The sequence below is a fragment of the Hevea brasiliensis genome, chromosome 5 (assembly GCF_030052815.1).
Source record: "Hevea brasiliensis isolate MT/VB/25A 57/8 chromosome 5, ASM3005281v1, whole genome shotgun sequence".
Classification (NCBI taxonomy): Eukaryota; Viridiplantae; Streptophyta; class Magnoliopsida; order Malpighiales; family Euphorbiaceae; genus Hevea; species Hevea brasiliensis.
The window spans coordinates 109,180,585-109,252,673 of record NC_079497.1 but is presented as its reverse complement, the minus strand read 5'-3'; the positions used below and the strand labels follow the sequence as shown (position 1 = coordinate 109,252,673).

General features: G+C 32.9%; 6 protein-coding genes across 8 annotated transcripts; 4 read left to right on the top strand and 2 right to left on the bottom strand.

Annotated features, from left to right (window-relative positions):
- The first annotated feature begins 4,257 nt into the window (after positions 1–4,257).
- On the top strand, positions 4,258–6,046 carry LOC110659066 (probable aspartyl protease At4g16563). The gene has a single exon (XM_021816899.2). The coding sequence runs from the start codon at positions 4,377–4,379 to the stop codon at positions 5,766–5,768; it is 1,392 nt and encodes a 463-aa protein (XP_021672591.2). The 5' UTR covers positions 4,258–4,376; the 3' UTR covers positions 5,769–6,046.
- A 7,558-nt stretch (positions 6,047–13,604) lies between these two features.
- LOC110659067 (protein TRANSPARENT TESTA 9) lies at positions 13,605–39,286 on the top strand. Of its 3 annotated transcripts, none has more exons than XM_021816902.2 (20): positions 13,605–13,880; positions 15,032–15,083; positions 15,184–15,257; positions 15,347–15,480; positions 15,617–15,713; positions 15,874–15,931; positions 16,835–16,943; positions 17,027–17,147; positions 17,255–17,444; positions 18,169–18,479; positions 19,560–19,648; positions 19,753–19,808; positions 23,712–23,774; positions 23,989–24,129; positions 24,856–24,961; positions 25,156–25,227; positions 25,333–25,385; positions 25,615–25,768; positions 25,854–26,020; positions 38,766–39,286. In XM_021816902.2, the coding sequence occupies exons 1-20, from the start codon at positions 13,828–13,830 to the stop codon at positions 39,042–39,044; spliced, it is 2,379 nt and encodes a 792-aa protein (XP_021672594.2). In that variant the 5' UTR covers positions 13,605–13,827; the 3' UTR covers positions 39,045–39,286. The 3 variants fall into 3 exon arrangements, with proteins under 3 accessions (XP_021672594.2, XP_021672592.2, XP_021672595.2); XM_021816900.2 differs by having other exon boundaries at positions 13,606–13,880; positions 15,181–15,257; XM_021816903.2 differs by lacking the exons at positions 13,605–13,880; positions 15,184–15,257 and having other exon boundaries at positions 15,062–15,081.
- On the bottom strand, positions 35,125–37,130 carry LOC131179968 (uncharacterized). Its single transcript, XM_058147395.1, has 2 exons — positions 35,774–37,130; positions 35,125–35,479 (listed from the first exon to the last, which is right to left on the bottom strand). Exon 1 carries the CDS (start codon positions 36,753–36,755, stop codon positions 36,000–36,002), a length of 756 nt encoding a protein of 251 aa, XP_058003378.1. The 5' UTR covers positions 36,756–37,130; the 3' UTR covers positions 35,125–35,479; positions 35,774–35,999.
- A 6,146-nt stretch (positions 39,287–45,432) lies between the features above and the next one.
- Positions 45,433–49,469, top strand: LOC131179967 (protein SMAX1-LIKE 3-like). Its single transcript, XM_058147394.1, has 3 exons — positions 45,433–47,116; positions 47,683–47,929; positions 48,073–49,469. The coding sequence occupies exons 1-3, from the start codon at positions 45,915–45,917 to the stop codon at positions 49,234–49,236; spliced, it is 2,613 nt and encodes an 870-aa protein (XP_058003377.1). The 5' UTR covers positions 45,433–45,914; the 3' UTR covers positions 49,237–49,469.
- A 9,350-nt stretch (positions 49,470–58,819) lies between these two features.
- On the top strand, positions 58,820–60,143 carry LOC110659069 (uncharacterized). The gene has a single exon (XM_021816907.2). It carries the CDS (start codon positions 59,153–59,155, stop codon positions 59,867–59,869), a length of 717 nt encoding a protein of 238 aa, XP_021672599.2. The 5' UTR covers positions 58,820–59,152; the 3' UTR covers positions 59,870–60,143.
- A 2,830-nt stretch (positions 60,144–62,973) lies between these two features.
- Positions 62,974–64,683, bottom strand: LOC131180154 (uncharacterized). The gene is made up of 5 exons (XM_058147780.1): positions 64,424–64,683; positions 64,101–64,291; positions 63,547–63,824; positions 63,312–63,426; positions 62,974–63,251 (listed from the first exon to the last, which is right to left on the bottom strand). Exons 1-5 carry the CDS (start codon positions 64,681–64,683, stop codon positions 62,974–62,976), a joined length of 1,122 nt encoding a protein of 373 aa, XP_058003763.1.
- Positions 64,684–72,089: the final 7,406 nt, after the last annotated feature.

Here is a 72,089-nt window from a genome sequence, read left to right as displayed (position 1 = left end):
ATTAAATACCTTTCTTCTCCTTCACAAATATCAATGTATATGATACTAATGCAAACCATAAACTATAATGATGCATGACTCGACAATGTAACCTAATACCGCGATAGTCTACACGGTGGAGGCAAATAACAGAAACAGATACTGGGCACAGGTATCAATTCAAAACAGAAAATCAATTTGTACAAATCAACCAAAATCAATAAAAAATTTCAGATAGTAAATAATAACTAATAGTGCAATTTCAATAGTTTATTTCAATAATTTCAGAGAGTCAATAAGATCAAATCAATCTACTATAACATATCGGTAAATTTTATAGTCAAATATCAATCAATATAAATACATTAAAGGTCTGTTCCCGGAATCTTAATGGTTCTAATGCAAAGATAGTTGACAAAATCAATTATTTAATCAAAATTAAAATAAAATTCTAGAAAATCACATGTAAAATAATTGTTAAAATATTGATTTAAAATTTCATTTAATAATAAATTTAATGCTAAAAAATTTTAAAAGGGACTAAAACGATGTTATGTACTATAATTACCACTCACATGAAACCTCAAAAATAATAATTATACTCAATGAAAGAGTGACAATTTTAACTGATAGATTAAATATTAGAATCTCCTACACATCCAAAATATAAGAAAAAAATATCAAATAATAATAAAATAAAATAACATATATATATATATATATATATATATACCTGTTTGTCTTCGGTAGCGATTGGAAGCATCCCTGTTCATTATATATATATATATATATATATATATATATATATATATAATCTAAATTCAAAGTTATCGTCTCACAGTAATTATGATCAACCCAATTCAATACCAATTATCAAAGAAAAAAATAAATTTTTAGGGTAGTTGTAACAATTCAAAGAAATAAAATAAGATCAAAATTCACCCATTATTGAGCAAAGAAAAAGAATTTTTACCTTGAAAATAGAATCGAAAGTGATGAATAGAGAAGTAAAAATTTATAGATTCTCTGCGCACATCAAATTATAAATCGTATATATATATATATATATAACAATAATTAAAAGATAATAAAAATACCTGTCAAGAGTATTTGGTAGAAAAAATGAAGTGACAAACAGGTTTTGAAAGTAAAGTTTAGCAGAAAAGATGATTATGGTATATATATATTTCAAGAGTTCTATTAGGTGTAGAATGTGATAAGAGTTATTATTAAATTGGGTTGTTCAGATTGCAGATATATATTTAATTTCAAAATAATATATATATCTAAAGATAAGTAGGACATCCAATTATATATATATATATATATATAAATATATTAAATTATTATTAACTAATTAAAATAAGATAATAATAAATAATAAATATATATGAATTTTCACAATTTCAATCCTTCACTATATATAATTGTATAACATATAAACTATATTCATATTCTTTAGTTGAAAATAATGCCAAATCAATATTAATAATGAAATATTAAGCAAAATATTTATTACTTACTCGTTTTGATGAATTAAATAAAATGTAACTCGATAATAAAAAATATTTTATTATAGAATTCAATTATAAAGAAATCTAATTATTTTAGAAAAGAAATATGAATTTCTAAATCTAAATATGCCTACTTTTAACTATATTGAGAAAGTATTTTTAACGTTTGTAAAAAAAAAAAAAAAGTGATTTTGTTGTTATTTTAAAAATATTATCAATGCCCTTTTCTTTGGAAAAGAAAATTCGTGCAAAAACTTTAGAAATTGTGGCGAAAATTCATTTAAATTTAAAAAATGAGAGGGTTTTTTTTATTTAATTTATGAAAATTAATTTATAAATATCTAGGGCTTATAAGCTAATTTTAGCATATATATATATATATATATATATATATATATATATATATTTAAAATTTTAAGTAGATACGTGTTTAGTTAAAATATTTATAATTGATTAATAAATAATTAATGTGTTTTGATAAAAAATAACTTATGAATATATTTATTATTAAAACAATTAAAAAAATATTAGTTGATATTTATGATTAAATTTTATAAATTAAATAAAAATAATATAATAAAATATTTTGTCAAGTTAATTTATAAATATTAAAATAAAAAATTAAATACTTCAACTTATCTTTTTTTTTTAATTTATAAACTTAATTTATAAATTTAAAAATTATTATAAATAAATAACTCAATATATTCTTAAAAGTTATACATTAAGATAAACATCTTCACATTTTGAAAATTTTAGAAAAAGAATAAAAAATATTATCATAAAAGATTGATACTACACTAGCCCAATAGCAAGAAAATGTTTCTTTGGTTTGGTATGTCTAGACGTTAATCTATCTTTTGGGCTCTTTTGATAAATTTCATGAGCAATAAATGGGCCTGAGTCCAGAGATAATTGATAGCCTTTTCTAAAAGAACCCATAACTATAGGGTTGCAATCTCCTCCTGCAGAACTCTGTAAGAAAAGTCCCAATGCGACACCAAAATTTCTTTATTTGCACGTAAGTCTAGCCCATTTGGTTATTGATGGTCATTCAAAATGTGCAAAGCTCAATCATTTTTAATTTTTCTTTTTAACTAAATTGATCATTTGGATTGATTAAAAGAACCAAACCAAAATCCATTTGGTTAAAATTGATTTCTTTTTAATTTTAAAAATTTCTTTTGATCAATGTTTTATTGGGTAAAATCTTTTTTTTTTTCTTTTTTTTTTTTTCCCAATTGGCATACGTAAATTACCAGAATCTCTTAAGGCATCAACGTAAATAAATACTCATAATCGCAAATCGAAATCTCCAAGGCCAGCTCCTCCCAAGTCCATACGCGCGACTCCCCACCAACTCCAGTACTCCACCATAACGGCTAGACCCATGTCTTTAATTATTTCGTGGATTAAGGGTATTTTGGGCATTTTAAGTATTCCTTCCTCCTCACTCTATGTATACATTATAAATGCATTATAAATATATTATAATATCCCATATATATATATATATATATACTCCAATCTAACCTTGGGGAGCATTCTAAAAAATAATAAATATTTAATACATACCAAAAATATAAACATAAGTCCCCTGCTATGGAGGGAATGGAGGGAACACTAAGCCAACTTGAAATAACAGAGCCAATTGATTTTTGGAAATATACAAATCAAGCAGAGCATAAATAATTATTTAAACATTGTACTTGAGATGGCATAGAACCACTCACATACCAAAAGCAATACATCATATAATATATGTGGGAGCTGACCTCTTTCGTAGTTTTCTGAAATTTAATCTCCATCAACTTATCTTAGCTCCTGAAGATGGATTAAATCCATAGATCTAACCCGGTCTCATTATAAGAAGACATAATTGGAAGATGTAACCCATACAATACAAGGGGTGGAAGGGTTGCAGGATGAATTGGGGTTAAGTTGAATTGTTTGTTTGTGGATTAAGTCGACTTGGAATTTAGCTAAATGGGTGGAGACACTCCCCTCTTCATTCCAACGTATACGTTTTATAATATTCACAACAAGAATTTCTACGAACAGCTCATAGGCATTTTGACTGGACTTGAACCTTAATTACATTTAGCGCATTTTTAATTTCTTTTATCTAATTTAATTCAAAATTTTTAATTTAAATTTAATTTAAATAAAAAAAATTAAAAAAATAAAGAAACTAAGGCTTTTAAAATTGAGTTTAAATCAAGAAATTTAACCTCAAAATTAAAAATTTAAATTTCTTAATTTTTTATTGAAATAAAAAATTAAGAAATTTAATCTACAAATTTTAATTTTTAAGTTATATTAAAATTAAATTAAAATTTTTAAATTAATTTATATAAAAAAATTAAAAATATGCTAAATTAAATTTCCTTAATAAACACAGAACTAAATTAAACATTTTATCCTTTTGTGGCCGTGACCTAGGATTTGTTTTATTTATTTATTGCGATTAACCGTTGACTTGAGTACATGACGAGAAAAAAAAAATTATGACTTACTAATAATAATATGAATGAAAAGTAATTTTTAATAAAAAATTAATTTTTTTATAAAAAAATTTATAAAATAATAATAATAATAATTTCATATTGAAAATAAAATTTAAAACATTGATTTTACATGAAATAAATATTTTATTTTGTTCATATTTTATAGTTTATACAGGCAAAGAATGATAATGATAATAAAAACACTAAGGCCAGCAGCATAAGCCTGACCCACATTGTAATTTCTCTTAGCATGACAATTGGAACACATTCCTTAGTCAAGTCTACCGTTGCCTTGGTTTCTTCCTCTATAAACATCATCAAACTATCTCTCCTTCATCAATTCCTCTCCTTTCTTCGCATTTCAGAAGCTACTTCCATGGCTACTGCACCAGCTTCCTGGCTTTTCCCTCTGCTTTTTCTAAGCTCTGTTTTCGCTTTCACTTCTCCAGCCACCATCACCATCCCCATCTCCCCCTCTACCCACCACCACTCTTCCTCAGATCCATGGAAAATCCTCAATCACCTAGCTTCTCTATCCCTTTCCAGAGCCCACCATATAAAGTTTCCCAATACCAACGTCTCTCTCGTCAAGACCCCTCTTTTCTCTCGCAGCTATGGTGGGTATTCGATGTCGTTGAGCTTCGGTACTCCGCCGCAGATTGTCAAGTTCATCATGGACACTGGGAGTAGTCTTGTATGGTTTCCCTGTACATCCAGGTATCTTTGCGCCGGATGTAACTTTCCAAACACCGATTTAACCAAAATCCCCAAGTTTATACCAAAGTTATCATCTTCTTCCAAGCTTGTTGGCTGTAAGAATCCCAAATGTGCTTGGGTTTTTGGATCCAATGTCCGGTCTAAATGCCAGGGTTGTGGCCCCAGCAACCAGAACTGTACCGAGTCTTGTCCCCCGTATATAATTCAGTACGGTTTAGGCTCCACAGCTGGGCTCTTACTGTTAGAATCTCTTGATTTCCCTAATAAAACCATAGCTGATTTTCTGGTCGGCTGCTCCATTCTCTCCACCCGCCAACCTGAAGGAATTGCCGGGTTCGGTCGCAGCATGGAGTCTCTTCCTCTACAATTGGGACTCAAGAAATTCTCTTACTGTTTGGTATCTCGCCGCTTCGACAACACTCAGGTGAGCAGCGACCTTATTCTGGATATGGGTTCGGATTCCGGCGATGCCAAGACCCCTGGCCTTAACTACACAAAGTTTGTAAAGAATCCAGTGAGGTCAAACTCGGCATTTCAAGAATATTACTACGTAATACTGCAAAAAATTGTAGTCGGCGACAAACATGTTAAAGTTCCTTACAATTTGTCGGTGCCGCAATCCGACGGCAATGGAGGGACTATAGTGGACTCAGGCTCAACTTTCACGTTCATGGAGGGGCCAGTTTTTGAGCTAGTAGCCAAAGCATTGGAAAAGCAGATGGCTAACTATACAGTAGCCACTGACGTCCAGAAGCAGACCGGTTTAAGGCCGTGCTTCAATATTTCGGACGAGAAATCAGTTAATGTCCCGAAATTTATTTTTCAGTTTAAAGGTGGTGCTAAGATGCAACTCCCTTTGGCAAATTATTTTGCATTTGTTGATATGGGTGTCGTCTGTTTAACAATTGTGAGTGACAATGCGGCTGCTCTGGGTGGTCGTAGCGGCGGCGGACCGGCGATTATCTTGGGGAATTTTCAGCAGCAGAATTTTTATATGGAGTATGATTTGGATAACGAAAGATTCGGATTTAAACAACAAAGTTGTGTGTGAGCTGGTTTTGTCTATTCACTAAATAAATCACATTAATCATATCGGACATCATAATTAGAGGGTTTTAATGTTGTTTACATTGACTCTGCAATAAAGGGTTGAAGGATAGATTGCGGCGGCGACTGCGGCGGCAACGGTAACGTAGAATGTTGATATAGTGGCCATTGGCTGTGGCTGCAGCAATTGGTAAAGGTGGCCAAATATTGATCTATGTTTTATTTTTCCCTACAATCATTATTGGAAAAGTTGAATATATAATTATAGGTTTTTTAAGCAAAGGATCTTGTTCATCATTGTTAATCGTCATTTTAAGGAAACACCTTTTAGAAAGGATTATTTAATGCTTAATAATTCAATTTGGTCTATGTGTTTTAATTTTTTTAATTATATTTCACTTTAATTAAATAAATATTATAAAAAATTAAATTTTTTTTACCTATTCTACACCTATTATAAATTTAAAATATATGATATATAATGAAACTATCTATTAAATAAATAAGTTAATAACATATGTAATATTTCTTATTTCTTTTACCTTGTTGATGATTCAAGGCGACGATCTTTTTAGTATTCATGATTAGAATATTTTCGAGTTAATTTTTATATATTAACATTAATTTTCTTGAATAATTTTAAAAATATACTCAATTACATTGGTTTAATATATCATAAATAAAAGTATTATGTAACAGAATTAAATCATGATCAATAAAAAAATGAAATGACATGTTTAATAATTTGAACAATCCAACATTTAACATGTCATTGTTTTCAATCTTTTCAAGTAAAGGAAGCAAACATGTTTTGTCCAAAAAAGAACAAAAACCATAAGCATACCATTAACGCCCCTGTACATTGACGTTAATCACTATATACTGAGAACTACAATAATCCAACGGTTGATATGCTCTGATACACACATTTTTTTCTCTGAAAAGGATATCTTCCATCACTCAATAAACAACAGGTTGCAATCTATCCTCAGCTAACAGATTCGCTAATTGGCTAGGGAGATTGGTAATCCAAGCTGCATACAGCCCTCCTCTTCTCACTGAGTTAGCTATTTAATTTGCCTATCTATTAGCTGATCTTTTAACGCGAGCACTTTCGATCAAATGATAGTTTGATAAAAATACATCAACATTATGAATAATGGCCTCAATTTCCCAAGAGAGAGGCTTTTGAGGAGATAACAAAACCTGAACAATTTACACTTTGGATATCCATAAAAATTTAACTTATTACCATTATTAAGGTTCTATCGAGTTAAATACTTATAAAAATTTAATTCGTTGTCATCTGAGTTGTTCTTTCAACCAATTGGATTTATGAAGAAACAGCTGCCAATAGTGCCTTTATCGTACTGAAAAATAGTTGAGGCTTTTAATTTCTACATGGAGCTGCGTAGGCATTGCGGTGGACACACCCTTGCATTTGTTAAGATCACATTAAATTGTTACAACTATTTGAGAGGATATACCTCAAAGTTTTTTTTTTTTTTTAAATTTCTGGTGAATAATTCAATAATAATTTAGTTGGTATATATATGGTGACTAATTTATTTATTTATTTATTTATTTATTTTTTAATTCAGATCAATATAATTTTAAAAAAAATGAACAACAGCATATTATTTTTGATAGATAAGGAAAATTGATATTATAAATATTCCATTTCTGAGTTGGTGAGATGAATTCATTGTCACCTTACTATATTAAAGTTAATAGTTTCGTTCTGATAGCACAAAATTAAGAATCTTCACATTAATTAATTCACAAGTGTGCCTACGAACTAACCTAATAATTTATCAACCAACAACTAAAAGGCTATGGAGACGATTAATTTTTCAGTTAATTAATTGCAGGAATTTTTATTTTATTTTATTTTGAAAATTTGTTGAAAATATTGAATAAGGTTAACAATTAGGACAAGAAATTGTGAAAAAAAAAAAAAAAACACTGCAATGAGGACCACTCCATTGAGTGGAGATTGAAGATAGGGCTCTTCTGAAACTTAAAGGGCCAAGAAATCGAAGAAATTAAAGAGGGATTAGGAAAGAAATTAGAAGGAAAAATTCATCAAGTCAACAAGAACCCATGGTGGTCGTCAATAAGGTACAGACGAGGGAGGTGATTATGTTTGTGGGCTGCGGCAAGGGTGGAAAATTGAAGATGTTTGATATTAGAATTGACAAAAAAAATATTAATTGAATTAATAATTGTAGTTTACAAACAATAGAAATAATCAGAAAATTTAATAAAAATAGATTATAAGATTGAGTTTTATTATTCATCGAATTAAAATTTAAAAAATTCTATGTTATAAATTAAAATTTAAAAATGATCTCATTATTAAGCACACAAAATCAGAAACTAAGAATAAAAATTTACCCACATAACAAATGTTAAAAGAAATGCTAGATTGGGATTCAGATTTAATTATTATTACTATTGATGTTTGAAATTGAGATATAAAAAAGGAAATTTGTACTTTATCTTTTCAAAATAATAATAATAATAATTGGTTTAATATATAAATAGATACACAAAGTGGAGGGTCGTTTTCTTCACCAAGAAGCAAATGATAAGATATTGAATAGGATAGAAAAGGAGAAATCATTGCTTCACCAGAAAAGCTTCATTAGGGAACTTCCAGGGACTTCGCACTCAAAAAAGCCAACTAGTAGCTTAAGAAAGTGCTGCAAATAAGAAAAAGATAAAGATAGATTTTTTTTTTCTTTTTGAATTAAATATGGGTTTTTTATTTAGGTTTAGTAATGTGGGTTCTTACGAGTGAATAAGAACAAAAGAAAAAGGGTACCAAGGCACACGGGCTAGGGAATTGAAGAAAAATGATCATGGATTAGGATTGCAATTTGGAATCTCTATTCAGTATTTACCATGGATTGCAATTTGGAATTGAAGAAATTTTATTTTTTAAATGATAAAGAGTTAAACTATAGAGTATGTTTGTGAAATTATGTAGAGGCATTAATGGTATTTAATTTGGTATGATGATTTGGTGGCATGGGAGACACCTATGGATGGAAACATTTCTTAATTGCTTTGGATAAAGTGTATATATATAGTCCCTTTAGGAATAGACATCAAACACTATTTCACTATCATCACTTTGATGCCAAGGGAGACATAAATCAACGTTAAGCAGCACCAACTAACATGGCCATGCTAATTAATCCCACCATTTCTAATTAAAGCAAGATCAACCTCTCTTTGTTTTTCTTTTTCCCAAGAAAATAACAATTCATTTGCCCTGCATGCCTTGGTTTGCAAATTCTAATTAATTATAATTCATTACTAGCATGGTTGAAATCATTTCATGATTTTTTTTTAACCATTGGATGCCTTTAGTGTATATTAATATTATTGGAGTTTATACTAACAACTGATTGCATACATTTGATATCTAAGTGGGATTTACCTGAAAAATCAGGGTTTGAATCTTAAAATTTTCCTTGTTAGGAGGATTTTACTTAAATATCATTTCCGACTCATGCGTGAAATATAAAAATCGAGTGATATTAATTTAAAGAATTTCTTTTTATTTTCGTTTTCTTTTTTCAGTTAATTAAGTTTAAAAGATGTTATAAAATGATTTGACATTTTACCATATTTATAAATCTCAATGTAAAGGATAATAAATTAATTTAATTATTTTATTTTTTGTGCGAAACCTAAGCTTTTAAAAGTAAAATAACAAAAAAAAATTCTAATTTTTAGTACTTTTCATTTTTAGATAAAACCTTTTAATTTAATTTTTAAATTTTCACATTAACTTAAAATTTAATAATTAGTTTATTGAATGACTAATAGATAAAAATAATTTTAGTCAATTATTTCAACTTTATTTTTATGAATTTCAGTAATTATTCTTAAATTGATAAAAATTATATTTTAATCTAATAAAAATTATATAGCAAATATTTATGCCTATTCCTATATTTGAATGGTTGAATTCTTTCATAGCAAGAAAGATGTAAACTAAAACTATATATAAAAAAACTATAAGTAAATTGAGAGAGGAAAAAAAAAATAATAAAGAAAAACAATATATATTATTCAATTATTAAATTTTTTTTTATCAATATGAAATCTATTAAAACTAAAGAAAATATTAAAAATTAACAAATAAATTAAAAGAATTTACTAAAATTGATAATAAGCAAAAAGATCCGACACCGTTTAGTTTATAGGAGTGGGAGTATTAGAATCTTGAAGAGATTGACATGCTATAATTGGAAAAAAAATGTAAAAAAAAAAATAATATTCTTTGTTTTCTTAAATTATTTAAATTGATGTAAATTGATGTTTAGTTAGGTATGATTTATTATTGATAAGAATTTTTTTTTTTTAATTTTTTTAAAAAGTGAAAGGAAAGAGGAGGGAAAAAGGTGCAACAAAGGTCAATTGATAGTACAAAAAGATGAGGGTTATGGATTGTTGAATGATCTACTAAAAAGGTTATACTTTTGCTTTCTCAAAGCAGACAATAGAAAGAATTTGGTTCTTCTTTCTTTTCATTTCTCCTTTGCTTTTACTTCCAATCTTACCCATGAAGCAATAATAGTGTATGTTTGAAGTTGTCTTTTTTTTTTTTTTAATGTATTAAATAGCCATTGCAATTCAAGGTTTTTATTCCTATTCTTCATGAAAGCACTTTTACAAATGGTGCTCATTTTGTGATCTATAAGATACCAAGGCCTAATAATCTTACATTAAAAATTCTCAAATTTTGAATATAAACCCTAGTTTTAATTTTTTAAAAAATAATTTTTAAACAATAAATATTATGTTAAACTAATATTCATTTATTTCACTTCATGTACATATTCTAATTTAAAGAAATGTGGCTCAATTGCTTCATCTCAAATTTTAAAAAGTATAAATTTAAAACAATTCAATTTGATTAAATTTTTTTGTTACTTTTTATGTTTGGAAACATAATTCCCTTGTTTAGAATTTAATAAAAATTCAATTTAATTGATTTGTTTTCAATCAATTCTAACGTTTTGAAATGAAAGAATTTAATTTTTTTTAATTTAAAAAAATTATTTTAAAAGAAATAGAACTCAAGTTTAATTGTGTGAAAATTTAATTAAATTTTTTTTTATAAATAATTTATTCCAAAAGCAACAAAAAAAATTCAATTATTTTAACTTAAAAAAATCATTTAGTCTTTATTTAGAATAAATAATTTGCTATAAAAGAATTTAATTAAAATCTCCATAATTATGTTTGATTTTTATTTATTTGAAAATAATATTTTTTTTAAGTTGAAAAGAATCGAATATCTTTTCGCTTCAAACATAAGAATAGAAAAAAAAAAATTGAATTTTTTAGTAAAATTTTAAATTCCAAATAGGAGGAAAGAAATAGAAGTTAGGCTAAAAATTATATGATTATGTGACAATTTTTTTTTTATAATTTATTTTAAAGGAAATTAAAAAAAATTAATAATCAATTTGAAATAATAGAGCCGATTGATTTTTGGGTTAAAATTAAAGTGGGGTGATTTGAGCTTTTGGTGAAAAAAAAAAAGAGGGAAAACTCATCATTGGATTCACTTTATAGGTCGACTTAAAGATGGGCTTGTTGATAGTAAAGGTTCGAGACTGATAATCCAAGAATTAGTTCACTGCAAAAGTCCTTTAAGATAGTGGGCTTGGCCTATTTCATGATCAAGAATTCTTTGACAGCTTGTCCAACTTCGAATTCTGGCTTTGCTCCTGATCCTTCTCAGTACTGATTGAAACTGCCAAGAGAAGATATATATATATATATATATATATATACACACACTTGTTGTCACCTTCCCAGACTATTAAAACCAGCGACTAAAGCTAATTCCAAGCCAAACTTGACAACCTGTACCTCAACAAGATTCACATCCCAGTTCACCATCAACCTCTTGGAAGCACGCATCATAACCTGCCCGTATTCATCCCAGATAACTGTTCCAAGGCCAATCCTGTCACTAGCAGACACACTAGCATCCGTGTTTAGCTTGAATATTCCCACAGGTGGTGGACGTCAGCTCTGAGGACGCAAAGAGTGAACGCCTGAATGAATCAGTCAGCTGTGCCCATGATTTCATTGCACGCTGAAGGACCCTTATCTCGTTGAAAATTGATCCCTGGATGACCATGGCATTCCTCCCTTGCCACAGAGACCATGCCAGGGTAACAAATACACCCTTAAAATCTAGATCAGTAGCCTTAAACAAAGCTTCAATAAGTGAACTGATATAATTACCATTATACATACAGAACAAAGGTTGACATCTTAAAACACTAGTATACCATATTCGGAGGGCTTAACAGAATGTTTAGGGGAAAATTTTGGACGTAAGGCATAGGTTTTTAAACCGGTGAGTTTGTTTGAGAGAAAATTTTTTAAAAGGGATAAGGTTTTTGGGAATTTCAAAACCCTTAAAAATTTCATTTTTTAAATTATTAAATCAGTGAATTGGGAAATTTTTAATACTTTATTTTAAAAAATCTTCATAAATTTTTTCTAAATACACCGTAAAAAAAATACAAACATCAATGAGAAATAATTTGACTTCGTTTGTTTCATAAAAAATATATTTTTTTAAATATTTTTCAACCTTTGAATATCATATATAGGTTAATAGAAAATATTTTTTGTTGTTAAAGAGAAAACTAAGTCATTAATGATTTTTTCCTTAAAAAGATAAAATCATTTTACTAATTTTAATAATTTTATAAATATAAAAAATATTTATATATGCATAATATAAATACATATTATTAATTTAATATTACAATCAAATAATTAAAAATATTTTCATGAAAAATATTTTCTTAGAAAATAATTTCATTGGAAAACATTTCGTATATACAAGTTATTTTTTTCTGACATAAATAAAACTTTAATTTAAAATTGAGAAAATGTTTGGTATAAAGTTAAAAGTTAAAAGTTAAATATTATTTTTTTAATTTTGAAGGAGAAATTATTAAGGGGTAAAAAATAATTAATATTATAATAATTAATAGTACTTAGTAAAATATAATAAAAAAATAAATAAAATATAATATTATTTCATTTATTAAACTTTATTAATTTAATATTTTAAGATTATCGTTTAACTCCTTAAGAAGATTAAATTTTAAAAAATTTAAAACTTAACATATTATTTTATAATATTTAAATAATATTAATTAACAATTATAAAAATAATAATAATTATCCTCATTAAATTCATACTGAAACATTAGGTATTTCGTAAACTTGAGAACTCCAACGGAATCACCCGGAGAAATGCATAATAAAAGGACCAATCTACAGCAAGAGTTTTGACACTCCTATTATTAGATTTTACTATTAAAATAGACCATCTTAACCATTTTATATTGAAGAGATTTTTAAAAAATTATACTTACCTTTTTTATTGCATGACTCACATTAAATAAAAAAAATTTACATTTTTCATTTAAAATATTTATTCTTCAAATAGCCTTCTGGGAAAAAAAATTATCAATCACATACTGTGCATTATTGTTTTCATTTTTATTTTATTTTTTATTTTGTTTATTCATAAGGTGAAAATATTAAGATTTTTTTTCTTTGTTTAGAAATCAATAAAAATAAGTAAAATATTTTAAAAATTTTAATAATTCAAAGAATGTTAATGAAACTAATAAACACGCCGAGAAATTATAAAAGTGTTGTATTTTTGCCAAAATACGCCGTCGTTTTGAAACAATAATTTCTTTGCTCCGTCCATTGCCGTTAAATAAGTGATGCATTGCTTTATTGGCACGTCATCCTTTCCCCGAAACGGCCAACGCGAATTTCGAACTCCAAACGTTGAAAGTTCGTTGTATCTTAAGTCTTAACGAGCCACCAAACGGCCAAACATTGCGCGCTGACCACCATTCTCGCTCACAAACTCTCAGAACTCCAGTTCCACGCTCACGCCCAAAACGCTAACCATATCAATTAATAAAACTGGACGCAACCGCCAAATATTTAGATCCGCCAAATTTTTTGTTCAGCTTCTCGGATCTTTCACCATGTGGCGTTCTCTCTGGCGATCTATCGATCGCTTCTCTCTTCAACACTTCAAGTACGCTATATCTAATTTCTCGTCAGAGCTTGTTTTCTTCAACAATTTGTTGAAATTTAGACTGTTTATGGAATTCAATTTGAATTTTATGAGGCTGATTAGAAATGTGTCATTTGTGATGTATTGAGAATTTTGGATCAAAAATATTTTCAGAATTAGTGTATATATTTGGCTAGGCTAACTTTCAGTTTGTATTGAACTTTGATGCTGAGAATTTGTATCAAAACAGTGAAGTTATGAGGTTAATGGGCAGGAGGAGCACTCGTTAACTTTATGTGATAATGAATATTTTAGGGAGATTCCTTGTGGGGGTCTCTCTTTTCTCTTTAGTGAAGTGAAGTGAAGTGATCTGATCAAGTTAATGGGCAGCGTGTTTGGAAGCAAATGAACAATTAGTTAATTTTACTTCTAAATGAATTCTGCCAAAGAATGGAAATAAATTCTTATGTTTGATATCTAGTAATGCCTCTGATTCAGTTGAATTTTTGGTGCATTGTTAGAATTTTATTGCTGGTTTTTTTTTTTTTATACCTTCTACTGGCGACTGATGAGTCCATAGAATTTACCTTGAACCTTATGATGAGAATCTGTAAGAGAAGTTTCAACTTTCAAGTCTGCCTACACTTCAGTTTTGCACAAGTTTATTAAGTTCAGATTTCAAGGCAGGCTGGTGCTTTAAGTGATTTAGGTTGCTTACTTAATAGATGCCATCACTATGTCTGCACGAATGCTGTTAGGTGACAAATGATACAATGCAATAACTGGTGTCTACTATCTAGCACTATCTACAGAAAACTGCATGAATGCTGGTATCTTGTTTGATGAGATTTTAGGGTCAACCTGATTTTTTTTTTTAATTTTTTGATATTTTTGTTTTAATTGGTGCTGGTTGGTGTTTTACAAAACAAAGAGGAAGGAGAGGAGATGGAGAGGGGGAGGGAGGAAGAGAAAGGGAAGACAAGAAAGCCCAAACTAACAATGCTTTAGCTTTGCTGTACAAAAATTTAAAAGATTTTTATTACAGTTGTGCAGCTGTGTCTTTTATTTTGTCATGGGAATGAACTTCTTCCTGTTGTAAAATGTAGTATATTGTTGTTTTCCTTCTTGTCACCATTATTATTTTTCTGATATATAATATTTTTTCTGGACAGATATGTGATTAATGAACTGCGAGGGATCAAAATTGTGGATAAGCATAACAGTGTAACTTACATCACCTGTTTGTAATTTCATATAATTTGTTGATGTGCTTCATCATTGTTTTAATCATCAACTAAATCCTTCTTGTTTTTCTCTTCAGGAGTTAGTTGTAGATCTTCTGCAGTCTATAGCAGAAATAGTTACATATGGTGATAGACAAGATCCACTAATTTTTGAGTATGATAGGATCATGACATGTCCTCTTCCTTGTGCTTGCTTGTTGGTATTTTTAAGATATTGAAAGAGTTATTTTTCCACTTCTGCAGATGTTTTATGGAATACCAAGTTTTGGCGGAGTTTGTTCGAGTGCTAAAGATAAGCAGAAATTCAAGAATAGAGGCACCATTACTTCAGTATCTTAGTATAATGATTCAAAACATGGATAGTGAACATGCAATTTGTAAGCTGTGAAGTGACCATTATTATGTATTACATCATGTGTAGTTCCCTGCCTTTCATATTATTTCATTGGTTGCTCCAATACTTGTTCTTCTATTAAGTATAGTGATGCATTTGATGATGATTCTGTACCCCAGACTATTGTTTGAGCAATGGCTACATCAACAGCATTATAGCACATCAATATAATTTTGATGGGGGAGATCTGGCTCCATATTATATATCATTCCTAAGGTTGTGCTATTGCTAATCCAAAACTGTAACTTTGTTGAAAACTTGAAATTCTTCCACTAGTTGTATTATCTTGTGTCTCTTATTTGTTTAAATTTATCATAGAAATGGCTGTGAATTATTCTGACTATTCATACCCTATTTTTGTTCTTTCTTAAATCAGAGCAGTGAGCAGCAAAATAAACAGAGATACACTTTGTCTTCTTGTAAGGGTTCACGCGGTAAGTTTAAACTCATGCATCAAAGGTTTTTATTGATATTTTGATGAACTATTTGCCTTTTAGTCTATGGTTTGGAGTTGAATGCTGTCAAAGTTTGTCAAGTATTTGGTGATGATGACTAAGAAAGCAGTGTTATAGAGTTCCAGCACTTTTATAATCACACCCAAGTAAACTAATGAAGTTGTATTGGAGAACTGATTTTATTAAATTGCTACTGAAAAATTTATAATCTCCGTACCCTCTTGTCTTGTTCTCATATGAGAAAGTTGATACTTATGGCTGGTTGACTATTGATTGCATTGCGGGCCTTGTATCCTCTTCTGTATTGAAAGCAATATATTGGTTCTGTCTCTTTCTCTCATTCTCAATTCTAAAATTCTTTTGGCTTAGACTCTTACTACATGTGTTATTGATAATCGAACTGAAAATTCAAGGAGTTTCTAGTCCTGAGTTTAGATCCAGGCAATGGGTGAAGAGGGCTGATGGAGGGGGGCTGGCTATTCCCCTTCTTGTTGTCAAGCCATTGGGTGCAAAAAAGGCCAAACAGGCACTTGTTGCGAATGGTTAAATAAAAGGGGAAATGATGTTTGGTTTCTGCTCATTTTGAAATTGTGCTAGTGCTACAGGACCAAGTTCAGTCGTCTGGTGTACCACATGTTCTACACTTTCATGCCTTTGTTAAAGATAGTTTATAAGCTGAATGTGGGCTCACTTAAAGAAGTACAAGGTTCACATAGAACCACACATATGTATGCATGCAGATTTGTATTGGGATTCAAACATGTTGGAGCAGCAAGAATTCTTCCTCACTGTCCTGCATGTGCATATGCTCAGTTTTTGTGATGGTCCCAAATAACCCTTTTTTATTTTTTTATTTTTTTTATCATGTGTTTTTGGTTACAGGATGTTGTAGTCTCTTTTCCCCTATATAGTGAGGCGCTTAAATTTGCTCAGCATGGGGAAAAGATGATTCAGACGGCTGTACGTGCATTAACACTGAACATATACAATGGTATTTTATTGTTGTCTAAAGTTTCTATAATGTGTAAAGTAAAGGGTCATGTGTAGCTTGTGACAATTCTTATGATCTTGCAGTTAGTGATGATATGGTTTATCAGTTTGTTTCAATTCCTCCTGCTTCGAAGTACTTTTCAGACTTGGTTCATAGCTTAAAAGAGCAATGTGTTCATCTAGATAGCCTTGTGCTTGCTACAGAGTATTTTTCTTTCAATATCTTGGAGAACGTTTTGTCATTTAATAGACAGTTACTGGTGGTAGGCAAACTATCTATATGAGAAAAAAAACTGCTTGACTTTGATGCAGGGGTGCATGCACTGATCAAATAAGAAAGGAACTACTTCTGGAAACTGATAAAATTGTTGATGATTTGTACTACTTTAAGGATATTCTTTCTGTTGGTGAATCTCGTTTGAGTGAAGTGGTTACCCAGAATCTTCTCAACTTGTTTGTATTTCCCATATTGCTTCCGCTACTTAAATTGAGGAGGAATGATGTGAGATATTTTTCCTCTTGACTCATCCTTTACATTTTATTTTTAATTGCATGAGAATTTTTTTTTTCTGGGAATACTTTAAGATTGAGTTATTGATAGCCTGTCATTTATTATTCTTATAATGTAGGAGACTTGTGCTTTAGAGTGAAAATTGAATTAATGGTGTATTAATTGTATGATCTGATGAAATACCTTAGGTTATACTTTGGGTACAGAATCACTCGCTCTATAGTCATAGAATATTTTCTGATTTCAGTCCTATAGTGTACATGGGTCACACACGCTTTAATGTGTTTCTCTTTATTATGTGTCTGTGTAATAAACTTGTATGGTTTATTGCTTTTTCTCATCAACTATTGTCTGCTAGACTGTTGAATGTGGAAGGCCAAAGCATCTGATAAAAACTTCACTGTAATGCATCTTCTTTAAATCCTTCCTTTGATTTGCCATGTCTAATGTTTCTAATAACCACCTCTAAATTGGGTTCAGAGGTGTAGTCTGGTGGTTGTTGCACCCTAGGCTTGTGTTTAAGTTTCCTAGGAACCTGGAAACTGGCCACCTTTTGACCTTATTCCTCATCTAGAACCAGTTACCTATTAAATATTAAGAAACCACATCATTGTCATGTGAGATGTGGAGAAAGTTTTAGTTTTAGCAGGTTAAGTGACATTTATTTTTGAAATTTTCTGCAGTAAGTATTTAATTACCTTTTATTTTGTTTCAGGGTTCAAATCTATCTGCCATCACTTCTCTGTACATAGTTTCTCGTCTTCTTCAAGTTGTTGGTGGAAAAACTATAGTTAATGCTGTGGCTGAAATTGTTCTATACCCTTTTATGTCAAGTTTAAGATATGCTAGTGAAGGCGATGCAAACAATTTGTTTTTCAACCATTTGAATAATGTGGAGAAATTGGGGTGTTCGGACTCTGAGTCTGAAGGAGGGGAAATCATCAATGGGCATCTTATTGGCAAGCCTGTATCATCCCATTCTCCTTCCATAAACTGCTCTGTGGATGACAGTCTATGTCGAGAAAGGTTTGTAGATTGTGTATGTTTTGAGGGTTATTGTTTCATGAATTAAATGAGAGTATATAACTAGAGAAAAGAGATATTCTCCAGTTTTAAGATTAATTGTCTATGTATTATGGCTATTAACCACAAATGGGATTCCAGAATCCTAAGTGAAATCCTGCATGAGAACCAGAATTTGATGAACAATTAGCTGTAGGTCTTTATTGATGGATCAATCATATCTGATGTTTTTCCTTTGTGGCCACCACATTATATCTCTTATAATATATACATTAGAGTATTATCTTGTATGATATTGTCGATGGACGAAGGGAATTTCATAATGTAATTTTGTTGGTATAGGAAAAACAGGAACTTCAAGTGAGTGGGACCTGAATTGTAAAATTTGGAAGCTTACTAAGAATAAATGTTAGACAACTTTGATATGTATAGCTATCTGACAGGCTATGACCAAGCAAGCCTCTGCTTTTCTTGTGGATGGGAATCCTAAAGTAGAGTTTTGTGCATAAGTGTAAATTTATGCAAACTGGAGTGCCTGAGAATTGGTATCTATGAATTTTAATTGTTGAACTTTATCATGTTTTCTGCACTGGCATAATATATGGGTGAAAATGCACCAAGCAGTTTGTTGAGAGTCCAACAGTACTTAATCAGGAATTTTTGATCTTGTGCTGGTATGTCGGCGTCACCATTGTGCATGGTAAAACTTTTCTAGAGTTTATTACTTTTAAAGAAAATGAGCAACTTTGAATCTCATTCTCTGTCCATGTTTCAACTTCGCATATAGTTCCACGTAGAAGCATCACAGGCAGAACATTTGGTGTCAGATGTTTTCAGTTCATTGGGATAATGGATTTATTCATGCTGAATAATATCTTTTCATTGCCTGAAGAAAAAGATTTGCAGTGCTTTAAGTTTTATTTGATGTTTGATATGGCTTCTAATGCAGATAAGATTTATTAAGTTATGTTTGATGAAGTGCACTGCAGGCTAATAATTCCTTTATTTTTTTTGGTTTTACATTAGGTATTGTGTGAATCATATAGTACCTTTCTGCTTACCATAAAATTGCTTTTGTTGCAGGGGTGGAATACTGGCATTTATTTTGTCTGAAAATCACTGTCTTTTGCTAGCATCTCTATTTTTATTGTTTACTTTAGCAGGAAGTAAAGGTATCACTTGTTTACTGGTTTTTACACCATACTGTTTAAAGTACTGAATTAGTATATTATTTTGTGTTATTGCTTTTTTTTTTTAATGGTTTTGTTTGGGACAGATGTTGAGCAAATACTGGCCTCAATGATCGGACTAAGTGGCATGCAGTGTGGGATGGTAAATGTCAAATTGCATATATTTTGCTGAGTTAAATTCATCATCACATCTAAATTTAAGTTTTCTAACAATAATTTCAATTGAAGCTTTACCAATTTCATCTTCATGTTCCCTTGCAATTTCCTTTTACTCTGCACATTGGCCATTAGGAAAAAAATTATAGATTCAGTTGAAGGATTTTTTTCCCTTTTTTTTTTATTAAAAGGAGGGGAAGGGGATGCCGGCGTTAGAACCCTTGACCCCCTGCATTCTAAGCAAGCACTTGATTATTGGGCCTAACGATGAAATACTTTTGAGTGAAAGATCAGATTCATTTATGGTTTTAGCAGATAATTTAATCAAACTGTGGCTTGTGTCAAGAATTCACCATTACACCTTTTGGCTGTTGCATTGTTAAACTGTTAATGATTACTGTTGGCATCTGCTGGGATGTTACCTTGAGTTGTACCCTTTGATTTGATCATATGTATGGTGTATGTGTTGTGCCTCCTAGCTAAGGGATCATTCTTGCAGAAGGTTTTCTCTCTAATGTCAGGAGAAACACATACATGGTCCTCCTTGATCTTAGTTTTGAATGCAGCCTTTTGCGCTTTATTTTAGTTTTGACTGCTATCTTTTCTGCTTTGTTAGTTAATGCTATTTGGGAATTTACAAAATTCAGTATCAGGAGTCTGCATGTATAAAACTATCATGAGCGTGACTGGCATTCCGGAAGTATGCTGTCCATTTCTTTTGGGGAAGGGGTACATGTCCCGATGTCCATAGCAGGATTACCCCCACGTGTGCCTAATTTTGGTTCAGACCACAATTTCACTGCATGAAACATTAATCCAAAATAAATGTGTTTGGAAGCATTCTTTTTCTGCTTTTCCACTATAATTTTATCTCCTCTACATATTCCCCAAAATTGTTTGTACCCAACATCCAATTCCATCAAGCCTATTATTTTGACCTAGTCACAACCAAACAGAAAAACAGAGGAAAGGGGGAAGGAAACAGAAGAAAGGGGAGAAGAAGAAGAAGAGGAAGAAGAAGAAATATCAAGGAAGAAGAAGAAGAAGAAGAAAGGAGAGAGAGAGATAGAGAATTAGAGAGAAATTGTGTAATCTGTATTCAATGAATCCCATCGGTTACAACTTCAGTCTTTATATAGACTTTACAATTATTCCTGCCACTTCTTGTTATGAATCTGTTACAATTAACAACTATTAACACCCTATAACAGAAACTAACTCTTGTTTACTAACTTCATATATCACAACACCTAGCTTGCTTAATGCTAATAAGATTTGGTGAAAGTTTTAGGTTGGATGCCTTGCCACCTAATCTGATCCTTGCCTTCACCTGGGCCTTTTATATGTGGTGTGAATAAATTAAAATTGCATCCGGCGGTGATATAATTGTTTGTGCATTCTTGAAAACAGTTCAATTTGTGTTTTGTTGTTTAGCTGCTAATACTTGCTAGACTAGTTTTAAATCATCATCATACCATTAGCAATGATCACTCATTCAGTCTAGTGATTGCTGAAGAACCAATGAATCTTTAATTTTGTTGGAATTGATGAGATTCCATGCTCTAACTTAAGATGAGTCTTATGGAAAGTCGATATTTATATTTTATAGATTCCTATTTAGTTTTGTTGTTTATATTCTAATTTAGTTTAGCATAACTTTAGGGATTTTATTCTTTTCGTATTTAGGGATTTTAGTTGTATATATATGTGTGTGTATGTGTGTGTTATGAATGAATAAAAGAAAAAAGCATTTCTAGTTCAAAATTAACATGATAACAGGGCTCTCGTTTCATTAGGTTTTGGTACTGTTCATGGGTCTTGTTCATCTGTAATATTTACGGGTACTATTGTGTTGTTCATGGGTACAATAAAGCACATTGCTAGCCTTGTAATTTTTTTTTCTAGTTGCGCAATTCTTTTGTTTTTAGTCGCTCACCCATGCACCTGCGTGCGGGGGAGTGTGCTTCACTTTTTTTGGCTCCGATCATCTCTTTTGGCATCAACTAGAGGAAGAAAGTATGTCCTGGTGTTCTTTTGCCTTGGTTTTGTGTTTCTAAGGTATTTGTGAACCAAGGGTTGTTACAAGTACGGTTTCAACCTCTGGTTACTATTGTTTCTGCTTGCTTTTATTAACCTTTGGTCTTTGTTGTAGCCCAATGAGTTGTTGCCATCTCCTTGAAGGTGCTCTTGCCTAGTTAGGTTCTATCTCTGGTACTTGGACTCTTCAATTTACCCTACCATACTTGTGTCGACATGACACGACACACGAAACATGATACATGTCCGACACATATCCATCACGTTGGACACGTAAAGACAAGATGAAGGGAGTGGCTACAAAGCAAACCTAGATGAAACAGATTGAGAAGAAGACGATTTGACTTGGCTTGCTACTATGTTTCCCAATCGATGCAGTTATTTTATTTTTTATATTTTCTTTACTTGAATTCATGCCATCATGTTGTTCTTTTTTTTTTTTTGTCCTCGTGTAGTCTGAATTGTTTTGTTTTGTGCTAATCCTTTTGCATGCATTTTTTTTTTTAATTTTAAAAGTTAAATACAAACTATTATTATTTTATGTAATTAAGATTTCTAGTGATTTTAAATTGTTATTTTTGACAAAATTTTTATTGCTACCATTGAAATAGTACCCATTATAATTGCAAATATTCAATTCTAGTTATTATAATTTGAAAAATTAATAACAAAAGAAATTAAAATGAAACAAGTGTATAATTTCTCCATTTAACTACTTTGTCACAATAGTTATTATTAATTTTATATATATATTTTTTATTTTATTTATGTAATGTATCCGAGCACTCAAGTCTAAATTTGGATCCATATCTCCGTATTTTCCGTTTAGGAAATTTACAAATCTGACACATGGATATGTATCCATTTCAAGCACTTGTACCCAAGTCCGAGTAACATAGGGTTCTGTGCATTCTATTTCTATATGAGAACATTGTGAACCCTCTAATTTGTTTGATTCTTCTGTTGCTGGCTTGGGTGTGTGTTAGTTGCTAGTTATTTGAGGTCCTATTTCACTTATATCTTTTGGTTTTCCTTTTATTTGTGGTTGAATTGGTTGAAGCTTCAATTCTTGTATTAGATCTTCTTGTGTTAGCAACATTCTGTCATAAATTCCTAGTGTTTAGATTAACTCTAGAAAGTTTATTGTTATAACTACTGAGACTAAGATTTGGGTATCCTGTAGCGATTCCAGTCATTGTTTTGTTGAGTAAATTTATGTTGGTTATTGTGTTTTTGTATTTGGGCTTCGTTACTCTTGCCTATTTGCTTTCGGTTTTTGCTTTTGGACTTGCCTCATTTGATACTCCCTTGAACTTTTTACATTTAAGCCTCGTGAGTCATTGGATAAAGTTTCACCTATTATTTCGTCTTTTGTCTCACCGGCATCTCCTTTGGAGAGGGAAGTGCAACCTTATGAGTTGCGTTGTGTAGGTGTTTCTTCACTGGCATCGCCTTTGAAGAGGAAGTGCAATCCTATGAGTTGTTTTGTGTGTTGCTGCTTTGTGTTGGTACCCTTTATCTATGTGTTTCTGAATATGGTTTTGTTTTGAGGGAGTTATTGGCTTCAAAAAGAATCTCATCAAGGAGGATTGTTGAAATTGATGGGATTCCATGCTCCAATTTACGGAAAGTCAATATCTATATTTTATATTTTCTTATTTAGTTGTGTAGCATAATTTTAGGGATTTAATTCTTTTCCTATTTGAGTTGTGTGTGTGTGTGTGTGTATTATGAATGAATAAAAGAAAAAGAATTTCTATTTTAAAATTAATAGATTTGATAAAGGATCTCTCTAATTCCTCTATCTTTTGCTTGGTTTTTAGTCTAATATTATTGATATATTTGTTTCCAGGATCATGACATCTCAGCTTCACAAGTAGTTGATAAAATTATCTTTGTAAAGTTTATGCCACAGGTATTTGTACCATTTGATAATTGCTCCCTTTTTCTTTTACATGAATTATTTTTATGGTATTTTAGTACCAGTGTGTGGTCCTATACTATTTTTTATGGTCTCCACAACAATGCATTAAATTCTCTATAGCCTTGCTTGATCTGTTACCCTATATATGCCTTGGTTCTGTTTAGCTTTCATTGTCATGATGAACTTCATAATTTGTCTTTTACAGATTTTAAATTCGTTATTGAAGGTTTTAGCAAGTGAACCACTAATCCCTGTACAAATACAATGGCATACCGTGTGGTTCTTGCAGAAGCTACTAGTTTTACAAGGAAAGAAGCTTGATGATCAGAATTTGCAAATTTTCAATGTAAGGATTCAGCTGATTTATATACATCTTCTGTTTATATAGACTTCTTTAGTGTTGGTCTGCATGTGTGATGCTGAGCTAGTGGCTGCATATGCAACCCACAAATCATTCAGCCGCAAACTGACCTTGACTGCCAAACTTTTCTTTTGTTTTCCTATTGTGTTGTTTAGGACTTGAATTGTTTTCTTTTCCATTTCTTTAGGGTTCATTGGGAATTTTATTAGGAGCACGCCTTTGACCTTTCTTTTCCTGTTTCCTTTAGGATTTATGTTATTCTAGGATATTACTAGTTTATTTAGGACTATAACTAAGGCCGGTAGTTTTCCATATAAGTTTGTGTTGCTTGAACAATATTATTCAGGTAATAAAATAATTATTTTCTCCGAAAGGCTGAATTTGAGTTAAAAGTTTATGCAGAAACACTGAGATTTTCCAGGATTTAGTCAAGTGCTAAACCTGTTTCTTTCTAAACTAACCTGCTACGGTAGGTTTTAAGAGAGTAAGGTCTTCTGAGTGTTTTTATTCATATACTTTTTTTTACAACCTCAGAATTACACATCACCTTGTAGAACTCATGTTGCATTGCCTTCATTTTGAGATTTGATTTTGCATCCAAAGAAACACAGAAAAATCATCATCAACCTTGCAATGATTGCTTTTTGAAGTCACTTTACAATTAGAACTCAAACTTTCTAAAAGTTTATATGTTATAGTTCCCATTGACAGACCTCATATGAGCAGTCCAGTGAACGTTTTAAGAAAGAACTTGATGGATGCTGGTTTGATTATATCCTGGACACTTTGAGAAATGAATGGACAAGCTGTAAAGCAGGTAACTATTAAATGCCTAGAGGTGAATGTACTAGGTTTTAGGGTTCCCTTGGTATGCAGTGGTCTTTTGTAATTGATTTGCATGGCCATCAAATGGAGACACTAAGGGATGAAATGGAAATGGTTCTTGATTGAATGTTAAACGCAGAATAGTTTTTCTGGGACTCATTTCATCTACTATGACTTCATGTACAGCTCTTGAGAAACCATCTCAATCCAAAGATCCCTTTTTCATACTAGAACTTGCTGTCTGCCAGAAAATTACGGGTATGGCCTATTTCCATGCTCATTGTCCTTCTGATCCTTCGGAAATTATATCCTTGCACGTTTCCCTTTCTTTCAAGAGCAACTAACATAATTTGTAATTAGCAGACGATGCAACATCAGCTTATTTTTCTTGGCAGAGAATGGTTGACACAGTGAAGGTTTGTATCATTTATTTTATCTGATTGTGCATTTGTCCATTCTTGACCACACTTAATATGATAAATTGTTCTCTGCAGTATTCTTTTGTCAACGCTCATTTTTTGTTTGCCTATTGACTGCATGATGGGATTTTGAGAGCAACGTATGCTGTTGTTATTTCTCTATAACATCATTCATAGCACAAGATTTTCTGGGATATAGAAGAACTCATAATTATTATGTTTGCAGGTTTTTATTCTCCATCTTCAGTTGAAAGCTTTTATTTGCAAAGGAGAGTTGCTTGAAAAACCCTTGTTAGCTCCTCTAAGCAGTCCTGCTGGTTCTGGAAGAACCCATGCTTCAGATCTTTCAAGTGCAAGCTTTGGGTCAGAGATTTCCTTAGGTTGAGTATCATTACACTTTTTAGCTCTCTGCCCAACTTATTCTCCAATAACAAGTCCTTTCCTTGGTTTGGAAAATATTTGCAGGATCTGGGATCCCTTGTAGGATTGCCTTTTCAAATGCTGGAATAAGGGATATTTACATGATACCTTTGGCGCGAGGAACATCTGGGAAATTGCTTCTTGTGGAGAAACATCCCTTCCGCAGTCAACAGGGAGTTATAATTGCCATAACTCCATTGGCGGGGTTGAGTGTAAGTTCTGATTTTGTTAAACTATTGCTTTTGCAGGGCAAATTGTTTGATGATATTTGTGAACCCACCTTGTAGGGATGGTTAATTTAGGTCTGACTAGACCAATGAATTAAATTGTTTTAGTAATCAATAAGCCAACCATGGCTGGCCTTTCTTGTTGTCCTCAGCAGAAGATACTTGTTCAAGCAATAAAATTTATTTGAGGCTTATGGCCCGAGTACCTTGTGCTCTTGTTCCATGCAATGCCAGGATTTACAGGAGTGACATGTATGTGTACCTAGTGAAAATATAGCATCACACAGACTAGTAGCAGAACTTTGCAAAGTTGTGAGTTGCACCAGTGCTAGTGGCCAAAGGTCTCTAAGGATGGTTGACAAGAGAATGATCAGCATGTCTAATGCATTGTAATGGTCCCACCATATTTAGTGAGAAGTCCAATGCATGGATGAGGACAGTTTTTTCTTTAATATTATTGCTTATAAAAATTTAGGAAGGTAGTGATAAAAGCTCAATGGACTCAAAAATGGTAGTGAAAAGGTAAGATTTCCTCAAGTTGTTCCTATTGCTTGAGGGGAATATAGCCTATCCTAGTCATGGAGGATCTACATTTAGAAAATCATACAAAAAGAAAAGCATGCTATAACTAATTTAGACGCCATATATTTGAGAGTATTATTGCAGAACCTAGGTTCAAGGGTAACTGAAGTAATATGAGTTTCAGTGAGAGCAAGGGAGAAAAGTGTCGAGGTCAATGATGGCAATATACCAACAGAAAAGCATCAGATTGATTGACATCTGGAAAAAGTTTTATGAACTAATGGTAGTGCTGGCATTTAATGAAGTTTAAGAAGAACCCTAAAAGAAGGTGAAAAAAAAAAGATTGGATTTTAAGGATTGATGTTTGCACATGAACACTGTAGAGTAAAAAGTATGGACTGTACATTAAGTGTTGGCCTTATGATGTAGTTTATATTCCTCCTCATGAGCATAGACTAAGTCTTAACCGCAACCCAAGCCCGTCTTGGAGAGAAGTGCCTCTTCTTAACTATGATTCTTATTTTGTTAACAGGAAATTCAATAAGTAATTGTTAGGAAATATGCAAGTGTAAATTGAGTTAGAATTCTCAAATTGAAAAGAGATGGAATGACTAAAGGACATATAAATGGGAAGGACCATTACTAAAGGTTTTGAGTTGGATATAGTATCAAGGCCATGAGTACTATTCTTTCACAAAGCATTCTCCCAAGTCGTTTTGGACTCCTCCAATCTCTAACAAACTAGTATTAGAGTTGATGGATCGGTAAGAATGAGTATAGAGATGATGGTCTGTAATTCCCGTGATCTTCCTACATCGTGATGGAAGAGTAATGAGACTCTTAGTAGCCAATGGCTAACAAGGACAAGTATAGAGACGGTGTTTTGTCATTTTCGTGGTCTTCCCACACGGTGATAGAAGAGTAAGAAGACTCCCAATAGGCCGATAGGGTGGTTACTCTTGTTAAAAGAAGTCTAATGGAGTACTAAAATATTCTCTTGGAGAAGAGCAGACCATTGGAGTAGAGACTTTCGGTATTTGTAATGGCTCGTTTTGCACTTAGAGTTGCATGCTCACACGAATGATAGTAGCGTGGATGGTTCATGATGGGCTTAGTGGAATAATTGGGTCTTGGTGATTGTAGAAAGAGATGATTCTCATTGATTTCAATTAATCTGTACATGGGTATATATATACAATTGATTCCTATAATTGTGTTCTACTAATTAGGAAGAAATCCTAAATAAGAAATCCTAAATAGGAATACAGAATACAGAATATACAGAGAAATAATATAGTGATTGACTTTCCATAACATAGTGATTGACTTTCCATAACACTCCCCCTCAAGTTGGAGCATAGATGTTAATCATGCCCAACTTGTTACAAATGTAGTCAATCCTAGCTCCATTCAGAGCTTTTGTGAAAATATCTCCTAACTGCTCTCCAGTTTTGATGTGTCCTGTTGAGATGATCTGTTGTTGAATATTTTCACGAATAAAGTGACAATCAATCTCAATATGTTTGGTCCGCTTATGAAACACCGGATTAGAAGCAATATGAAGAGCAGCTTGATTATCACACCACAATTTCGCAGGCAGGGAGGTCTTAAAACCTGTCTCATCTAGTAATTGAAGTATCCACATTACCTCACATACTGATTGTGCCATGGCTCTGTATTCGGATTCAGCACTAGATCGAGAAACTACACTCTGCTTCTTGTTTCTCAAAGACACCAAATTTCCTCCAATAAAAACGCAATATCCAGTAGTTGACCTCCTATCAACCTTAGATCCAGCCCAGTCGGCATCTGAAAAACATTAAACATTCAAATGCCCATGATTACCATATAACAAACCTCTTCCTGGAGCGCCCTTCAGATAACACAAGATTTGTTCCAAGGCTTCCCAATGAGTAACAGTTGGGGAAGACATAAACTGACTTACCACACTAACGGCATAAGCAATGTCAGGACGAGTGACTGTAAGGTAGTTCAATTTTCCTACCAATCTCCTATATCTCTCTGGATCTTCAAACAACTCACTATCCCCTGCTAACAGTTGTAAAGTTGGAGTCATTGGTGCGCTACAAGGCTTAGCACCTAATTTTCCTGTCTCTGTCAATAGATCGATGACATATTTTCTTTGAGACAAGAAAATACCCTTATTACTTCTCATAACTTCGATAGCCAAAAAATACTTTAACAATCCCAAGCCTTTGGTCTGAAACTGAGTTTGGAGGAAGGTTTTAAGAGATGAAATACCTGCAGAGTCACTCCCAGTGATGACAATGTCATCTACATAGACTACCAAGAGAATTAGACCAACCTCAGATTGCCTATAAAATACTGAGTGATCACACTTACTCTTTTGCATACCAAATTCCTGTACTGCTTCACTGAATCTCCCAAACCATGTCCTAGGACTTTGTTTCAAGCCATAAAGAGACTTCCGAAGCCTACAAACTTTACCCAACTCCCCCTGAGCAACAAACCCAGGTGGTTGCTCCATATACACCTCCTCCTGAAGATCACCATGAAGGAAAGCATTTTTGATATCCAATTGATGCAGGGGCCAATCATATGTAGCTGCTAAAGAGATAAACAAGCGAATAGAAGTAAGTTTAGCTACAGGAGAAAAAGTATCAGAGTAATCAACCCCATATGTCTGAGCATATCCTTTTGCTACAAGACGTGCTTTTAACCTAGCCACAGAACCATCAGGATTTATTTTTACTGTAAATACCCATTTGCATCCAATAGCTTTCTTATCAGTGGGCAAAGGTAATAGTTCCCATGTACCATTAGCATCTAAAGCCTCCATTTCCTCTTTCATAGCGTCACACCAGCCAGGATGAGACAATCCCTCATCAACAGTATTAGGGATAGGAACAGAGTCTAAAGAAGTAACAAAACACCTGTAGAAAGAGATGATTCTCATTAATTTCAATTAATCTGTACATGGGTATTTATATACAATTGATTCCTATAATTGTGTTATACTAATTAGGAAGAAATCCTAAATAAGAAATTCTAAATAGGAATACAGAATACAGAATATACACAGAAATAATATAATGATTGACTTTCCATAACACTCCCCCTCAAGTTTGAGCATAGATGTTAATCATGCCCAACTTGTTACAAATGTAGTCAATCCTAGCTCCATTCAGAGCTTTTGTGAAAATATCTCCTAATCGCTCTCGGTTTGATATGTCTGTTGAGATGATACATTGTTGAATCTTTTCACGAACAAAGTGACAATCAATCTCAATATGTTTGGTCCGCTCATGAAATACCGGATTAGAAGCAATATGGAGAGCGACTTGATTATCACACCACAATTTCGCAGTGTGGGGATCTTAAAACCTGTCTCATCTAGTAATTGAAATATCCACATTACCTCACATACTGATTGTGCCATGGCTCTGTATTCGGATTCAGCACTAGATCGAGAAACTACACTCTGCTTCTTGCTTTTCCAAGACACCAAATTTCCTCCAACAAAACGCAATATCCAAAGAGTTGACCTCCTATCAACCTTAGATCCAAATCGGCATCGAAAAACATTCAACATTCAAATGCCCATGATTACCATATAACAAACCTCTTCCTGGAGCTCCTTGAGATAGCACAAGATTTGTCCCAAGGCTTCCCAATGAGCAACGGTTGGGGAAGACATAAACCGGCTTACCACACTAACGGCATAAGCAATGTCGGGACGAGTGTGACAGAAGGTAGTTCAATTTTCCTACCAATCTCCTGTATCTCTACGGATCTTCAAACAACTCACTATCCCCGCTATGATTGTAAATTTGGAGTCATTGGTGCACTATAAGGTTTAGCACCTAATTTTCCTGTCTCTGTCAATAGATCGATGACATATTTTCTTTGAGACAAGAAAATACCCTTCTTACTTCTCATAGCTTCAATACCCAAAAAATACTTTAATAATCCCAAGTCTTTGGTGCAAACTGGTTTGGAGGAAGGTTTTAAGAGATGAAATACTGCAGAGTCACTCCCGGTGATGATAATGTCATCCACATAGACTACTGGAGAATTAGACCACCTCAGTTGCTTATAAAATACCGAGTGATCACACTTACTCTTTTGCATACCAAATTCTCATCGCTTCACCGAATCTCCCAAACCAGGCCCTAGGACTTTGTTTCAAGCCATAAAGAGACTTTCGTAGTCTACAAACTTTACCCAACTCCCCCTGAGCAACAAACCCAGGTGGTTGCTCCATATACACCTACTCCTGAAGATCACCATGAAGGAAAGCATTCTTGATATCCAATTGGTACAGGGGCCAATCATATGTAGCTGCTAAAGAGATAAACAAGCAATGTAAGTAAGTTTAGCTACAGGAGAAAAAGTGTCGAGTAATCAACCCCATATGTCCGAGCATATCCTTTTGCTACAAGGCGTGCTTTTAACCTAGCCACGTAACCATCAGGATTTACCTCATCAGAATACCCATTTGCAACCAATAGCTTTCTTACCAGTGGGCAAAGGTACAGATTCCCATGTACCATTAGCATCTAAAGCCACCATTTCCTCTTTCATAGCAAAGACACACCAGGATGAGACAGTGCCTCACCAACAGTATTAGGGATAGGAACAGAGTCTAAAGAAGTAACAAAACACCGAGAACAAGAAGACAATTGATTATAAGAAACAAAAGAAGAGATAGGGTAAGTACATGAACGTTTACCTTTACGAAGAGCAATGGGTAAATCTAGATCAGAATCATGATCAGTATGAGGTACAGGATCTCCCAACGAAGTAGCTGGTGGAGGATCTGAGTCAGTAATCTCAAATCTCCTGGAATAAACATGAACAACGGGAGGCCGAGTAGGTCTAGAGACAGAAGAAACAGGCTGCGAGAGAGGACTAGACATTGGTTGGATAGTATATATTAAGATATCATCCTCCTCCCCTTGACTCTCATACACAGATGATTGAGAAAAAAATGGAGTGGACTCAAAAAATGTGACATCTGCAGAAACAAGATAACGATTAAGAGTAGGAGAGAAATAGCGGTACCCTTTTTGGATCCGGGAGTACCCAAGAAAGACACATTTGAGAGACTTTGGATCCAATTTAGTAACCTGCGGACGAACATCACGTACAAAACAAGTACAACTAAAAATACGGGGTTCAACAGGAAACAAAGATTTTGTAGGGAACAAAGTAGTATAAGGAATATCCCCATTAAGATGTAAGACGGCATACGATTGATCAAAAAACATGCCGTAGAAACTGCATCCGCCCAAAAGTGTTTAGGAACTTTCATCTGAAAAAGAAGAGCACGAGTTACCTCAAGAAGATGTCGATTTTTTCTTTCGGCCACGCCATTTTGGGATGGGTTATCCACACAGGAAGACTGATGAAGAATGCCATTTTGTGTCATATAAGACTGAAATTGTGTTGAAAAATATTCTTTAGCATTGTCACTTCTTAATATGCGCACAGAAATATTAAATTGAGTTTTGATTTCATTACAAAAGGCACAAAAGATAGAAAACAACTCAGAACGATTCTTCATTAAATATAACCAGGTAACACGAGAGTAATCATCAACAAATTTAACAAAATAACGAAATCCAGCTTTTAGAAGTAATGAACAAGGACCCCAAACATCAGAATGAACTAACTCAAAAGGGGATGAAGCCCGTTTATTAACTCTAGACACAGAAGGCAAACGATGATGTTTTGCAAAATGACACGACTCACAGTCTAGTAATGATAAATACTCAAATTGAGGACACAAATTCTTCATGGTAGACAAAGAAGGATGACCCAATCTACACTCAGCTTAAACAGGTGTTACGATCTTGGAGCAAACAAGCGATCATGGTACATGATTTTCGAATGTAGAGACCACGACTCACGTCCTCTACCAATAACTGCGCCGTAAGATCCTCAAACAAACACCGATCAGAAAAAATGAAATAGATCAATTAATGGTCCGAGTACGTTTACTAAGAGAAAGTAGATTATAAGAGAAATTTGGTAGACACAAAGCAGATGACAAAGAAATTGACGGTCGGATTCGCAGCCTAACCCATGACACAAGAAGTAGAACCATCGCCTAAAGTAATGAGAGGAAGTGGGATTAGGTAAAAGCGGATAGAAGACTAGAATTACTGTCATGTGATCTGTTGCACCGAATCAATAACCCATTTGGATGAGGAAGACACAAGGCATGTAATGGATTTACGACTCGTGATCGCGATGATAGGGAACCTGGTAGGCTTTAGAGATGCACGATCGGGAAAAGCGTGCAAAATCCTCTGCAGATACCAAAGCAGTTTTCTCAGAGGAAGATATCAGTAGAATCCTCTCACGCCATATTTGCCATCTGTGATTGCTGATTTTTCTCTGAAGTTGCGGACAATTATATTTTGTATGGCTGTGCTCATGACAATAATAAAAAATGACTCCTCTTGAGTCTGATTAGAACTAGCCTTTCCATTACGCTGATTACTACATTGCTGTAATTCCTCCTCTACTTCCTCTTCTATTACCTGTTGTCCATTTGGATTACGCTAATAAGAGCACTCTTCGGTTTGTGAAGATTGGGTACTCTGCACGAAGGACCCGTGTGAATGTTTCATGCAAAGAGGAAATCTCGTAATTGGAAAGAATCGAGATTTAGCGATCTCATATTCAAGGAAGGCACGCAAGAAAACTCATAACACTAGTTGCTCGTTGGGCTCTTGAACTTTCACATCGTAACTAAAAGGCAACAATACATTAAGTTCCTCATATACCCGTTTAAAATCCATAAAATAAGCCGTGAGAGACTTATTCTCTTTCTCAAAGACCAGAGAATGCCTTACAAACATCATAAATACGGGAGATATTCCCTTTACCAGAATATAGAAAATCTAAGTAATCCATCAATTCCTTAACAAATTCACAGTGATTAATTAAACTAATTACCTCACTGTGAATCGAGTTCCGAAGCTGCAAAAACAACCGAGCATCCTCCCTTAGCCAAGTGTGTTGTGTATCATCAGTAGGTGGATCTTTAGTAATGTGATCATCCTTATCAATGCTACGCAAATAGACCCTAACAGCCTTACTCCACCTGTAATTCGAACCATTAAGTTTGTGTTCCGTGATCTTATTCATCATCGGAATCACATCAGAAATAACATTCTTATTGTCTGCCATTTGTTGAGACAAAGAAAACTAACCGAAACGCTAATCCAAAGTGCTGACAGCAACAAAATAATCCAAAATCACAAATCAAGCAAATACCGAAATAGGATCTGAGAGCCAAACCTCAGAAGTCCTTTAATGGTGTACTGGATCAGGCAACAGCACACAGTGGTGGAATGAGGAGATTGAGGCGACGTTGGCAATGTTGATCGGAGTCGAAACGGCCGGTCGGCGGCCAAGGTCTCTCTTGAGCTGGGTGGTGAGAACAAATAGTCACCCTAGATAACCAGGCTCTGATACCATGTAGAAAGAGATGATTCTCATTAATTTCAATTAATCTGTACATGGGTATTTATATACAATTGATTCCTATAATTGTGTTATACTAATTAGGAAGAAATCCTAGATAAGAAATCCTAAATAGGAATACAGAATACAGAATATACACAGAAATAATATAATGATTGACTTTCCATAACAACACCGAAAACTAGAAGACAATTGATTATAAGAAACAAAAGAAGAGATAGGGTAAGTACATGAACGTTTACCTTTACGAAGAGCAATGGGTAAGTCTAGATCAGAATCATGGTTAGTATGAGGTACAGGATCTCCCAACGAAGTAGCTGGTGGAGGATATGAGTCAGGACTCTCCAATCTCCTAGAATAAACATGAACAACGGGAGGTCGAATAGGTCTAGAGACAGAAGGAACAGGCTGTGAGAGAGGACTAGACATTGGTTGGACAGTATATATTAAGAGATCATCCTCCTCCTCCTGACTCTCATACACAGATGATGGAGGAAAAAAATGGAGTGCACTAAAAAAATATGACATCTGCAGAAACAAGATAACGATTAAGAGTAGGAGAGAAACAACGGTACCCTTTTTGGAGCCGGGAGTACCCAAGAATTTAACCTGTGGACGAACATCACGCACAAAACAGGTACAACAAAAAATACGGGGTTCAATAGGGAACAAAGATTTTGTAGGAAACAAAGTAGTATAAGGAATATCCCCATTAAGGACAGAAGAAGGTATACGATTGATAAAAAAACATGCCGTAGAAACTGCATTTGCCAAAAAGTGTTTAGGTACTTTCATCTGAAAAAGAAGAGCACGAGTTACCTCAAGAAGATGACGATTTTTTCTTTCGGCCACTCCATTTTGGGATGGGGTATCCACACAGGAAGACTGATGAAGAATGCCATTTTGTGTCATATAAGGCTGAAATTGTGCTGAAAAGTATTCTTTGGCATTGTCACTTCTTAATATGCGCACAGAAATATTAAATTGAGTTTTGATTTCATTACAAAAGGCACAAAAGATAAAAAACAACTCTGAACGATTCTTCATTAAATATAACCAGGTAACATGAGATTAATCATCAACAAAAGTAACAAAATAACGAAATTCAGTTTTAGATGTAACAGAACAAGGACCCCAAACATCAGAATGAACTAACTCGAAAGGGGATGAAGCCCGTTTATTGACTCTAGACACAGAAGGCAAACGATGATGTTTTGTAAACTGACACGACTCACATTCTAGTACTGATAAAGACTGAAATTGAGGACACAGCTTCTTCATGGTAGACAAAGAAGGATGACCCAATCTACAATGAGCTTCAAGAGGTGTTAAGGTACTAGAGCAAACAAGCGACCGCGGTACATGATTTTCCAGAATGTAGAGACCACCTGACTCGCGTCCTCTACCAATAATCTGCTTCGTCGTAAGATCTTGAAACAAACACTGGTCAGGAAAAAAGGAAACAGAATAATTTAAGGTACGAGTAAGTTTACTAACAGAAAGTAGATTAAAAGAGAATTTTGGTAGACACAAAACTGAAGACAAAGAAATTGACGAAGTCGGGTTGTGATTCAGCCTAACCCATGACACAAGAAGTAGAACCATCGGCTAAAGTAATGAGAGGAAGTGAGATTAGACTAAAAGCGATAGAAGACTAGAATTACTGTCATGTGATCCGCCGCACGTAATCAATAACCCATTTGGATGAAGAAGACACAAGGCATGTAGTGGATTTACCTGACTCAGCGATCGCAGTGACAGGGGAACTGGTAGGCTTTAGAGATGCCTGATACTGTGAAAATTGTGCAAAATCCTCTGCAGATACCAAAATAGTTTTTTCAAAGGAAGATACTGTAGAATTCTCTGCTGCCATATTTGCCATCTGTGATCGCTGATTTTTCCTCTGAAGTTGCGGACAATTATATTTTGTATGGCCAGGCTCATGGCAATAATAACAAATGACTCATCTTGAGTCCTGATTAGAACTAGCCTCTCCATTACGCTGATTACTTCTGTTGCCTGTAATTTCTCCTCTACTTCCTCTTCTATTACCCTGTTGTCCATTTGGATTACGGCTAATAAGAGCACTACTGGCAGGCTGTGAAGATTGAGTACTCTCTGTACGAAGGACCCATGTGAATGTTTCATGCAAAGAGGAAATCTCAGGACTGGAGAGAATCTGAGATTTAGCAGTCTCATACTCTGAAGGAAGGCCTGCAAGAAAACTCATAACAGCCAGTTGCTCCCGTTGGGCCTGCTGAACTTTCACATCAGGACTAAAAGGCAACAATACATTAAGTTCCTCATATACCCGTTTAAAATCCATAAAATAAGCCGTGAGAGACTTATCCTCTTTCTCAGCACGGTAGAATGCCTTACAAACATCATAAATACGGGAGATATTTCCTTTACCAGAATACAGAAAATCTAAGTAATCCATCAATTCTTTAACAAATTCACAGTGATTAATTAAACTAATTACCTCACTATGAATCGAGTTCCGAAGCTGTAAAAACAAACGAGCATCCTCCCTTAGCCAAGTTTGTCGTGTATCATCAGTGGGTGAATCTTTAGTAAGGTGATCATCTTTATCAATGCTACGCAAATAGACCCTAACAGTCTTACTACACTCCATGTAATTCGAACTATTAAGTTTGTGTTCCGTGATCTTAGTCATCACTGGAATCACAACAGAAATAACATTCTTATTGTCTGCCATTTGTTGAGACAAAGAAAACTAACCTAAACGCTAATCCAAAGTGCTTATAGCAGCAAAATAACCCAAAATCACAAATCAAGCAAATACCGAAATAGGATCTGAGAGCCAAACCTCAGAAGTCCTTTAATGGTATACTGGATCAAGCAACAGCACACAGTGGTGGAATGAGGGGGTTGAGGCAACGCCGGCAATGTTGATCGGGGTTGAAACGGCTGGTCGGCGGCTAAGGTCTCTCCTAAGCTGGGTAGCGAGAATAAATAGTCACCCTAGATTGATGACCTGCTCTGATACCATGTAGAAAGAGATGATTCTCATTGATTTTAATTAATCTGTACATGGGTATATATATACAATTAATTCCTATAATTGTGTTCTACTAATTAGGAAGAAATCCTAAATAGAAATACAGAATACAGAATATACAGAGAAATAATATAGTGATTGACTTTCCATAACATAGTGATTGACTTTTCATAACAGTGATGTTGTAAATACTTTGAGTTAACAAAGCTTCTGTTTGAGGGGACAAACCCAGTAAAGCCTAATGATGAGACTCCTGCTTGAGGAGGAGATGTATTAAGAAATATGCAAGTGTGAGTTAAGTTCCGGTTTACATCATTGAAAAGAGAAGGGATGAGAATCACATATAAGTGGGAAATATGTAGACCCATTACCTCTAGGTTTTGGGTTGGGTGCAGTATTAAACCCACGAGTGTCGTTCATTGACAAGGCCAATCAAGAAGGATTCTTTCCAAGTATTTTGGCTCTCTGGATCTCTAACAATAATTGTATATGTTCTTGTGGTTGTTTAGAAAATTTTCTAATTGGTAGGACTATTTAGCAAATTTTTATGTTTCTTATGTACAAGTCAGTAGCCTCTGTAGACGTAGGTATTGGCTTTTTGAGTTGAATTACGGTGTTTTTGGTGAGATAAGCTAGGGTTATATATCACCTATCACATTACTCGAAATTTCTCCTTTTGTTTTCATTATCATCCTAATCCTCTTGTTTGGAAAATAGAATTTTACAAGAATTCAATTCAATTTATTTCCTTTTGATCAATTCTCATATTTGGAATGAAAGAATTTAGTTCTTTTTACCATTAAAAAAAATAGAAATCAATTGTGCTTATGTGAGAATTCAATTGAATCACTTTCTTGCAAATGATTTATTCTAAATGAAGCCTATATAATTTCACAATGGAGGATGTTAATATAGTTCCATTGTTATTGGCACTCCACCCAACAGTGAAAATTCACTGTAATTTGAAGTGCCAATATTAAGTTGTGGTTTGCAAATAACATTGTTCTTAAATTTTGGTCCTATAGACAACTGAAGATCAAATAGTTGACTTCTGTGCAGAAAAATTGTGAATTTGTTAATTTGAGCATTGATGTTGCTGATATCTGTCCTTTCAGATTTCAAGATGGAAAACTTGTCCATTTCTTTTAAAAATTGGAATGCTTGTAGCCAGTATCTTTTGTTGTGCTTTATAGGCATTACTCATTGATGTTCATGGAAGTTGTCACTCCTGCTATTTAAAAGGAAAATTTTAGTTGTACTGCTGCAAGGACAACAATAATTTGTGGTTATAAATATAATTGCTGCGGGAATGACTACACTGAGACAGCTGAAAGCAGGAAATATATATTGATTTGTGGCAAAATAAGAAGAGATAGGAGGAGGGTGCTGGTGCTTAGGGGGGAAGTGCACTGTACAAAGATGATGTTGAATTCCGTCATAGATTGTCCTTTCCTGATAAATTTTCACAGACTTAGTTACCTCCAGGTCCTTGGTGATGGTTCTCTGTACTGCCAAGTTTATATTCTCATTATTAAATTTCCTGTTGTGCTTAGCAGTGTCCATTTGTTTAGAACAATTTCATGTTCTCATAGTGGGTATCTTTATTTACAAAGTAGGTAGGCTTGAGACAAGTATATCTGGTTGCTTTTTTGTGCTTAAATATCACAAGGATTTTACTTAATGCATTTTCATTTCCACTTGAAACAGCCCAAGATAGATGAGGATCATCCCACATGGTTGCATCTCAGGATAAGAGAGTTTGACCCAAGATTAAATGCAAGTAAAACCAAAGGCTATAATGCAAAAGGGTTGAATCATGCAGCAGAGGGAAGATGGACCCTTGGTTTTCCAAATGCAAAAGCTTGTGAGGCTGCTCGATTGTCCATACTCGAGGAAATTAATAAGCAGAAATCTTCTGTCAGGAGCACACTTGCTCCACTGCTTCAAGACAATTCAGATGGTAGCGATGAGGGAAGCTGTAGGTAAGTTAAACAAAAGATCTAATTTCTTTTTTTCTTTGAAAATTTTGTTGCTGTAGCATAGATAGGATATACCTCTGCGGCATAGTAAGCTTGGTGAAATGTTGTCCTTCAAAGATGTTATTTGTTTCTCATGTATTGTTTTTGGAATGTGTAATAATTAGCACTAGAGAGTTTAATTATTTTGTATAGAACATGCAACAGAAAATGAGTATAAATCAAAACATAACTTTCTTTTATCATTTAAAAGATACTTCTACAAAAAGGCTACCGATATATTGCATTGCCTATCAGGTTGGCAATCTGATTATTTATTGTGGTGCCATAGATCTGTCGTGCGTGAACTGTGTCTGCTGACCATTAACTAGCTGGTTTCCTATTATTGCGAGATGACTAATATTCCATCTGGGTTTTTGCTGGTTACTGGTTAGAAAGTGAAAAAAATGGTTCTTGTCTTTGTCTTTGAATGCATTTGTTGTAACACATGCCACATGTCTCAATCTTCAGTGAATAGTCACTCTTATTCCTAATGGGGCAAGTCACATGTATAAATTAGATTTCATCATACAAATAATATTATTTTAGAGAAATTTTAAAGTTTGCAGGATAAATAAACCCAAATGGCACAACTTGGCTCTACCAAATCAATAGCAAACTATATCACCAAGCAAGCAGAAGCAGGAAAACGTTAGGCTTCTGCATAAAGTAAGCAAGTAAATGCTCATTAGATACCATATTAATCTTTTAATTAGTTTGTTGACAGCATATACATAAGATATATAGTAATTAAGCATAAAGTAAGATTATATAAACATAAAAATAATGCAAACTTTTGGGAAAAGGAGGGTGTGGTACGTAATTCCATCACCTTTACATTAACAAGGCTGTCATGTCAAAATTAGAGCAACTTTTTCTCCACGAAACCTTTAAAGTCTGCCGCCCAAACAACTAAAAACTATTGTTAAAAACTATTCTCACTCGGATATATTGCTTTCATCCACATGGCCACGTATAATACAGCAGAGATGCTTATTTGAAGTTAAAAGCATAAAAAGAGCCACACTTTTGAGTAGATAATGCCATATTTTACTTTTAATATTTCTTTTATGTGTGTGAGAGAGAGAGATTGCTTTACTTTAAGCAAAAGAGAAGAGAAATCAGTGTAAGATGGTACTCTCTCATCTCTAATAATATGCAATGTGTTTTCCACAAAAAATTAAAGGGTTTGATGGTGAAAGAAGAGAAAAGATATAACTCTAACTTTCACTTTGAGACCCTTCTTTTGGAGTCCCATTTTTTATACCTTTAGCCCAAGTAACAGTTGCTAATTAATTATTAGCTTTAGTTACAGTTTTCTTTATATATATATATATATATATATACTTTCTGTGATTTAAAACAAAGTGAACCGTTACATTGGCTAGAGGGAAATTTTTGCCCATACGTGACCCACGATACAATATAAATAGTGGAATCACATATCTTAAATTCATGATAAATTAGGTTTAAGAAAATTTTTCCATGGAGAAGTTAATAGAGAAGAAAGTATAAATTATAGGGTGTCTCCTAAGCAACTTATATATATTCCTCTCTTTCATTCAAACACTCCTTTTGTGGCATTTGAATAATTGCTTTGTTTGTTCAAATTATTTTTGGTGCGCTTTGTATGTCTTTTTAGGCCAACAAAGATGTAACCTTTTTGACTGGTCACTGAGAAAGAATAAACAGTTTCAGATTTTTTTGGATTATTTGTTCTTAGTTAGCTTTTGGGTCCTACAATTAATATCATTCCAACCCCAAGCTCAGGCGTTTTTCTACACGGCTTCAAGGTTTTTTCTTTTTAATGGTTAGCTTAATTTGCCATAAAATGTAGCATTTTTATTTTGTTGATTGAACTATGATCAGAGCTCGACTCATTCACTCGTAACTTTAATATTACTAAGTTAAAATGTACTGATTATTTACGAAAAATCTTTTTTTTTTCAGTGTTAATACGAGGGACCTTCCCCATAAAAAAACAAAGCTCATATATCATATATAAATGATAAAATATGTAATAATATAGTATGTAAAGAAGGCACGTACACAAAGGCAGTGGAATTTGAAACATTCCCAAAGATGACAATCCCCTAGTGTTTCTTTTCTTGTCATGTCATGTCATGTGGAATGCTATTTTCTTGGGGTTCACTACACACAATATTGTAACATTCTTTCTACAACTTGTTTGGAAGTTGTTCCTTAAGATCTATTACTAGCTATACGTACAAAGTTTATGTTATAATATAATATATGTGAAGTATTATTATTACTTTACTTTTGAAGAGGAGACATTGAGACTGAAAGTATTAGCAGTAAACACTGATTTTTGATGGGTCTTTGTATGAAACAAGTAAAAGTCGAAGATGATTGAGGAATGAAAGGGAGATCTCTCGTTTGCTGTGTATATGTTTTAATTTGTTTATTTCGAAATGCTTAGATAAGATGAGTAGCTAATAGCAGTGCTGTAGCTCTCCTTTCTATGCAATGACATGCTAGGGAATATAAGACCAGGGACCTAACATGGGCCACAACAAAGCTAAACACACCCCCCACCACCACCTCGTAACCAAGAAGAAGAAGAAGAAGCAGAAGCAGAAGATCAATTAGCTTAGTGGTGGTGGGTTTATGCTTATATATATATATATATATATATATATATATATATATATATATGGACCCCAAGAAGAAAAAAAGGAAAAAAGAAAAGAGGTTCTTGTTCTTAATTAATTAGGTTTATAATCTTGGATTTCTTAATGACTATTTCTTTTCAGCCCATTACTTCTTGCTTTTAGATATAATTAACATGGCATGAATCTCGTGGTCTGCCATTACAGAATAATAAGGGATCATTTTAGGGAAATTCAGAACTAGAAATATTCTCCAAATTAATAGGATTAGTGCATGGTCCTTACATTAGCTAGGGATTAATGTTAATCCATATTAGGTTATATTTTGAAAACTAAATAAAATTTAACAATTAAATATCATTGACTCAAAAGATAATTATATATGACTTAAATATTTAATAAATAGATTTTATCATACATTTTATATCTTAAATTTATGGTAAACCGGATCATATGTTGCAAATCAAATACTCAAGCCTTTAGTTAAGGCATGCACGTTGAACAAGTTAGCCAAATAACAAAAACCCTTGTATTTTTAATCAGAACCCTTCTTCATGCAAATTTTTTATTAGAATTCTTTGAATCCACAATGGACCTGAAACAATTATGTTGCTGCTGACATCTTTGTTTGTATATTATTAGAAGAAGAAGACACGTGGTTGCAATTTAATTTTAAGAACAAAAGCAACTGAAACTAAATAATTTATCGCGTTTGATAGGAAATTTGATCTTCAAAATTTGAATATTTGAGCCTTTTTATTCTAATACACTTAAAGATTTAGATAATATTCAACCATATCTTAGACAATATATTTAAATTCATACTTTCGTGAATCTATAAATAAGATATTCTTTTTTAATATTTACAGTCATATATTTTTGGACCACCTTTCACGTATTGGGGATAAGTTCTCTTTCCGAGTAATCTTAAGGGTGTATTCTCTTATTGATTTAGTGCATACAATATAAATAATTCTATAGTGCTCCCCATAAAATCAAACCATATTTTAATAAGAAATGAGAACTCTCATTTTTCACCTCTTGGATATTAATGGTTTGGTTCAATTATACTTATCTTTTAGAAAGTAATATTTAAGAAATTAAATTTATTAAGAAGTTATACTTTTTTAGGTATTGACAATCATTGATATTTTTAGCTAGTTCTCGTGCATCAAAAATTAAGTTTTTCTTTTGAGCTATTTTAAGAGTGTACTCTCTCACATCAGTCTAATTTATTTAGAATAAATAATATTAAAATACTCTCTAAGTTGAACCTTAATTGATAAGAAAGAGAAGCTTTCACCCTTATTGACTGAATTAATCCTATTGGTAGAAATTATAATTTTATTATTTAGTTTGCACACTTTTATTTTTTCCAAAACATATGTTAATTTTATGCTTGTTTTTCCTTATATAAAATATGTTGCAAAATATAATAATATATCCTTAATTTATTAATGTAACTCATCTTCTTTTTATAAAAAAAAAAATAATAATTGTTTACTCACGAATTGTGTGGCCAGTTATTACTTTATTATTCAAAAAAAATTTAATATTAGGTTTTAAAAAGTTAGAATATGCTACTCTACACTACCAAAAAAAAAATAGTTGTTAGTAATAGTAAAAAAATTTGAAATTTGAAGGAAAAATATTGCGATTTAATAAAAGTATTAAGAGAATTTTAATTGAAATTTAAACATTGATAAGACTTTAAATTATAATTTTTTGAAGATAGGACATTAATTATTGAAATTAATTTGTATATATGAGTTTCTAATAAAGTATTTAGTAATAACCTAAAAGTTGAAGATGTTGAAATTATTTTTTGAAAAAAATAATAATAGAATATATTTTGTTTGGGAAAAGTTGATATCTCAATTTTGGGAGCTTGCTTTTCCTCCTTTATATAAGATTTCGACTAAAACCTTTCGCTGTCCCGCACCCATAGGTTATAACGTAAATACAAGGTGTCTTAAATGTATTTTGGGTGGAGTTAAATTCAATTCATTTTATCAATATCGTATTATAGTTAACTTTTCATTCAATACTGAGCCATTCACAAATGTTCAATTCTGTAAATTTTATGTTCCAGATGTTTAGTACTGGACGTGATGAGAGAATGTGTTTTCCTACATTGATCAAGTATAAGGAAATATACTTCATATATGACTTGGGTAATCCTCCGCTCATTAAACTCGATTCATGTTATCAAAATGCCCTGTTTTATTCTAATACTTTCTATTGTAACCTTTGGTTGTTGGGCTTATCCTTAACTCTCCCTACCAGACTTTTCCTATTTTTTCTGATAAAATTCTTTTATTTATTTAAAAAAACCTTACTCTAAAATTATTAATGGATTGAATGTTATAATAGAAATAAAGAAAAAAAAATCATACTACTCGATAATAATAACAACAAATTGAGAAGAAATAATTAATTAATGTACTTTACCAACAAACTTTAACTCGGTAATATAAAAATTATTTTTAGAATGGTAAGATATTAAATTTAAATTCTTAATTGAAATTTAAGCTTAATTTGAATCTTTCCATCTACACATTATAAGAATATCACTTTTATACTGTATGGTGAGAGTTAACATAGGGAAAAGGTCATTTCTCATTATTATTTATTATTTAATTCATCGAGTCTCCATTAAATTAAAAAGTATATATTTTTCAATTAAATAAAATTTTAAATTCAAGTATTTTATCTTTTTTATAAATTAAAAAAAAAAAAAGATAACAAATCTTGTGTAGTGAAGACTGATCAATAAGTCTTTTAAAACAACCCCACCAAACAATGGCCTTGGACTATGGGAGTTCGTTATCATATGTATGTTTACTCAATTTTGAAGGGAAGAAAAAGAGATGGAGAGGGTCCAGCTCCAAAAGCTCCAACTTTATGAAATAATGGAGAGAGAGAGAGAGAGAGAGAGAGGGAAAATGAGGGAATGTTTTTGTGGGTTCTTAATCCCCATGCATTATGTAGATTAAATTTAATAAAATAGGTAAATGGAAACCCTTTATTCCCTGTGTTTGAGTCCGGAGAAGAAAATTGTATACAGTTCCCGATTCCTTGAGAGACATATAGTCTGCATTCTCTTTTCATTTCAGGGTCTCGACTTTGGAGGATGCAGCTGAAAAACATATCTCTCTCTCTCTCTCTCTCTCTCTCTCTACCCACCAAATCATATATCACCAGAGATTGACACATAAAAGTTAAATTTTGCCCATTCTTCTCATTGCTAGAGCTTGTAAATAAATATCTATTTTTATCTTTTCGTTAGGGATATCTAAGTACTAAATATAATTATTAATTGCTTAAAAATCTCTCTCATAATTTTCTTCTTCCAAAAGAGGATTTCTTATTTAGATATATTTATTATTAAAAAATTGATTTATATTTTATGTGAATCTTACATATATTTAATTTAAAAAAAAAATTCAATTCCATTTAATTTCATAAAACTTTAATTTAATTTTAATTTCAAATTAAATCGAATCAATTTCCACCTAATTTCGAATAAATCCAACAGTGGCAAGATCTAGCAGTACTGAGTTTCCATGGGTTAAGAAGAAGTGATTATGGTTGGATTTGTTGTGAACTTAGGGAGATGATTTTAAGGCTAATATACCTTAATGATGTTTAATGGGTTGCATAAAAGAAAGAGACCCACTTAGGAAAACCATATCTTTTATCAAAGTAGGGAGAGAGAGAGAGAGAGAGAAAGGGCAAAAGCTGAATTGCCTTTGAGACTGGCGCATTCGTCCCTCTTGTCAGCACATGCATTCCACTTTCCACTACAAATTCGACTTTGGGACCCCAAATTTTGCCTCACCTACAAGAAAGGCATTAGCCCACCTTCCATATATTTCACACCCCTTCTTTCTATTCTTTCCATGACCAACATCACAATCCTACTCCCATGTCCAAATCCCAATTCTATACTTACCTACCTAGCAACCTACATACACACCTCACTAAACTTCACATAAACCATATACATCACTCTCTCTGCAAACCCTAAAAAAACCAGCCTAAACCCTTCATAGATTCATGTGCTTGTATATCTTCCTCCAATGATCTTAACAATAGCCATGAAGCTAAAATCTCTAGCAAACCTTCCTTGAGCTCTCACCCTAATCTTTTTTGAGCTTCTCTTTGCCCCTATATATCTTTTTGGCAGGCTAGCTGAGTTGGAAAAAAAAATGAGAGCAGGAGGTTGCACGGTGCAACAAGCTCTAACTGCGGAGGCGGCAACCGTCGTGAAACAAGCCGTGACTCTGGCGAGACGGCGAGGCCATGCCCAAGTGACCCCGCTCCATGTAGCTAGCACCATGCTTGCTGCCCCTACTGGCTTACTGAGAACAGCTTGCCTTCAATCCCACTCTCACCCCCTCCAGTGCAAAGCCCTCGAGCTTTGCTTCAACGTTGCCCTTAATCGTCTCCCTGCTTCCACATCAAGCCCCATGTTAGGTACTCACTCCCAACAGTATCCTTCAATCTCTAATGCCTTGGTTGCTGCCTTTAAGCGCGCTCAGGCTCACCAACGACGTGGCTCTATTGAGAACCAGCAGCAACCTCTCCTAGCTGTGAAAATAGAGCTAGAACAGCTCATAATATCCATTTTAGATGATCCTAGTGTTAGTAGGGTCATGAGAGAAGCTGGTTTCTCTAGTACCCAAGTGAAAAGCAATGTTGAGCAAGCTGTTTCTTTAGAAATTTGTTCTCAAAGTGCTCCTTCTGTAACTAGTAAGTCCAAGGAAAGCAACCTTACCCTTTCCCAATCTCCTCCCTTGAGTCAAGTAGGAGCAAAAGCAAGCAAACCAATAACATCTTTAGATCCAATTAGGAATGAGGATGTGATGAGTGTTATAGATAATTTAATGAACAAAAGAAAGAGAAGTATTGTGATTGTAGGAGAGTGTCTTGGTAGCATAGAGGGTGTGGTTAAAGGAGTGATAGACAAGGTTATTAAAGGAGATGTTCCTGAGGCTTTAAGGGAAGTGAAGTTTATACCATTTCCAATAACATCTTTATCTAATCTCTCCAGGATAGAGGTAAAACAGAAGCTTGAAGATCTTAAAGGTCTGGTGAGAAGCAACATGAGCAAAGGAGTTGTGTTGAATTTGGGAGATCTCAAGTGGGTTGGTGAGTACAGGACTTGCAGCACAAGTGAACAAGGGTGGAGTAGCTATTTGTGTCCAATGGAGCAAATGATCATGGAGCTTGGGAAATTGGTTTTTGGAATTGGAGATCAAAATAATGGGAAATTTTGGCTCATGGGGATTGCCACTTTCCAAACATACATGAAGTGCAAATCAGGCCATCCATCACTTGAGTCTATTTGGGGTCTCCATCCTATTACAATTCCTGCTGGCAGCTTACGCTTAAGTCTCATCACCGACAGGTAAACAGTTGGTAATAAAGTTAGATATAATTGTAGCCAATTATTTCCCTCTTTTTTCTTTCTTTCTACTACATCTATACATCGATTTTGAATTCCTTCGCAGCAAAGGAAAAGAAGTTAGTGTTTATATTTTCTTTTTTGTTAAAAATAAAAGATTTTTATCGCTATGACTAAATGAAAAGAAATGCTGAAAATAAAGTTCTTCTTTTCCTTTTCCTTTTGGTAACTTAAAATTTAAGTTAAAAACCTGTTTTCTTCCTATTCGTGAGAGGAAAAAAAAAGTTGCATAAAGGCGAAGCTTTGCTATAATATTTATGTGCTAAAATGAGCAAATTAAATCCACTGCTTTACATTTGGAAAGGAAAAGGGATGAGAGCTGTGCATTTCTCAGCTATATTACTAAAGCATTTTAGTTTTCCTCTTCTTTTGGCTTTAGAAATCTGCATCCTCAAGTTGCAACTGTAGGAATTCAACTAGTGAAAATTAACACAAGTTGCTATACCCACTTCCATTTTACCTGTCTTTTTCAATGCCTATCAATAACTTGATTTCCCTTTTCCCTTCAGCTATGATCTACAAAGTCAGACCACAAGCAATAAAGCATATCAAAATGGGTCTAGCTGCTGGATTATACTCGAAGGTGATGAAGAGAAACAACTCACTTGCTGTGCTGATTGTGCAGCCAAGTTTGAGACCGAGGCTCGAAGCTTACAGGCTAGTACTTGTAATAGTGAGTTCACAAGTTCTAGCCTTCCTGCATGGCTTCAACAATACAAAAATGAGAGCAAAGGACTTAACAATAGTAATGATCAGGTATTTAATTGATTATTATGATTAATAAATCACATTTGGGGCTCCCTAAAATTCATAATTGCATTTAATATACAATTATAAGTTTGGACACTGATTTTTTTATTATTTTGCGTTTTTTCCTTTTTTTCTAAATAATCCTCCAGGAGTCTATCCCAATCAAAGATCTTTGCGAAAAGTGGAACTCAATCTGCAGTTCAATCCACCACCAACCTTATTCTTCTGAGAAAACCATTACATTTTCTTCCGTATCACCTTCTTCTTCTACTTCTGGTTTCTCATATGACCAATACCCTAATTTGCACCTAATCCATCATGACTGGCCAATGATTGAACCCAAGCAATCATGGAGGGACTACAATTTGTGGGTCGGTTCAGAAACTGTCAACAAGGGAAATGCTGCCATCGAACCCAGCCTGAGAATGTACATTCCAGAGCATAGAGATCATCCCAAACCTTCATTTTCATCGAATCCAAATTCTACTCCTAACTCCACTTCTTCCAGTGATGTAATGGAAGTGGAATATCCCCACAAGTTCAAGGAGCTGAATGCTGAGAACTTGAAAACTTTATGCAATGCAATGGAGAAAAAGGTGCCATGGCAGAAAGATATAATCCCTGAAATCGCGAGCACGATCTTGAAATGCAGGTCAGGCATGGTAAGAAGAAAAGGGAAGGTGCGAAACAGTGAGGCCAAAGAAGAAACTTGGTTATTCTTTCAAGGAGTTGATATGGAAGCTAAAGAGAAGATAGCCAAAGAATTGGCTAGGCTAGTCTTTGGCTCGCAGAACAATTTCATTTCCACTGCCTTAAGCAGTTTTTCATCCACAAGAGCAGACTCAACCGAAGACTGCAGAAACAAGAGATCAAGAGATGAACAAAGTTGCAGCTATATCGAAAGATTTGCTGAGGCTTTGTCAAGCAACCCACATCGGGTTTTCTTTGTGGAAGATGTTGAGCAAGCAGATTATTGCTCGCAAATGGGTTTCAAAAGAGCGATTGAAAGAGGAAGAATAACCAACGCCAATGGTGAAGAAGTTAGTCTTAGTGATGCTATTATTATTTTGAGCTGTGAAAGCTTTAGCTCAAGATCAAGAGCCTGCTCTCCTCCCATCAAGCAAAAAACAGATAATTCCCAGGAGCAAGAGCAAGGTCCAAGCAGTGCCACAATGGAGGAGACAAGCCCTTGTGTCTCGCTGGATTTGAATATCTGCATTAATGATGATAGTGCGGAGGATCAATCAATCGATAACATTGGCCTTCTTGAATCTGTCGATAGTCGGATCATTTTCAAAATCCAAGAATTATAAATTCTAATACTAGATAGTGGAAAACTCGGTGAATATTCATGTCATTAGATTTAGAGGTTGTTTTGATCTTTTTTTTTTTTCCTTTTAAAATGTTGTTTAATTAGTTTTTAGATTCTGATATATAGGATTCCTAGGGCTAGGGATGAAGAAACAAGATGCTTTCTTTATGTAAAATCACGTTTTAATTATCGTCCATTATCTTCATGCATGAAATTCCTTCGTTTGTTTTTTCACTTCATAAACGTAAAAATCTTTTTTTTTTTCCTTATTAGCAAGAAAATCAAAATGTTCCTTATTTTTCATTTTAAGATTCTTGCAAAAATTTATATTCTATCAATTTATGCATGGATTCAAGTGCAATCGTGCATGAAAGAAAACTAGCTACTTGAGTGGGTAGTGTTGGATATTCATCACCTTTCCGCATTCAACTGATCATTTCATCATGTCTTACACTATTTACACAGCCAACACCATTGGAAGATGTTTTTACTTGGACATTATTTTCATTGAAATTTGTAAATTAATACTAAAATACAAGAGTTAATCAACATTTTTTTTTATCAGAGTTTAGAGTCTTACAATTTTTTTTTAATTTAATTCAAAAAAAATATCTAAAATTGATTTATTATAAACTTAAAATATTTCACCATATGTCATGAGCTTCACCATTTATTATTTTTCTTGAAAAAATTTTTGTTTAAATTCGATTCAATTCGATTCACCATAAATCTAAAACACAAATATATAAATTTTCATACTTAAAATTTTTAACGATACGTATACAACTTAATAAAATTAAATGTAGGGCTATTCTCATACCAATTGGTGCAGATAAATTTGATCAGAAGGAAAACCAATGTGTGAAATAATTTCTATTAAAGGTGTGTATGGCAATGAGCTGCTATTAAAAAAGTAATTTTTTAATATAATATTTAAAGTTAAAATTAAATTTGATACATTTTAATCAAAATAATAAAGTAATTTTTTCTAATTTTTTAACCATATTTAAAATAATTTAAAAAAAATTTGCACCCTTAAAACTCAATATCAAACAGTTTAGAACATTGTATTTTGGATAGTGGAGGGCCTTAGATGACCATATGGGATCAATTATCCCACCATGATTATGTTGTTCATAATAGCTCAATGAAGTGGCTTCCTAAAATGAGATGAGGCATTAATACTAAGCTATCCATCATGATTAAGGTAATTAATTTAAAATCATGGATGGTCAACAGTAACACCTGTCCCTTGTAAATCATGATCTTCTCATAGGCTTTTGTGGGTGGGACATGTGTCTTTGTTGCTACTTTGAATTAATCAAACCTGATTAAAAAAAGGCAAAAAGAAAATTGGATGCTTCCTAGTAGGACATGATCTGGCAGCCAAATATTTTCATTCCAAAGGAAACACAATTATGATGAGGCCATAATACACAGAATTAAGAATGAGAGAGATATATAGTCTAATTTTGCAAATAGCAGATCAATTGTATAAAATTTATATTAAATTTAACAATATAAATTAAAGAAAATTATTGCTTAGAGCTAGTCTATCATTAATTCAAGATAAAATATATTAGATTCATAATACATATTATGTTTTGAGTTCATTATGGACAGATTTAAGAGCAAATAAAAATTTTATAAACCAATGCAATTATCTAAAGATAATTAATAATTAATTAATCATACTTCAGTTATGATTTTCTTTTTCATATCGCTTAAATGTAAAACTGGACCCGCCAAAAAAAAGCATTCCCTGAATTTTCTTTCCCTTTGTTCAGTTGTCATAATGGGAAACCCTCAACTGTGTGCCTCACCCAAATGGGTATTGGTAACTAGGTTCACATTCCATGAGCTATAAAAGGATAATTGTTATTCTATAGTATATAGTGATGTGAACCAAGTAAAAGTGCTAGACATTTGAGCTTAGCTGAACAACAAAGGATAATTGTCATTTTCCACTTTACTCTTACCCCAGTACTCTACATTGATATTTTTTGTGGGAAAGAAAAAAGCCATTTTATGCAACACAAGAAAACAAAACTGTGTGGGTTGGTGAGCAATTGATTGTTAATGAAAGGAATTAAGTTGATATGTATATCTGTTCGCATTTTATATAGGTTTTGTGTTTGACTCTTATTAGGAATAAGAGTTGGTATTTGTGTGAGATTCGAAGTTTAGCTTACATAAGAGTCCTATCGGCATTAAGACTGTTATTACAATGTGTATTATGGGATTCTTATCTCATTATGACTGATCCTAGTACTTTGGGATAAGCTAAGCAAATGTCTAAACTATATTAATAGCTTGAACTATAATCGAGTATCCATCTGTTAGTCGGTTACTTGGATACTCACTCATAATTACCATTTTTAGTGGCTGTAGTTTCATTAATTAACTTTTAAAGAGAAGATGTTGTTTTTATATAAGAGATGATGAGGAACTCTATTTAATATGTTGTCATGATAAATTAGTCATAGATTTTAGTGGAATCATCGATCTGTCAATGAAATAAGTATGATTTGATTTTTTTTTTTTTTTTTTGAATTGCAACTCAATGCATTACAAGGCCCTAGGGGCATAAGTATGATTTGATTTAATCCTTTTTAGTGGATGTGTTAAAATGATTGATGGTGGGTGTTATGTTCCTGTTAAATATTAAATATTACACTTTTTTAGATGTAATATTATATATTTTTATGTAATATTAATAATTATTAATATAAATAATAAATAAATATGTTTTATATATTTTAACAAGTTCAATATATTGCATTTATTAGAAAAATTATTTTTTTAATAGTCAAATTAAAAAAAATTCTCATCAATTAAAAAATTTAGATTAAATTTTGAATATTGCAATTACGTACAAAAATGAGATATTTTACTAAATATATTGCGATTTTGCAATTTGTCTATACTTTTAACTAGGTTTTTTACTTAGCATATCAGATTTTAAGTTAATTGTAATAGGTTAAATTTACTATGTTTAATTGAATTTATTTATACTAAATTTTTAATTTTAATAATAATATTTAATTATTAAAAAAAACAAGTGTGTAAAGAAATGTTTTATTAAAGCAGTGAAAAGTTAAAAAGAATGACATAACATTGAAAAATAAAAAATGCAACGAAACAATTTCTTCCCATTTCCCTCTATTTTCTTTCTCACAAAAATTTTAAATACCTCTTTTTTTTTTCTCTCTCTGTTTCTCATTGGTAGCTTTCTCCCAATGCGACAAAGGGCTAGTGGTTTGGCTTGCTCCGCTGTTTTAAGTGGACTCTCCTCGCTTCGAAGCTATACATATAATGCGGTGGCAGAAGAGGGCCATAGTTTTAACTTCTCCTATGGTACACATGTAAAGGTTCTAATAGTATATTTACTGTTAGACATAGTTGATAGATATCTAAATTGGTGAGCTAGAGTATTTGATAAATTTTAAAAATTAAAATTAATAATTGATAGGTAATTGATATATTACTTATCAGCTGCAGTTTGTATAAACTCAATTTGTAGAGTTGTTTCTTATTAGCTGATAATTAATTTTATTTTATTTTTTATTTTAATCATATTATCATTTTTTATTTAATTTAAAAATTAATATGATTAATTTTTTATCTTTTTTATTTATAATTTTAATAATTTAATTAACGCATTTCAATTTTATTAAAATAATTTTTCATTAAAATATTTTATTATTAATAACATAAAATATAAAATATTTATATATATTTAAAAACTTCGAGTTAATTATAAGTTTTTCTTTTATCAATAATAATAATTACTTTATTATTTTATTTATATTTTTAAAATTATTTAATTATTTTTTAAAAAAATTTAATTATTTTTTTATTTCAATAATAAATTAAATTGTATTCAACAGTTAAACTAAATACATCCTAAGCATTTGTCTTTTATCATTCACCAAGGTTTCTTTTTATATCTGTTTTATGATTTATAAAAAAATTATTTTTTTTTAGGATTTGTCATTATCTCTTTTAATGATTTATTTTCCAAGAATCAAATTTGAATTCTTTCTTTATAAATACAATGGGCCTCATTGCTACACTCAACACTTATTTAACAATTAACCCTTTGTTGATCATTTTTTTTTTAAATTATATTATAGAAGCCATAAAAAACCACTTCTATACAATAAAAATTATAAAAAGAAAATTATAGTTAGGCCAAAAATAAGTTATTTTTTATTTATTTTATGTTATAATAAATATTTAATAGCCAATACATGAGTTGGGCTTTTTTAACTAACTACAACGGTTATTAATTTTTTATTCTTTCATATTTATATCTTAATTTTTATGAATAAATTATTTTTAAAAAAAAGCTCATGAACATGGATAAAAGACTTAAATTTTAAATTGATGTTATAAAATAAATTATTAATTAATATTGCTCACAAAAATAAATCATAAAATAATTAATAATATCTTTATATTTCATATAATAAAATAAAAGCAACAAAATTAAAATGTTCACCAACAAGTGTTGAGTGTGGAAGACCTCAGATTCAATCCTTTGAGAATGCATTATTGAAAGGGACAGTCACAAATTTTAAAGTGATTAGTCTTTTATGTATTGTAAAACTAATATAATTAGAGGGATATTTTAATAAATTTTAACAAAAAAATAATTAAAATGTCCTATGCTGCTGATAAAATATTTGAAAATGAAAATATAATAATTCAATTAATTGATGAGAAATTGTAAAGAGGAATAATGTTAAGAGTGGAGAAGAGTAAGATTAATGTTAAGGGTATGATTCATAACGTAAGGGATGTAAAAAGGAGAAGCAACTTTTGTGCTTTAGAAGAGAAAAGCAAAATCTTCCCTAAGAAATATCAAAAGAGCACTACTTTTAATGCTTTGTGATGCGTTTTGTAAAGAATAACTTTTCCTTTCTTTGATTTTCGTAGCCCAACATTCTCATCTTTGGAAAGTTGCGGTATAAGGGTTCAAAATTAATTAAAGTGAAAGTTGATCGAACTTAAAAAATTAAAAAAAAAAAAAAAACAAAAGACTCCATAGATAAGCATCTCTTCTTTAAACCTTAAAGATGTTTCTACTTTAGAATCACAAAAAGATGATTATCTTCACAACTTTAAATTAAAATTCATAAGCATAAGAAGGGAATTTGTCGCTACTTGCTTTTACTAAGGCACTATAATTTACAGGATAAAAGTGGGTTTTGATGAGCTTTAATATCTTTTGAACTAAATCCACGTTAATTCTATTGTTCTTTCTTCTGCTTTTTACTTATCTCTTTTATCCCTTTTTATTAATCTATGAAAAGAAAGAAGACTCTATCTTAGATCAACGAAAAATAAAACACTGAAAGGATTCCCTATGTGAATATGGAGTAAATCTTTGTTTAATTAATCTTGATTGTAAGATTTGTTGGTATCCGGCAATTTTGTAAGTGTGATTATCTGATTGATGATATCCCAAGCAGGAATGAAAACCTAGGTAGGTTTATTTTATGAGCAAGTGAGAGAGAGTATAGTATATATATGGAATCTAATTTATTTTTCCCTTAAAAGCAGGAAGGGAAGATAAAGTTAGTGCATGATTTAAGAAAAGAAAATTAACTGAACAAAAAATAATTGTTAATAAATTGCAGAAAGTGGGTGTCCCTTTTAAAGCAAAAGCTCTTCTCTTTTTTTCAATCCTTGTGACTGGTATTTAACCTCTTCCATCCCTTCTCCACAGGACTTAGCTACCTGCATGCATAAATAAATATTGCTATTGCTAAGCTTCATCTACATCCAACTTTTTTGTACATTCACCTTTATTTTCCTCTCTCTGTGTGATATGTTTTATTTTATAATAACTTAAAAGATGTGTGCAACTAACAGACCAATTTATTGTGTTAGCCACTGAGAAACACATGGAGCGCAAGTTGGCCAATTTAAGTACTAAATTAGTGGGGAGATTAGGGAAGTGGGGACTCGAACCTATCAAGTGAAGGAAAAGTTACCAGATTTGTAAGATATTGACTAATTGGAAAATACTTGCAATAATCAAATTATACAGTCGAGGGTCCAAACAAAGAGTGTGTGTATCTTTGAAAGAGAAATACTATAAGAACTTCCAAGAATCTCTACCCCAGAAGCTGACAAACTCAAAGGGATGGAAGATGGAGATATGGATGGACAAGATGATTGGATTTGATAAAAAGCAAGCAGAAAAAAAAAAAATTATCACTCTCTATGTGCAGCAATTAAGAAACCTTTTACAATATTAGAGGATAACTCTGTGTGTGTGTCCCATTTGATACAAACATGAAAAAAATCTGTAAGTTGGATGAAAGATGCATGGTCCATAAAAATTGATGATCGCTGGGGCACAGTGGAGCCCTTGTCGAGCTAAGAAAAGTCTTGTAGCATTTGTCTCAATAACGGGATAATAAAAGGAGAATTTACGTCAGCTTGAGGGGCCTGGGCAGAGTCCAAAACTTGAGTCGTAAGCCTGATGGAATAAGAGACATACTCATTAAGGCAACCACATTCTTATTGCTTTATTTTACCCAATTGCCTTATTCTTAGCTTCTTTATTTCTTTTCCTGCTTTTCTAGCTCCTCTTTAAGAGCCATTTATTTATATAATATTGTTTACTTTGGAAACCTTTTCTAACCACCAAAAAATGAATACCTAAATAACTTTTTGCCAACTCTCTAATCATAAATCTTTCTCAAGATATGGGTTTTATCTTTTCTTTTCTTTTCCTCTTCATATAATGGTGCTTTTTTACTTTTTATTTTTTTTATTTTTTACTATATCTGTGTGGCCCTTTCTTTCTTTGTAAAGTTTTTTACTATTCTTGCAAGAGTTTTTTCCATTTATACATGAAACTATAAAATGAGAGATAACCCATTACTTCTAATTATTAATAAGTAAATGTCTCTATCTCAATTTTAATAAAATTTAAATATTAAATCTCTTGAATGAAATTTAAATTTATTGATAAATATTACTTTCTAGATATGATTTAGAAAGTGTCACATACGTTAATTAGATGAATTTGATTTAATAGTGAAATTTTATTGTTCTTAAATTAAAAATATAAAAATTAATTTATAATGTCTCGACTCAACTGTATAGTACTGCTGACTTTAACTCGTCTCCTTAAGACTCATCATTATCAAACTCAAAAACTTACTGTATAGTTAGTCTATCCACGTCAATATAAATACACTTCACTTTTCTTTCTTTTCCTATGTGGGACGATTCATTCAGGTCCCATCACCTTGAACGCAATCTGTGAAGCCTTGCTCTTATGCCCGGCCTCATCGACCCTTTGGATGTTACATAATTGAGTTTGACCTACAAATATTTGTTAGGAGATGTCATGAGTTCAACACTCAAGTTCATTGTTCAAAAAAAATATATATTAAGGTTGAAGGCTTTTATTAGATAAATAAACAAGGTTGAAGGCTTGAAACAATGGATAATCCCTTTTCTTATAATCTCGAGCAAATACAAAGTAGCTAGAGTAGGGATAGATTAACCCAAAGCAAAACCCATGTCAGGTAAGGGAAAGGGTAAGTGAGTGGGATGTTGCCTTTCTCGGCAGTGTCCACTAATCAAAAGCCATTAAAAGCATGATTCCAAATTGAAATTACTTTTTCTCTTTTCCAAAAATCAAAGATTATTAAGGCTCCAATCAACTTGTAATATTAATATGGAAGAGGGACCTATAAATATAGCTAGCCAGCCTCTCCTCCTCCCGGCAGTTTGCTGCTTCAAAATTATTGTAATATCTATCAAATTAAAAAGATATAATAATAATAATAATAACAATAATATAAAGCGTTTGGTTCCAAGGAAAAAAGAATGGTTTTGTAGCTTATCTCACTGAACACATGGGCTGCAATTCGTTTGGTTCATTAAATGTGAAGAAAGTAGAAGAATGGAATCTTGAATATCACATTATTGTTTAACATCAAGAATCAAACAAAAACATGAAAAGAAACTCATGAAATTCTTTTCAGTTCTAATCAATGTACACCTTTTAAAGTGTTCTCTGAGCAGACAGAATTACAAGTTGGACACAGTGGGATTATTGCACCCTTTTCCTTGCACCAAATACCAAGGTTTTTTTTTTTTGAACGCAGCTAGGACAAGACAAAGGTCCCTCTCCCTCACCAAAGAAAGACCCACCAAAAAAGAAGGATATAATGTTTGGCATCTACAAAAGACAACATAAGCTTGGAGACAAAGTTTCCACACACCTTAAGGTCTTTTTGCAGACTTTAAGAAAAGGGCAGCTAACAAATGGCTCTTTTGCATAAGGTCACTGTCTATTCCTTCCCTTTCTCTCTTTTTTTAATTTTTAATTTTTTGGTTTTCTCCATTCCTTTAACTCTACTGCGATGAGTGAATTTGGTCTATTGTTTTGCATGAAAGTAAGGGAAATCTGGGATCTGAAAGGTGCCCATATATTGCAGCTATTGAAGATTGAATGATGACCTCTCTTTTTGCTTTTATGGATTTATCATTTGAAAGTGATGAGTGAGGGATCCAAGGAGAGGGAGGGGGAGAGAGAGAGAGAGAGAGAGACAGTACTTCATGTGCTGCTGTTTTAGATATGCGAGAGAAAAAGAGAAAGGGAATAGGAGGGGTACCCACCAACCAGTATTTGCGTCTTTGTATGCGTAATGCGTAGAATATAGGAGGGAGAGCTCATAGCAGAGATCCATGTTTGATTGCTGGAAGACTAAAGACTCGGTCAAAAAAGAGAAACAAGTGCACATGCAGAGTTCAAGTGATCATCTGATTTTTGGAGATCATACGGTCATGGATGCTTCTGCTTTTCCTTTTCATGATTGATGGGTCGTTTTCCTCATCTTTTTTTCCATTTCTCTACATATGCATTGCACCCCATTATACATAACCATTCAATTTTAACTTTCGAGTGAATCAATTCAAGTAATGATTCAAAGCCCAATTTTATCATTATAACACTTTTTTAACAAATGATTGAATTGGGCTCAAATCAAAAGTTTTGTAATGGAGTTGAAATCCTTAATTGTGATGATCCATGAGCATATTAATTTGAATCTCCCAAGCCCAATCCAATCCTTAAGTCTATGTATGTTATATGTTAAGATGATGGATCCAGATCACCAATGTTTCTAGCTAGGCCTACTACACAATTTCATTTGGAAGCCCAGAAACCTTACTCCTCCCAATAATCATCTTCTAAGCTTCTAAACATCATCCTTTCAAAGAAAACTTTAATTAATTCATTCATCTCCTGTATCTCCTACTAATCTATTACTGCCATATCCACTTCTCCAGGATTCACCAACCTATAAATTCATGACTAACCTATTCTATTTCCTCCCTTCGCCTTTATTTTTTTTAAAAAAATTTATATATTTATATTTTAAAATTATAATAAATTAAATTTAAGAATTTTTATTTGTAAATTAACAAGCAATTTTTACACCGATCTTTACGGTTCAAAAATGTTGATTTTTAAGTTTGGCACCAGTAGCTCACCGGATAGCAACTTCTCATCCGCCTAACTAATTCAAAATTTAAAATAAAGGCAAATCCACGTCCTTTCTCGACGACCACGTCATATCATCTCTTTCTCTCTCACGCTTTCCGCTCACTCACCTTCTCCCATCCCGTTTCCAAGAAAACAAACGTCATTTTCTTTTTTTAGTTTTCTCCGACGACCAAGAACTTTAACCGGTTATCCCAAGTCACCCTGACTTCTCATTCTTCGTTAAGTTTCCTCTTCATACCGGCATATCAACCTGTAGACAGTAAAACCAAGCCAGAAACTACTTTTTAACTGGATAAGCTTCTTCTTATTATCAGTTTATCATGTAAGATTATTCATTATTATTATTATTATTCCTCTGTTGCTGTTGTTATTAGCTATGAACACCTTATATAAGATATGCATAGTGCTTATCGTCTTCTTCGTCATCTCCTTGGTTCTTCTGGTGGTCGAGATTTTCTACGTGCTTTGGCACCGGAGAAGATTTTGGAGTGGGAGCGTCGCAGATGGCGACGTGGAGTTCAGCGATGAATCATTCTACCAGACACCATCAAAAGAGCTACTGTACTTCTTCTGCTGGAAGAACCAGACATCTCGCATCGAACTTGCTGGTGCAGAAACAACAGCAGCACCAGTAGCAACGGCTCCGCCACTCCCGCCGATTATGCCTGCGGATGCGCATGTGGATGAGATGCTGAAGCAGCATGCACTATACGGTCCATCTAAGGTTTTGTTCACTATAAAAGAAGAGGAAAAAGAGGAGATGGAAACAGACTCGTCTTCTGCAGAGAACGGGGAGAGAAAAAGGAAAAAGAAGACGAAGAAGAAGTCGAGGAGCACCTCTTTGGAAGACGTTGCCGTTACTGCTGTGGTGATTGACATAGATGATTCGACGCCTTTTTCGACTCCGTGTGCTTCGCCTCCGTACTATACTCCGTCACCGTCTCCTTCTCGTGACAGAAATTATCCACACTCATCAGCTGAAAACATAGTTCTAGAAGCCTATAACGATATGCAAATAGAACCGCAAGAAACAAAAGACGTTTCTGGTGATAAAACGATGTCGTTGGTTAGCATAGAGTTCCCCTCTTCATAGTGGATCCACTGTAATCTCCCGAAAAAAAAAACAAAGGGTTTCCCGGCTGTTAACGACCGGCCGGAGTAATCATCGTTCGGTTTTTGTCGCGTATGTATTTCAAGTTTTCAACATATTTCGTAGTTGGTTCTGATGTTGCCACGTCAGTAAGAGTCAAGTAACTGGTGTCATCAAGAAACGCGGCAAAATCAGACGGTAGAGGGATTCTGTGGGCTGTTGGCGTCTAGTAAATATTCTAGTGGCAGACTATAATAAATTCTGCCATCTATCCTTTACTCGATTCCATAAATTTATTTCTATTTTTACATAGAATTAAAAAAATAATTAAATAAATTTAGTCTAATTATTTTTAATATATTTTTTTATTTATATTATTTTATTAAAAATCAAATTATTTATATCATTAAATTAAGAGATTAAGGTTTAAATTTTAAAAGTATAAAAAATATACAGTTGAATTTGGACTATAATGCATTTGACGCTATCAAATAAAATTTAAGTGAGTAAATAGAAGTAGAAACAATTTTAAGTGAAAATTGCTAGTCTGATAACTAAATTATTTTCTTGAATTAACTATTAAAAAAAAAAAGAAATAAAGAGAAATAATGAAAAGCTTCTAGGCTTCAGCCTGCATGAACAGTTAATTGGGCCTTTGTTGTGAAAGAACTAGAAGGCAGCACCTGTACGGCCCTAAATAAACTTAATATTGGTAAAAAATATATTTATGTTTGTATTTTTATAATTTTTAATCATTTTTAATAAATTTATATTTTAATTTTAAATATATTTTGTTGTCCCAAAGAAAGTGACAAAGAGGAGGGTGAATTGGACACTTTAGACAATTTTTCAGTCATTGCTCAAGACTTAATGAAAAATTGAGGCTTTACACTTCTATGTATGTGTATAACTCTGTTCCTAGAATGTAATTTAAGTAATCAATCAAGTTATGCACAAATACTAACTCATACACAAAATAATTACTTAATATCAAGTGTATTTTTTCACATAAAACTCAGAGTTTGTTAGTTTAATTGTTCAACCTCAGTATTAACTCAATAAAACAAATTCTCAACACATTCAATATATAATCAAAGAATCAAGGTGCTGAAAATTAAAGAGTTAAGAGAAGAATAGAATCAAACACAATGTTTATAGTGGTTCAGCTCTCTTAGCCTACATTCACTCTTCCCAAAGTCCCACTTTGAGAGTCACTCTACTATTTGATCTTTTCAACAGGCAAGATTCAAAGCCTTTACAATTTCAGCAAGCTTCCCAGGTGCTTGAGGACCTTTACAACGTCTTTGCTTCCTCCAAAAGACCACAAGCTTCACAAGGTGCTTGAAAACCTCTCACAAGCTTCACAAGGTGCTTGAAAACCTTCTACAAGTGTGTCCTCACACTTACACAACCTTAAATAGGTTTTGGTGTAGAAGAAATCACTCTCAATAACTCTTAGATACAGAATTTAATGTTAGAAGATTGAGAGAGAAGATTTGCCACTCAAGCTCAAGAGTATTTGAATGAAAGCTTTAAAAATACCACAATAAATTCACTATGAATAAGAGCACTTTCATTAGTTAGAATTGTAGTAAATGATGCCTTTTATAGGTGTTTTTCATTGTAAAAAACGTCTGCTGGAGAGTGTGTCTAATAGCTCTTTAATTTTCAAAAAACTAGCCATTATTACTTAGAAAGTCGTGCAGAGAGTTGAGTCAGGTCAGATCATAAAAATAGTTAACTAAAATTTTCACCGGTTAACTAGTTTTGTAAGACAAAGAATTTTAGACATCAAAATTAGCTAACTAATTTTCGCAACGGGTTAACTAATTTCGCTACTATCTGACTTAAATTTTGAAATTTTGAGTTTTTGAAGAAAGGTTATAAAAATTATTTTGACCATTCAAAAACCTTAGAAATGATATAAAAACACTTTCTAAACTCTTGAATCTAAAAACAAAATTGATTTTAGGTCTTAAATGGCATAAATTCTCCAATCTTGTACAATGGACCTAAGAACTTAATTTCCATCATATTTCTTCATGGACTTTGATTCGTCTTGTGTTATACAAGATGATAAACTCCTTTTATATCAACCATGTAAGTAGAATAGATCTTCCATCAATGTCTTTGCATATCATGACCTATAAGATTACTTTAAATACTTATGCACAAAGGGTTAATTTATATTTCATTAAGTTTTGTTATCATCAAAATCAAGCTCATTATAGCTTTCAGGGCCTACAATCTCTTCCTTTTTGATGATGTCAAAACTTAATGAATCTATGAAGATTATAAAAATTCAATTGTATAACTATCTACATATGTCATGTATGCAAGAACTTGCTTTTAGACAAGCTCCCCCTATATGTATGCACACAGTCATTCAAAATGCAAAAATGTTGAGAAGCTACAAAATAGCTCCCCCTAAATCTGATATTCAAAGCATTTTGAAGATAATAATATAAGTAACATGTTAAGCAATTTCCAAGATTAATTCATCCAAGATCAATTCAATCATCATACATAAGATATATCAACCATAAGTCAATCATAAAAGATCATCATCATATCTTCAATAACTTTCCAAAATAAGTCCAAATTATCTATATCAGAATATGAACCATATAACTACTGAACAAAATTAGTTAACTAAAAATATACCCAGTTAACTAAAAACATTCTGTCAGTTGAAATATTTTCCTATCTTCTCCTAATTTCTCTCCCTTTTTGACATCAACAAAAAGACAGGCTTTCTCCTATTTTCTCCTATTTTCTCCCCTGTTTAAAAAGAAAAACAAAAAGACACAACTTTGAAAGTCATAAAGCATATTTCAAAAATCTCAAGGTTTATCTTTGCTGCTAAGAATCCTGTCACTTCTCCTAAGGTGAGTGGGATCAACAAGTTTGGCTTGTTTTTTCTTCTTTGGGGGTTCTTTTTCAGGTATGATTACTTGGATTTTTGGAGGAATGAATAGAACTAATTTTTTGCCTTGTACTTTGGTTCTTCTAGGGCCGTATTGCATGGGTAAAGAGATGGTTGATTCAGGTACTAGTTAAGAGGCAATAGGAACAGGGTTTGGTTGATCAGAGGATGGGTCTTGTGACTACTCTTCTTTCTTTTTGTCAGCATCTTCCTTCTCCTCTTCTTGTCTTGAACCATTTCTGCCTTCACTTTTTCCATTTTCATTGCTGTTGTTGCTTTTAGTATGAGATGAGGAGGATTTTCTTGATTTTTCTTTGTCAGGTTCATGTTCTGCTTCTAATGCCTCTTTTGCAGATTCTTCCTTCTCATCATTTTTCTCTACTTCTTCAACCTCAGCTAGCTTACTTTCTTCTTGTACCTTTTCAGCAGCTTCTACATGCTCCTCTTCTTCTTCTTCCACTTCAGAAATTTTTACTCCACTTGGTCAAGCAGACTTTGCATTGCTAGGACCAACAGTACCCTGTGGGTAGCTTCTAAAATCTCCAAACTTTCCAAAAGATTCACCAAATAGCATTTGAGCCATCTTCTTCATGAACCATTCTTGTCTATCCAATCTATTAATCAACATATCCATCTTTGCATTTTGCTCAGCCATAATTCACTTTTGCAATTCATGAGATTTTTCTAAAATACTCAAGGTCAGTCCACTCATTTCTTTGATTTCCTTTATCATGTCCAGATTTGCTTTACTTACTTTCACAAAATCTGACATTTTCAACTTCATTTTCTCTTTCTTCTTAGAGCTTTCCCCTTCATCTATCTTAGAACTTCTCTCTTTCAACTTGCTTATTGGGATGTCCGATTCTGTTTCAGAATTTGATTCTGATTCAGATTCAATCTCAATCTCAGTCTCTTCTTCTTGCTTTTTCTCTTCTTTCTTACTCCTTTTCCTACCATCATCAGCCTTGAATATCTCCTTAATGGGGATAGGATTGCTAAACTTCTTTTCTTTGCTCAAATCAACTCCCATAGCTTGAAATATAAAAGTCAAAGGCATAGCATATGGAAACCTTTTATGCTTACTAGACTGAGCAATCACTTTAAAAATAAAAAATGGCAAATTAAATAATAAAAAATGGCAAATTAAATATGATTTTGTTAACCAAGTGCCACATAATGAATAAATCAAGGCTATTTGCATATGAGTGACTACCACTTATAGGATTGAGCAAATATCGAATGAAGGATTGTAGAATCCTAAAATTTTGAGGCACTAAACTGATATTGGTCATTTCATTTTAGGTGTACCCTCCGAAAAAATTGATAATTGAAATGCCTTCTCATCATATCCTTCAAGCTTCCTAGAATCTTTGAAGGTTCCAATCCTATTTCCATCATTTGGTAGGTTTAAAACAGAGGCTAAGAAATCAACATCAATAATATGACTTTTCTTCTTAACTCTCACACTAAAACTTTCTCCTTTAACAACTTCTTTCATACTTCCATAAAAATCTTGAATCAAATAAGGATAATAACATTCATTCAACTCAGAAAATTCCATCCAGCCTTAAAAAGTAAATAAATCTTCAAATTCATAAGGCAAGTCAGAAAATGAATCTCATTTAATGTACCTTGGCTCGAAAATATTTTGTTGCACAAAAGGTTTCGAAGCAGGGGCCTTCTCCATTTTCTTCTTTTTCTTAGAAGGCTCTAACCCAACAATACCCTTTCCCTTTCTTTTTCTTGCTCGTTTTGCCACTGTCTCTGTTTCTTCATTACTGTTCTCAACTTCAGTTCCTTTTTCTCTTTCCTTTTTGGGACTACCAGCAGCTTTCATAGCATCACCCATGAATTTTTGAGGTTTGGTAGCCACTTGTTTTACCCTTGCCATCGATTCTTGAAAAATTTCAGTGAGAAGTAACGGCTGGAGGAAGAACATGATTTTACCGTTTAGGGATCTTGAGAAGGATAATTGGGGATTTCTGGTTTTGAGAGAAATTTGGGGTTTCTAAGAGAGTGGAGAATCAACTTGCAGCAGAGAAATGAGGGAGTTTTAGATTGATTGAAGTGATATGGAGCAGTTACAAAAAAATTTCAAATTTTGAAATTGTGTACAGTTTTTTCATGGAGAACCGGGAATCCCTTTTTGTCAAAATCCAATTTTACCCTTTAAAGACATAAAAAGAGCATAACTATGCTCAGGGGTATATTTGTCAAAATAGATTACAAAGAGAGCGCAAATACCCATTAGAAAGAAAGTATATTTAAATCAGGCACGTTTTGTCAAATGTACACAGAGGCAAAATTAGTTAACTAATTTTGAAACCCAATTGGCTAAATATTATACAGGTATAAAACTAGACAACTACAGTGAGAAAGTAGTTAACTAAAAATATATGTACGCAGAATATAGTACTAACAACATATTTAACCAATTTATGCACCAAATTCATATCAAATGCAATAAATATCATTCAATAGCTTCACTCATGCCAAGTTCTCTTCTAATCCTACAAAAGTTTTCCTCATTTAGTGGTTTTGTAAAAATATCTACAAGTTGTTGTTCTGTAGGAATAAACTCTAACTTAATGTCACCATTTTGAACATGATCTCTAATAAAGTGATGTCTAATTTCTATGTGCTTTGATCTAAAGCATTGGACTGGATTTTTAGTTAGGTTGATGGCACTAGTATTATCACACCTTATAGGAACATGATCAACCTTTAGACCAAAATCTTCTAATTGTTGCTTCATCCATAGAATTTGAGCAACACAACTTCCTCTGACAATGTATTACTTAGCGATGAAAGAGCTACAGAAGTTTGTTTCTTACTATGCCAAGACACTAAGGCATGACCTAGGAATTGGGAAGTACCCAAAGTACTCTTTCTATCCAATCTACTTCCAGCAAAGTCAGAATCACTATATCCAACTAGATCAAATGTATCACATTTAGGATACCATAAACCAATTGAGTGTGTGCCAATGAGGTATTTGCAAATCCTTTTAACAGCAATTAGATGAGATTCCCTAGGACATGATTGAAACCGAGCACACAAACACACACTAAAATGAATGTCAGGTCTAGATGCAGTTAAATATAAAAGTGAGCCAATCATGCCTCTAAATAGCTTTTGATCAACATCTTTACTTTTTTCATCCTTTTCCAACTTGATGGTGGAGCTCATAGGAGTTCCAATACTCTTCAAATCATCCATCTTGAATTTTTTTAGCATATCTTTGATGTACTTGGATTGATTAATGAAGATGCCACCATTGAGTTGCTTAATTTGTAGTCCAAGGAAAAAGGTAAGTTCACCCATCATGCTCATCTCAAATTCATTTTGCATCATCTTAGAGAAGCTTTTGCATAGAGAAGCATTAGTAGCACCAAAAATAATATCATCAACATAAATTTGAACAATAAGCATATCATGTTTATGTGTTTTTGTGAAGAGTGTGTTGTCTACTTTTCCTCTTTGAAAACTATTATCTAAAAGAAACTTACTAAGCCTCTCATACCAAGCTCTAGGGGCTTGCTTCAATCCATATAAGGCCTTAGTGAGTTTATAAACATGATTAGGAAATTCATAATTTTCAAAACCTAGTGGTTGTTCAACATAAACTTATTCATCAATATAACCATTCAAGAATGCACTCTTAACATCCATTTGATATAGCATAAAATATTTATAACATGCAAATACACACAACATTCTAATGTCTTCAATTCTAGCAACCGGAGTAAAAGTCTCATCAAAATCAATACCTTCCTCTTGATTATATTCTTGAGCTACTAATCTAGCCTTATTTCTAATGACATGTCCTTTATCATCCATTTTGTTCCTAAAAACCCACTTCGTACCAATGATAGAATGATTTCTAGGCCTAGGAACAAGTGTCCATACTTTATTTCTCTCAAATTGATTGAGTTCTTCTTGCATAGCAAGAATCCAATTCTCATCACTTTGAGCTTCATTATAAGACTTTGGTTCAAGTTGAGAAACAAATGTAACATTACCAAAGTATTTTCGAAGTTGAGCTATTGTCATCATCTTTTGTGAAGGGCTATCAATTATGTCCTCCTTTGGATGATCTCTATGATATCTCCATTCTTGAGGTAGGTCATCATGATGTGGTTCATCAATTTGGAGTTCTTCAATATTGGGCAATACTTCTTGATCACCTTCTTGATCTTTCTCATTATCATTTTTATTGACAACATCATTCCCGATTGCACTTTGGGGCTCAATGGGTTGACTTTGTTGCTTTTGAGTCTCATCTTTTTTTCTTCCAAAAATTTTACTTAGTTCATCATCATCACAAACAATCTTTCTTTCCAAGAAGTTGTTAGTTTCATCAAATACAACATGATTGATTTCCTCAACTAACAAAGTTCTCCTATTAAAGACTCTATAAGCTTTGCTATGCATTGAATATCCTAGAAAAATACCTTCATCTAATTTTACATCAAACTTTTTGAGGTTATCCTTCTTGTTGTTCAAAATATAACACTTACAACCAAATGCACGAAAGTAAGAAATGTTAGGCTTCCTCCCTTTCCATAATTCATAAGAGGTTTTCTTTAAGATTGGCCTAATCATTGCTCTATTCAAGATATAGCAAGCAGTGTTTATGGCTTCTGTCCAAAAGTATTTTGGAAGACTGTGTTCACTAAGTATTGTTCTTGTCATTTCTTGTAAAGTTCTATTTTTCCTCTCTACAACTCCATTTTGTTGTGGGGTTCTAGAAGCTGAAAAGTTATGAAAAATGCCATTGTTTGAATAAAATTCATCAAAAGTTTGGTTTTCAAACTCTCTCCCATGATCACTTCTGATGGAGGAAATGGGTAAGCCTTTTTCACTTTGTACTTTCTTACAAAAAGATATAAATACACTAAAAGTTTCATCCTCATGTGCAAGAAAATATGTCCATGTATACCTAGTGTAATCATCTACTATGACCAAAGTATACGCTTTACCACCAAGACTTATAGGTGTAATAGGACCAAACAAATCAAGATGTAATAACTCAAGAGGTCTAGATGTTGAAACAACATTCTTTGATTTGAAAGAAACTTTGGTTTGTTTCCCAAGAGAACAAGGCTTACAAACATGGTCTTTTTCAAAATTAATTTTTGGAAAACCTTTAACAAGGTCATATCTTAAAAGTTTTGAAATCACATGCATACTAGCATGACCAAGTCTTCTATGCCAAAACCAACTATCTTCTTCAAGAGATACAAGACATCTTTCATTTCCATTTTCAATAATATTCAAATCAAGCAAATATACATTTTCACTTCTAGGTGCAATGAATAATGTATGATCATTATGCAAACTTCTAATCTCACTATGTGTAGAATTAAAAATAACTTTGTAACCTTTATCACATAGTTGACTTACACTAAGAAGATTGAATTTCAAACCTTCAACTAATGCGACATCCTTTATGTTTGGATTTTTCCCAATAGAGCCACTTCCAATGATGTAAGCTTTGCCTTTGTCACCAAATCTCACATGTCCATCATTTTTCAAGGTAAGGTTTGAGAATTTTTCTTTGTCTCCAGTCATGTGTCTTGAGCAAGCACTATCAACATACCATTGTTCACACTCTTGCTTGCTTCTAAGACATACTTGAAATTTATTGACTATTTCTTAGGTACCCAAGCAAGTTTGGGTCCTTGAGAGTTAGAGACATTAGGAATTGTTCCTTTAAGCACCCATTTCCTTTTTACTTTTGAGGAACCTTTCCTTATGGGACAATGACTAACCATATGACCATTTTGGTTACAATAGAAGCAAATGACATTTGATAATGAATGAGATGAAGCTTTTACAAAGAAATTTTTGTATTTTCCATAATGCATGAATCCATCATAACCAAGACCAGATTTTTGATTTGATAATCTTTGAGAACCAAGCAACGCATCAAGAATTTGTGTGCCATTTGTGAATTTAGCTAAATCATTTGTCAAAGATTCCACCTTAGTTTCTAAAATCCTGTTTTTCTCAATGAGTTTTTCACAAGCAAATTTTGAATCTTCTAACTCCTTATTCATCTCATTAAACAAGAGCATTTGATTTTTATAAAACTTATTTTCTTGTACAATAATGCTCATTGAATCATTTTCAGCTCTTAAGGAAGCAATTTCTTTGTTTAAAGCAGAACATTTTTTCTTATAAACTTTGTATTCTTCATATAATTTAGCAAATGCATCTTCATAATCCTCAATACTAAGAGAGTCAGAATTATTTACCTCAGTGTTGATTTCTCTTTGTTGGGAACTTTTTGATTTATCCTCTTCTAGAGCCATGAGACAAATGTGTGAAACCTCCTTGTCACTAGAGTTATTACTTGAGGAATCATCACTATCCATCCAGCCAACAACCAAGGCTTTCTTGCTCTTGTCCTTTGAATTCTTCTTTTTCAGTTTAGGACAATTTGGCTTGATGTGACCAGGATTGTTGCATTCAAAGAATTTAATCTCACTTTGATCCTTGCTTATTTCACCTTTGGAAGAATACTTCTTTAGGAATTTCTTATATTTCAAACCTCCCTTTTTGAATGCTTTCTTGAATCTTCTTGTAATCATGGCAAGATCATCTTCATCACTTGAACTATTGGAGCTGTCACTTGAGGCAGCCTTAAAAGCTATAGTTTTCCTTAATTCATCCTCTTGGCTTGACTTTAAGGCAATTCCTCTCTTTTTCTTTTCATCATCTACATTGCATTTCATGAGCAATAAGAGAACCAATCAGCTCATCATAAGTGAATTTGGAGAAATCTTTGGTGTCAAAGATCACTGTAACTTTTGTTTCCCATGATTTAGATAGTGACCTCAAGACTTTCTTGATTAACTCTTCTTCAGTGAATTCTTTTTCAAGAGCTTTGAGAACATTCACCAGATCAGTAAATCTTGTGCTCATTTCTGAAATGGTTTCTCCAGGTTTCATCTCAAATAGTTCATATTCCTGAATAAGCCTATTTGCTTTTGATTCCTTCACTTGATTAGTCTCTTCATATGTTACTTCAAGCTTATCCCACACTTCTTTTGCAGATATACAACCTGAAATACGATTATACTCAGTTGCATCAAGTGCACAATGAAGAATGTTTAAAGCTTTAGCTTTTAAAGAAACTTTCTTCCAATCAAGTTTATTATATTCATCTTCTAGTTTTTCTCTATAACCATCAGCATGCAATTCTAATGGAATTTCAGGACCTATAACAATTCTTTGCCATGCTTCAATATCAATAGATTAAATAAAGTTTCTCATCCTCACTTTCCAGAAAGAATAATTAGAACCATTAAAAAAAAGTGGTCTAGTGATAGAGTGTCCTTCAGCTAAAGGTGCTGGGATACCAGCTGTATTAGATGTGCCAGCCATTGTAGGATCTCTCTAAGATGTTTAAACCTCAAGCAAGAGAGACAAGCTCTGATACCAATTTGTTGTCCCAAAGAAAGTGACCAAGAGGGGGGTGAATTGGACACTTTAGACAAATTTTCAGTCATTGCTCAAGACTTAATGAAAAATTGAGGCTTTGCACTTCTATGTATGTGTATAATTCTTTTCCTAGGACGTAATTTAAGTAATCAATCAAGTTATGTACAAATACTAGCTCATACACAAAATAATTACTTAATATCAAGTGTATTTTCTCACATAAAACTCAGAGTTTACAAGTTTAATTGTTCAACCTCAGTATTAACTCAATAAAACAAATTCTCAACACATTCAATATATAATCAGAGAATCAAAGTGCTGAAAATTAAAGAGTTAAGGGAAAAAGAGAATCAAACACAATGTTTATAGTGGTTCGGCTCTCTTAGCCTACATCCACTTTTCCCAAAGTCCCACTTTGAGAGTCACTCCACTATTTGATCTGTTCAACAGGTAAGATTCAAAGCCTTTACAATCTCAGCAAGCTTCCAAGGTGCTTGAGGACCTTTACAACGTCTTTGCTTCCCACAAAAGACCACAAGCTTCACAAGGTGCTTGAAAACCTCTCACAAGCTTCACAAGGTGCTTGAAAACCTTCCACAAGTGTGTCCTCACACTTACACAACCTTAAATAGGTTTTGGTGCAGAAGAAATTACTCTCAATAACTCTCAGATACAGAATTTAATGCTAGAAGATTGAGAAAGAAGATTTGTCGCTCAAGCTCAAGAGTATTTGAATAAAAGCTTTAAAAATACCATAATAAATTCACTATGAATAAGAGCACTTTCATTAGTTAGAATTGTAGTAAATGATGCCTTTTATAGGTGCTTTTCATTGCCAAAAACGTCTACTGGAGAGTGTGTCTAACGGCTCTTTAATTTTCAAAAAACTAGCCGTTATTACTTAGAAAGTAGTGCAGCAGAGTTGAATCATGTCAGATCATAAAAATAGTTAACTAAAATTTTCGCCGGTTAACTAGTTTTGTAAGACAAAGAATTTTAGACATCAAAACTAGTTAACTAATTTTCGCAACGAGTTAACTAATTTTGCTACTGTCTGACTTAAATTTTGAAATTTTAAGTTTTTAAAGAAATGTTGTTGTAACACCCCAAAATTTTAAATTTTATTATTTTATGAGCATTTTTGGTATTTTAATTTTATTTAAATTTTAGGAATTTTTTTTGAGATTTTTCGGATTTTAAAAATCGGGTTCGATTTTCCGAAAATATAAACTTTGATGATTTTTAAAAATTAATTTAAAGACCACGTGGCAAAACTAAAAATATATTTGGAATCTACGTATTTTTCTGAGTTTTCTGAAATTTTTTCGGAATTTTTGGACCTCGTTTTCGGTCCCAAGGCAGAGTAAAAATTCAAAATTTTGTATCCTGAATCGAACCGGCCGAATCGAACCGGACCGGATCGGACCGGTCGAATCGGACCGGCCTTTTCTTTTTCTTCCTTCTCCCTCCCGCGCGCGTCGACCTCTCTCCCTTCTCTCTCTCTTTTCTCTCTCCTCCCTCCTCCCCTTGCCGCACCGCCGCCTCCCTTGCCTTCCCACCTCGCCGGCGCCTCACCTCGGTCCTCCCCCACGGCCGGCCGCAGCCTAGAACGCCGGAAAATGGCCTCTGAAGAGGCGCGCAGCGCGCGCGCGACGTTTCAACTTCCCGGCTCAAATCCGACCGATCCGGCCACCAATTGGACCGGGTCTTGTGTCTAAAATCATCTACTTGACGAGAGCTTTCCATAGACACCAAGAACACCGAAATCCATCCAACGGTTTGTCTAATTTTTACCCGGGAAGTTTTAGCCCATTTTAACTTTCGGGCTAGATTTCTCACAAACCGTGA

Excerpts from the sequence above, each read along its gene's own strand:
- LOC131179968 (XM_058147395.1), bottom strand. The coding sequence starts at position 36,755 with ATGGCAGACAATAAGAATGTTATTTCTGTTGTGATTCCAGTGATGACT.
- LOC110659067 (XM_021816900.2), top strand. The coding sequence starts at position 13,828 with ATGTGGCGTTCTCTCTGGCGATCTATCGATCGCTTCTCTCTTCAACAC. Across the intron at positions 13,881-15,031 it reads TTCTCTCTTCAACACTTCAA|ATATGTGATTAATGAACTGC; the intron begins GTACGCTATATC and ends TTTTCTGGACAG. Across the intron at positions 15,084-15,180 it reads TTGTGGATAAGCATAACAGT|GAGTTAGTTGTAGATCTTCT; the intron begins GTAACTTACATC and ends TTTTCTCTTCAG.
- LOC110659069 (XM_021816907.2), top strand. The coding sequence starts at position 59,153 with ATGAACACCTTATATAAGATATGCATAGTGCTTATCGTCTTCTTCGTC.
- LOC131180154 (XM_058147780.1), bottom strand. The coding sequence starts at position 64,683 with ATGGCAAGGGTAAAACAAGTGGCTACCAAACCTCAAAAATTCATGGGT. Across the intron at positions 64,292-64,423 it reads CAAAATATTTTCGAGCCAAG|TATGAAAGAAGTTGTTAAAG; the intron begins GTACATTAAATG and ends TTTTTATGGAAG. Across the intron at positions 63,825-64,100 it reads ATTATCAATTTTTTCGGAGG|CTATGGGAGTTGATTTGAGC; the intron begins GTACACCTAAAA and ends TTATATTTCAAG.
- LOC110659066 (XM_021816899.2), top strand. The coding sequence starts at position 4,377 with ATGGCTACTGCACCAGCTTCCTGGCTTTTCCCTCTGCTTTTTCTAAGC.
- LOC131179967 (XM_058147394.1), top strand. The coding sequence starts at position 45,915 with ATGAGAGCAGGAGGTTGCACGGTGCAACAAGCTCTAACTGCGGAGGCG. Across the intron at positions 47,117-47,682 it reads TTAAGTCTCATCACCGACAG|CTATGATCTACAAAGTCAGA; the intron begins GTAAACAGTTGG and ends TTTTCCCTTCAG. Across the intron at positions 47,930-48,072 it reads TTAACAATAGTAATGATCAG|GAGTCTATCCCAATCAAAGA; the intron begins GTATTTAATTGA and ends ATAATCCTCCAG.